This window comes from Melanerpes formicivorus, unplaced genomic scaffold (genome assembly GCF_026170545.1).
Source record: "Melanerpes formicivorus ecotype bairdi unplaced genomic scaffold, bMelFor1.0.p_v2 SCAF_109, whole genome shotgun sequence".
Taxonomy (NCBI): domain Eukaryota; kingdom Metazoa; phylum Chordata; class Aves; order Piciformes; family Picidae; genus Melanerpes; species Melanerpes formicivorus.
In genome coordinates this window covers 267597-339472 of record NW_027142461.1, presented here as the reverse complement: position 1 = coordinate 339472, position 71876 = coordinate 267597, and the positions used below count along the sequence as shown (strand labels likewise).

Here is a 71876-nt window from a genome sequence, read left to right as displayed (position 1 = left end):
GCAGATATATCTCAGGTAATTAAGTTCATTCTCCTATGCTATTTTGTTGTTTGGGGGTTTTTTTACCTTCTCCCTGAAAGTTGTATTTTGCAGGCATTGATTACTCACATCATTGGAACTTTGTGCAATTAATATTTTATATATATATATATATATATATATATATATATATATATATATATATATATATATATAATGTATTAATTTTTTTGCATGGAATGGTTGTAACTGCTTTCACATGTACTGATTCTGCTCGTGAGGGGTTTGGAGCACAAGCCCTATGAGGAGAGACTGAGGGAGCTGGGGTTGCTTAGCCTGGAGAAGAGGCTCAGGGCAGATCTTATTGCTCTCTTCAACTACCTGAAGGGAGGTTGTAGCCAGGTGGGGGCTGGTCTCTTGTCCCAGGCAACCCACACCAGAACAAGAGGACACAGTCTCAAGCTGCACCAGGGGAGGTTTAGGCTGGATGTTAGGAAGAACTTCTCCATAGAAAGAGTGACTGGCCATTGGAATGTGCTGCCCAGGGAGGTGGTGGAGTCACCAACACTGGAGGTGTTTAGGAAGAGACTGGATGGGGTGCTTGGTGCCATGGTTTAGTTGATTAGATAGTGTTGGGTGGTAGGTTGGACTCGATGATCTCAAAGTTCTTTTCCAACCTGGTCAAGTCAGTTCTGTTCTGTTCTATTTTCTATTCTATTCTATTCTATTCTATTCTATTCTATTCTATTCTATTCTATTCTATTCTATTCTATTCTATTCTATTCTATTTTCTATTCTATTCTAGATGCTGAGTATGCCATTGGAATATAATGTCCTATATTCGGTAACAAAAAGATGTATCTTCTTACTCAGCATTCCAAATATGTGTGTGTGTATATATATATATTTATAGATAGATACTGTATGGCAGTAGGATTTTGAGGTCCCAGTACAGAAATAGTATTCTTGTAGGTATTATTGAATATGCATGCTTAATAACAGCCAAAGTGTTTACCACATAATCAAAACAGTCCTGTTCATTAAACACTTGGCTAATTTGCATTTGAACTAGAATGGTAACCCATCTAAAAACCAAAAAAAAAAACCCTCCCAATATTAAAGAGGTGGGGGGAAAGGGTACAACAGGCCACTTCTGGTATTCTAAGCCCCGGTCTTCATTAGATGTTGCTCTGCTGCTTGATGGTAGCTAATTAACTTGTATATTGAAAACCCTTTAGAATGATTTGATACAGGGAGGTGAGGGAATACATCGCGCTGGGATTAGCACATTTATATTGCTGTAGCTGCGTCCCTGCTGTTTGGGTGCTGGGGGAGGTAACCATTTATGAATTTAGCTGTATTAGGATCATTGCCAAGTGGTATCATTCCTACTGATAGCAATTTCAACAAATTCTGCTTTCCTTCAGTGAGAGATGTATGGCTATATAATGTCCTGGTGCACACATGAGTGCCAGAGATTGCCCTGCAAAATTAGTCTTGAGGCTTTATTTGGTTCTGTTCATGGTTTTGAGAGAAGGAAAGGGGAAAGGAAAGGAAAGGAAAGGAAAGGAAAGGAAAGGAAAGGAAAGGAAAGGAAAGGAAAGGAAAGGAAAGGAAAGGAAAGGAAAGGAAAGGAAAGGAAAGGAAAGGAAAGGAAAGGAAAGGAAAGGAAAGGAAAGGAAAGGAAAGGAAAGGAAAGGAAAGGAAAGGAAAGGAAAGGAAAGGAAAGGAAAGGAAAGGAAAGGAAAGGAAAGGAAAGGAAAGGAAAGGAAAGGAAAGGAAAGGAAAGGAAAAACAGAGGAAAAAAATAGAGGCTTCAAAATGCTGACATTAAAAAGGTGGATGCAACTTCTTTGGCCATCAAAATGGAATTTTAAATGGATGAGTGTTGTGCCCTCTGCTCCCCTCAGGATTTTGAATTTCATCACCTCCAGCTTTACAGTTAAGCTCTGAAGTAGCTACGTGAGTGTGTTGTACAATTTTGTGTGCTTTATACTGTAAAGCACTGCACATGTGCTAATTAATTAACTCTTCAAGGAAAGCTTAGCTTCCTGCAAAATTGGCTCTCAAGGCTGATGCCCAAAAACTTTTCCTTTTTTTTTTCCCCCCTCCCAATTTTAAGAGTAAAATGAAAATTTATTTTACTACAGAGCACAGGTGTGAACTTCCAAATGCTGAATTTGAGCCAAAGGCATTTGTGAGAGAAAAGTCAGAAGTTACTTATTTCAGCACCAGTAGTACATCTGTGGAGTATTATGAACTTAAACTAGGAATGAATGATATTTTTCTAGCTTGTCATTAAATAATCTTTTTAGCTACTTGAATTACAGTGTAATGCATTTAGGATTACTCTTAAAAGTAAAAAGGAACATTCCATTTCAGCTCGTAAGGATAAGGGTTGGTGTTTTTTACACTAATACTAATAGAAGTACATCTGTGGAGTAGCATTGAAATTAGTAGTAATTTTGAGAGAGATGTTATGATGCATCCTTTCTTTACAGCTTGGGAGAGAAAGAGAGACACAAGAACTGTTTTGTGCAAGATAGAAAAGAGTTTTTGGAGAGAACTGGCTTTTTGGCCTTGCCAGTCAGGGTTGGAAGAAAGCCAATGGTCTGATCTAGCAGATGAAGGCAGTATCTCCACACCAGTTCTGATCCACAGATCAACCTGAACTTCAGGTGTTTACTGCAAGCATTTTGCCTTTGGTTTGCAAGAAGATGAGATCAGATCCTATCACTTTTGTAAGGCTGTTGAATTAATTTCTTTCCTGTGAAGGTGCTAGGGCTCTGGAACAAGCTGCCCAGAGGAGTTGTGGAATAATTTTCTTCTGGAAAGGTTCTAAACCCACCTAGAGCAACCTGCTCTAGGTCGGTTTAGAGCAACCTGCTCTAGGTCACCTTAATTTATCAGGGGTCCAGAGATTCATTCCAACCCCTACCATTTTGTGATTCGATACATCCCAAAGGTGAGAGAGGCAGCAAGTACAGTTGAATAGGAGTAGGAATGTGGTCCAAATTTAATATACAATACTCATACATAAGAACCCTGTAATTTTCTGTTACAGACCAGGTTTTGATCTTTCTTTATGGTTGCAGCACACTGGGGTAGAGGTGCTTTTATTTCACTTTGATATAGCCTGGCAAGCCATTTTGGAAACAATATGTGCAGTCAGCCTTTTATTTATTATTTCCTTCTGTGCTCAACAGCTTGCCCATTCAAAATGGAAGAGCACGAACACTGTTGCCTTCTCGGTCACCTTGCTGCGAAGTTGTAATGTAGCAAATGGCTAATGCATGCACACATGCGGGGACGGCTTTAACCCACATTTCACACCCCCATAATCGATTCATTGGCTTTGAAGAGCAAAACAAAAACAACAGCCCTTGTCCAGCTGCAGCAAGCGAGAGCTCAGACATATGCTGGTGTAAAAGAGAGGGTAGAGCAGGAGACCCTGCCTAAAACGTCAGAACAAAGGGAGCACAATCGTCCTGGCAAGGCATGGGATGAATTAAACACCCCATTGTATGAAATGTGAATGGGTCGGCATTGTGAGGTGCGGCGTGGGGGGCTCCTTCGCCCTGCCGATTAGCCACACGATTACCCAGATTACATGGGGAAATGGCGAGGGTAAATAAGGGCAGCCTTCTGCCACCCCCTCCACCCCTGGGCTGGGAGTGGGTTGTCCTGACCCATTCCCCGCTACCCAGAGCTGAAAGAGAAGGGGTGGAGGGGAACAGGAGCAAAGCTGTAAGCCCTGTGGTTAACAAAAACGAGGATTTCAAGAGCAACAGCGTGAAAACGTCTTTCTGGTTAAGCGATGTGTGGGTATTGTTTCCTCTTACCACACAGTGTGGAAGTAAACTGCTAGGACAAAAATAATGGTCTTCTATCCTCTCTTCTTTCTCTGTGTCCTCCCAGGTTAAGGGAGACCCACTAGATAATGATAGGAAGTGATATGACAGGAGGAAACATCTTCAAGTGGCACTAGTGGAGGTTTGAGTTGGATATTAGGAAACATTTCTTCACCAAAATGGTTGTCAACACCCGGAACACGCTGTCCAGGGAAGTGATGGAGTCCCCGTCCCTGGAGGGATATAAAAGATGTGTAGATGAGGTGCTGAGTGACGTGATTTAGCCCTGATCTGGCAGTGCTGGATTGGACTTGATGACCTCTTCTAATCAAAATGATTCTATGATCACATAGAGTAAGCACAGTTTGTGTCCTGCAGTCTTCTTCCTCCACTCCATAATCTTGCAGAAAGATGAGCTCTCTTCTCCTTTCCCACAAGTCAGATTTTACAGCCATGGGGTAACACCGTGAAAACTGTTTATCCAGCCTAGTGTAGCTCAGCAAAATAAGGAGAGATTATTTCCCTGTGCTAGTTTTAAGGTGCCTGTAGTCAGCTGTGATCCAAACTAAACTCACATCTGTCTTAGGGAAGGTCAGGCTGGAGAGATCATACTGCCACCTGTCCCAGAGTTTTTAGTCTTTAAAAGTCTGTTTGTTGTGCTTAGGAAATCAGCACTAAACTGAACTGCAGTGCTCACTCTGTGGGATGGTGCCAAAAAGAAGCAGTATCAGAAGTGATCAGCAGTGGATATGTAGATGTTCACAGTATGAAATGTATAATGCAAAATACATATGGACATATTGTGCTTACAGACCTAAACTTTCTCAAAAGTGGAGATATTTGTCCCCAAAAAGCTATATCATATTCTAGTTTTTCAGTTGAAAAGATTTCTAATGCTTGTACATGGTGTAGCACAACCCTGATCTCCAGCTCTTTTATCCTGCAGAGAATTAAATTGTATGTATTGTGAGATGTCCCACAGCAATGGGATCAGTACCTAAACTGGGATGCAGCCTCCTTGCAGGGAGGAGCTCTTACGCTGGGAGCTCTTTGACGCAAGAGATGTGCCCAGGCTGCAAGGCGCTCACAACAGTGAGCTCCCGAAGGAGACTACCGTTCCCTGGGTGTTTTTAGGAATATTTTGGTGCCTTGTGCTGCAGTTACTCAGAAAGTATTTAAGTGGGTTAAACTGAGACCTGGTTCTTCATGGAACAGAAAAGACAATAACTGGCAACATGGTTTTGAAACGAGGGGAAAGAGGCGGCCTGACTTTTGTGATTTTCTTTTTATTTTCAGATGACCTACTAACAAAATTCAGCACAACTTTATGAATAGTCTGGCTTGCTCCAAATTTGCAGCCTTTCCTAAATAAGGCATTTAGCTGAAGCTTTTTGCCCAAGACTAACTTGAATGGCTATGTTGACATTATCAATTATGACAAAACAGATTAAGAAACAGGCCAGTGAATGAGAATGGGAAACTCATTACTATTCCATGGATTTTTATTTAGGAAAAATTATAAATATTGAAACATTGCTCTAGTTATGAAAATAGTCACAGATCTTAGGAGACCACAGAGAAAAAGGTGCAGCTTTCGCTCTTGGTTTGATTAACAGTTACTAGTAAAAATGCATGCATGCCATATCCAGTCTCATTGCTACAGAGAGCAGACAATGTGGAAAAACACCTGAATCCAAAGTGAAAAGAACTTCTTAATAAAATTAACTGAACACCTGTTGCTTTTGGCAGTTCATATTTTAAGCCTTTATACTTCTTAATAGTGCAGAAATCCCCCCCAGAATAATCTCACAAAATTTATTTCCTAATCGCCAGATGGAGTTTGTGTGAGGTGTCTGGTGGAGGTGAGCTCCTTGACCTTTATTTGCAGTGAGTACTGATATGAGTGTCCTAACAAATTTGGCTAATTACATTATTTTATATGCTCTAAACTTCTCAGATTTTTCACTTCACCCTAATGTACTGGATATTGCCACACTGAAATGCAATTACCACAGAACTAGACACAGCATGATTGCTCATGCTGAAGGAGTCTCTGGGTTTGTATCTGTGTTTTGCATATAAGTTGCAACCTCTTGGATAAGCTTGTGCTTTTCTAATACTACATTTTGTTATGGTTTTGATCTGCAAAGTCATCTTGACTGTACTGAACTTTATTGATTGTTTCTGGAGAAGTCAAGTGAGAAGTCCTGGGCAACGAGGCTGGTGAGAGGCCTCAAGCACAAGCCCTACAAGGAGAGGCTGAGGGAGCTGGGATTGTTTAGCCTGGAGAAGAGGAGGCTCAGGCAAGACCTTATTGCTCTCTACAACTACCTGAAGGATGGTTGTAGCCAGGAGGGGGTTGGTCTCTTCTCCCAGGCAACCAGCACCAGAACAAGAGGACACAGTCTCAAGCTGCACCAGGGGTAGTTTAGGCTCGAGGTCAGGAGAAAGTTCTTCACAGAAAGAGTTGTTAGCCATTGGAATGTCCTGCCCAGGGAGGTGGTGGAGTCACCGTCCCTGGAGGTGTTCAAGAGCGGATTGGACATGGCACTTGGTGGCATGGTTTAGTAGTCATGAGGCGTTGGGTGACAGGTTGGACTTGATGATCTTTGAGGTCTTTTCCAACCTTATTGATTCTATGATTCTCAGTTTTAATAAGATTTCTTTTTTTCTTTCTCTGTCTCAATTTCCAATCTAAGGATGTCTAGAGCTTTGGTAAGGGGCACTCTTTGTTATTTTTATCAAATTAAATCAAACTAGAATGACAGAATTTTTTTTGGTTGGAAAAAATCTTTGAGATCATCAAGTTCAACCATTAACCCAGCACTGCCAGGTCACCACTAAACCACGTCCCTCAGCACCACATCTTGAATTGTTGAATCGCTTCAGGGATAGGGACTACACCACTGCCATGGGCAGCCTGTTCTAGCCTTGATAATCCTTTTGGGGAAGACATTTTTCCTAATATCCATTTTTCTAATACCTAAAACTCCCCTGATGGAAACTGAGGTTTTTTTCTGCTTATTCTATGGCTTGTAACTTGGGAGAAGAGACCAGCCCCCACCCCTCTGTAGTCTCCTTTCAGGTAGTTACAAAGAGCAATAATAGTTCAGTTAATGTTCAGTGGCTAGTTTAGTGGAATAAAATGGTGTGTACAAGCTATATATTGTCTTAACCCAGTGCAGTCTGTTCGCTTTTATATAGTGACATTTTGCATGCACTTTGGGTTTAACACAGAATTCCACTGGTTATCTGAACAGCTGCAATGTCACTGGAAATAAAAGCTCAGTTCAGTTCTTTCTGTTGTCTTAAAATCCAATTCTCTACAGTATTGTTTTGAGTGTTTGCCATGCTCAGGAACTGCCCATTGAGCAAGCTGTATGTATGTAGTATGTCAAATAAAAGGAGTGAAGCTTCCTAGGCAGATTCCTTTCCACTGACCTGTTCGTTGTTTAGCAGATGCAGAGGAGGAGTCTATTGATTGAGCAGTGAGAAGGGAAGGGTGAATTGATCTGATAGTGAAGTGATGCCATTTTTTGCTGAGAGGGGGATTTTTCTGATGGAGAAGGAACAAATTGACTTATTGGTTAATTGAAGGAGGGAAGAGAATTGACCGGGAGAGGCAGTGAGAATTTGATGAATGTTAACTGCAGGAAAGAACAGGTTTCAAACATATGCACAAATAGTTATTTCTCTCCTTATTTATCCGCCTCTTGCTTTTTGTTAGGATCTGTTGCAACAGGAGAAGAGGTAATTGTTTTAAACTAAAGGAGAGGATATTCAGACTGGATATGAGGAAGACACAGGTTTCCCAGAGAGGTGGTAGATGCCCCATCTTTGGAAACATCCCTGTCTGCTTGGTCAGGGCTCTGAGCAACCTGATGCAGTTGAAGATGCCCCTGCTCCCTGCAGAGAGGTTTGACTAAATGTCTTTTAAAGGTCCTTTGGAACCCAAACCATTCTATGATTCTGCTTAGTGTGTAGTGAAGATGTGTGGCTTCACTCTGACTCATTTTGGCACAATGCTCATTCCTTGGACTTCTACAAGGTGGGTAGGCCTGGCTTTATGTAAAACTCTTTCCCTCTTGAAATATGACTGGCAATATTCCCACATTAAAGTCTGCAAAATTTTGTCCCTGTTGTTGTTGCTGGGTGGGTTGGTTTGTTTGTTTGTTTCTAAAATCGTGCCTTGTGCTTTAATTTGCTGAGTCTGCCATTAAATGTTCTTTGTCACTAGCAGCAGTTGCCTAATCCAAGCCTGGATTTTCACGCTTATTAGGCACCTATCTCCAATGAAAGCAACATGAACTTATTTCCTTTAAATAAGAAAGGGTGTCAGGGGCAGGAGTTAAGAGAATGGGGCCAGAATCTTTTCAGCAGTGTCTAGCAGCAACATGCATCAACTGAAACACAGGAGGTTCCATCTAAACATGAGGACAAATTTCTGTGATGGTGACGGAGCACTGGAACAGGCTGTCCAGAGAGTGTGGAGTGTCCTTCTCTGGAAATTACATGATCCTGGGCAACCTGACTGACCCTACTTTAGCAGGAAGACTGGAATAGATAATCCTTAGAGGGCACTTCCAATCCCTACCATTCTATGGTTCTGTGGTTAAAGAGTCTTCCTGATTCCACTAGGCAGCTCCCCATATTTGTAGGACAAGAACTGTTTCTATAAGTACAGTGATTCCTTCTTCATTGTTTTGAGAAGGAACCATGATTTGCTCTGTTTGGCTGGCGCAGCAGGAGTCTCATCCTTGGTGGAGGCCTCTAAGTGCTACGGTAGTATAAAATATAATAGCAAAAGTGACACCCAACAACAGTAATACTAGTAGTAATAAATAGTTACATATTGGTGCCACATAAATATTAATTACTCCAATTCTTAATTTAATTTCTAATTAATTTAAAATTAGTTCCCTAATTTCTGTTTGGATGAGGTTGCCATAATCTTCATCTGCTATGTTTAGGAGACCAGGAGTGTTTTCAGTTGCATTTCAGAGTAATGGCATAAAAGGCCTCCAAACACTGTCTTCTGAGGACTATAACTTTTCAAGTGACCTCAAGGAAGTTTCTGTTCTCTCCTTGGGAAAACTGTGTTTTTAATGGGGTTAGAGAAGGAGCCTATTCAGGGAATTTTCTGTGTTGTGGGACAGCAAGCTGCAGAGTCCCCAGGGATGAGTGTGGTTATTGGAGCTCAGTGTTGTAATGTTACAAAGATTTCCCTCTTGCAATGACATTACCCTGAGGACTGTGGGGAAATGAAATGTTACAGACTGCTTTGACTTGTGAAGAAGCTGCATCTGTCCCTCCCTTCCCTTGTACCCATCCAGTCTGCTCAGACATGCCACGGCTTTATTTTTGTAACCGTTAGGTAAGACTCAGCTGCATTTACAGCAGGGCTGTGGTAGGAGTGAGTTCTGTGAAGAAATAATGTTAGAATTTTTAAACTCCCAAAGGGAGGACAAAGGACCTTTAATTATCAGATAATAGGCTTAGCCCATAAACTGCCCATTAAAAAAAGCAAAACAAGAAGAAAAAATCACCATGCACTGGGAAGGAAAAAGGACCCAATTAATTTACGTGTAAGAAAGAATTCTTGGGTGTGGGTGGTAAGTTGCATCATTTTGAAATGCATTTATTATTTTAAGAACACACAAGCAGCTTTGGAGTCATTCAGCCCAGGCAGTCTGTCTTACACCTGGATGTTGTTGAAGCAACACTAGAGGTAGGCGAATGGGGGAAAGGTATTTAGGGAGGGTTTTGTGGCTAGAAAAGATCTTTGCATTTGAATTCTTAATGGGCAACTTAGGAAAACACCTGAGCTGAACAAATATTTCAGTGTGAATAGTGTATATGACAATAACACTAATAACAGCAGGCTGCTGCAGTTCTATGATAGGGGTAGCACAGTTTGTGTGACACAGGAGAAGTGTCACCATCATACAATAGCCCTTGCTCTGACTTGCACTGCCTAGGATTTCATAGAATGATTTAGGTTGGAAGGGACCTTGAAAGGCCATCCAGTCCAAGCCTGCTGCAGTGAGCAAGGACATCTTCAACAAGATCAGGTTGCTCAGAGCAACCACCTTGGACTGAGACAATCTATCATCTTGCTAAAAAAAACAAATAAAGCTGGATGTTGGTCATCAGTTTTGTCTCTAATAATTTATAAGTTTTCCCTTGTAGAAAGTGGAATCTTAGAAAGTTTCTTCCGAAATGAAAAGCTTGCTTACAGATTGACTGATAAATGTGCACTGTGCGTTTGTCAGGGACGCTCTAAGTGGTACTGAAGCTGACAGAATACAACCAGGAGCTGACAGCTTCACTCCCATTCCAGCTGATGAAAGGCTGCAGGGGCCTGGGGGCCCCTTCTCAAGGAGAAGACCACTGCAAATTCACCAGAGCACTTCCAGTCTGTGTGTTTTACAATGGCTGGCACAGAGTGCTCTCAGTATGGCACTGAGTAATCAGCTTCTGTCTCCAATTTTAGAGTGTTTGATAGTACAGACAAGAAGTTAAAAATGCAAATGATAAATGCCTTGAATTATGTGTGTGTATTACATACAACAAACAGAAGTGTAAAATGTAAGCAGTGCATGTGTCAAACCTCAGTGTACATTTTAGAGACATTTGTGGTTGTCAAGCATGATTTTAAAGCTTGAGGTTGGGTCCCTTCCCTGCCTTCTCACCATTTCCATACCAAACATGCACATTGAGCCCTTGTTGGTGGCTCCATTTGGGAGGTCTTCCCCAGACCCTGTTAGACAAGGTATTCAAGCACATATAGGGATTCAGAGTGAGCATTACATAAACCTCAGTGTCCACAAGTGCTTGGCCCTGTCTGAAAAAGAGATGGGGACCACCATCTCCTGCTTCTCTGAATACTCTCATTCATTACTTCCAACTTCTCACCAATATGTGGTGCTCATGTATGCAGCTCAGGCTGGGTGCCTCCTGCTACTGCCACTTTAGTCACACCTCTGGTGTCCTGAGTGTTCAACCCAGTGATATGGACACAGGAAAAAGCCTATTTCTACCCATAATATCCTGTTCCCTATATATCCATCTGCAGTCATTCTCTTCCTCTTTCTTCCCTCTCTGCTCCTGTGGGAGATGCTCCCTGTTGGGTAATGGTGGCGGAGTATCTCAAGGCCCTCTTAGGCCTGGCTAAGCCTAATGCCAGGAGGAGAGGAGGGGAGCAGCCTCAGACCTGGACAGCCTGAGACTAGCCTAGCAGCTGGGGAAAGAAGGAGGGGAAAGGAATAAAGAGTCCTGAGGGGTTGGGTAAACCCTCAGGTGGGGAGAAAGGAAGTACTGGAGGCCTTTGGGTGTGCTGTAAGGGACTCTGTATGCTTTAGGATTCTTTGCCAATATGCTTTGTAGTTTCTGTAAAACACTAATTGCTTTTCCATTTAAACTTTCCATCACTTCTGCAATCCATTTGTGAGTGTCATTCTTTTGCCCCTTTCAGGGGCAATAGAGGATCTGTTCAGCCTCAAACCAGCACAGTACCTTGTGCTTTAGCCTGTGCTGAGTGAACATCTAAATGGGGAAATCTTTTTCCCCCTCTTTGGTCCCACGTCAGTTTTACATGGTGGCTATTTTATGTATGAGAGCATCCCAAACAAATACCCTCTCCCAATCATGGATAATAAAATATCAGGATTCTTTTGATGTCTGCAAAATCATTAGAGAATTTCTCTTGCATTATTTCTGGAAAGCAAAGCAACCAACTTCTCCTTTCTGCCCTAAATTTCACTCCTGCTTTGTTAGCACCAGAGGCCAGATTCTCAAAACTGCTGATGCAAAAAAAAACACCAACCCACCACAAACAACAAAACATCTATGCAATCTTTAGAACACTTTGTCAAGTCTTGAAAATAAATCACAGCTTGTGGCTCAGGAATTAGGAGTGCAGGCACAAAATACAGTAGGTCAAGTAATAGACATTTGTAATTTTGGGGGTTTTTTTTACACTAATCCATTAATATATTTTTAGAATAGCTAAATATTTAAAGCTTCAGACTGAGAGCTATTCTTAGGGTGATTTCTTCACTTGAGTTGAGCTCAGGTAATGCTTTTGATCCTTCTTTTCATTCAGCTCACTGGAAGTTAAGTTTTTTTCAAGAGAGGATATTTGTTGAGAGGAAGAGTGAGATGTGCCTCCAAATAACAGGAATTAGGAAAATATGTCGGTCTTGGTCTCTTTATGATGAGAAATTGTCTGTGATTAATTGAGGCAAACTGTTAAATAGTGTACCCGTGTATCAACAGAACCTTTTCATAGCCTGAGTCCTCTTGTACTGATCTTTAAAGGGCAGTTAGTAAGACCTGGAGGGGGTTAAACTGCAGACCTCAATGAATTTGCCCTGTAAGGCATATTTCTGTAGGTGTGTATGCATGTGGACTTCTCAGGATCTCAGGTAGTGATAGGACTAGGGGGAATGGAATGAAGCTGGAGGTGGGGAGATTCAGGCTGGATGTGAGGAGGAAGTTTTTCACCATGAGAGTGGTGAAGCCCTGTAATGGGTTGTCTAGGGAGGTGGTTGGGGTGCCATCCCTGGAGGTGTTTAAGACCAGGCTGGACAAGGCTCTGGCCAGCCTGATCTAGTGTGAGGTGTCCCTGCCCATGACAGGGGATTGGAACTAGATGATCCTTGTGGTCCCTTCCAACCCTGACTGATTCTACGATATTTAAGTATATATTCATGGACATATAACCTCATGTAAATCTAAAATATATCCCATGAATATAAACATGTGTACACACATATACATTCCCTTTGCTCTTCCTTTTCTCCCAGTATTCTTTAAGACTGCCTTTATTTGTTTTCAACTACTTTTTGGCTCAATTAAAGCTCTACTGGACCCATTACATTCTGCCTCTGATGGTATTTTGGACTTAGTTTAAATGAAAGATAATGCAACAAATAATAGCAACAGCAGGAGAATACAATTTCTGTTACTGGAAGAGTTTGTCTTTATTTTTTAAATGCAAACTAAGAGAGGTAAGTTAGAACCCACACATCAAAAATGTGCCCAGTCCAGAAGGGAGGCATTGATGTTTTGACTAGGATTTGGACTGCCAAAAAAAAAAAAAACAATAACCAACCGAGAGGATAGAATACTGCATCTGAGAGACTGGGAAAGAGAGAGCTTAGAAAAGCAAATATCCTCTGCAGAAGTAGTTCAGTTGTATCATTTACTTTAACTATGGATCCTCTCTGGTGTGTGAGTGCTCCCTCCCATACCACCCCCTCCTTTTTTTTTTTTCTTTCTTTTTTTTTCCCATTTAAAAATAGGAATTTCTGTGCTGCTTGCGTCCCAGTACTCCAGTTCAAACTGGGTGCCTGACGGGTAGCTCAGCACCTGTGTACTTGACTACTTACTGCTGATGAGCCTTGCTTGCTGGTAATCTAGATTTATGGTAAGTCTACCCTTTCCCTTCATCTCCAAGGTCCAGGGACATTCGGGTAGCCAATCTGCCCTTAAATATGTCTCTGAGGAAATGGTGCTAATTAGTATTGGAATTTACAGCCTTCCATTTTATTGACTTGTCCTACTTTCTTCGATAATTAACTAATGAGTAAAGTAATGAGCTATGTTAGTCAGTCATGATGTTCAATTAAACAGCAAATCAATTATTGAAAATAGTTTTGGACAGCTCTAGTGTTGTTCACAGGGAGTGTGTGCGCATGCATGTTCCACACGCGTGCCCCAGATGCGGCAGTGGCCCACTCAGGGGGTGGGGGGGTCACTGACTGTGGTGGGGGTTGTGTGACCACAACCAATCCCCACCAATGCAGTCCTTTATTGCCCATTTTGTCAACCCTCTCTTCAGCTCCCTGATGCTGAGAGTTGCTGAGCTGAGCTTATTTGCAGGGGGTCCCCAAAGCCTGTCAGAGACAAAATTGCTTTGAAATAGTGGTTTTTGTGACAGGGAGGTTGGCAGAGAGATGTTTCAAAATGGGTGTGCTTGTTCACTGCTCACTGCAAGAAGGACACTGAGATGATGGAGGATGTCCAAAGATGGGCAACAAAGCTGGTGAGGGGTCTAGAGCACAAAACTTACGAGGAGTGGGTGAGGGAATTGGGAGTGTTTAGCCTGGAGAAAAGAAAGCTCACGGAAGACATTCTCATTTGCTACAAATTCCTGAAAGGAGGGTGTAGTGAGTTGGGGATCAGTCTGTTCTCCCAAGTAACAAGTAATAGGACAAGATGAAATGGCCTCAAGTTGTGCCAGGGGAGGTTTAGATAGAATATTAGGGGAAAAAAAAATTACTGATAGGGCTGACAAGCCCTGGAATAGGCTTCTCAGGAAAGTAGTGGAGTCCTCATCCCTGGAGGGGTTTAAAAGACATGTAGATGTGGTGCTGAGGACTGTAGTTTAGTGGTGACTTGGCAGTGTTGAGTTAAAAGTTGAACTTGATAACCTTAAAGGTCCCTTTCAACCAAAATGACTCTATGATTCTAAAATAGTACTTTTCTTCATGGGGAGGTCAGCAGAATGATGTTTTGAAGCTGGCACGGTGATCTACTTCTGTGACTCCTCTCCCTCTTTTCTTGGTGTGTCTATCCTTTCCTGCTGGGGAGCAGGGCCACCTGTCCTCAAGCCTGGCATCACAGAAGCAGGAACTAGTACACAAATATTAGTCCTCAAAGCTCTATCTGTCTTCTGACTACATCAGTACTCAGAAACAAAACAGAGAATGGTAGGGAGTTAAGGACTTTTCTCCAGAGAGCTTCTCATACCAACCTAAGCAGCTGTTGTCTGTGGGAACTGGCTTCCAGGACAGTCATGTCAGGAGTTCCCCGCACTTGCCCATACAGCGAGGTGGCACCAAACCTGGAGGACCACCACAAACGGAATCATGGAATGGTTTGTGTTGGAAGGGACCTTTAAAAGCCATAGAGTTCAACCCCCCTGCTGTGAGCAGGTTGCTCAGAACCCTGTCCAACTTGACCTGGAATGTTTGCAGGGATGGGGAATCTACCACCCCTCTGTGCAGCCTGTGCCAGTGTTTCACCACTCTCACTGTTAAAATTTTCTTCCTTATATCTAGTCTGCATCTATTGTCTTTTACTTTAAAACCATCACCCCTTGTTCTGTGGCCACTGTCACATCAGGGTTCAAAGTGGCAAAACAGAGACTTTGGGCCTGGTTTCAGTGCTTACAATGGCTTCCTTTGGCATTAGCCAAGTAAAAATCTTTTCTGTCAGGATAAGAAATTATTTATTATCTCCCTAAAGTTGTGAGTGCGATTTTGCCTGACAAATGTGAAAGGTAGTTTCAGCAAAGAAAACTAGAGCTGACATCATCATTCAGTAACTTGCTAGCTCTTCAGGATTAATTATTCTTTCCTTGGAGCTTTTCACTCTTCATCTTTCCTTCAGGCCTTTAGATTCATCCTCTCTGTTGCACTAGCTGATAGCACTCTCAAGCTCACCCTCCTGGTAACACCCAGCTTGTTGCCTTTGCTGTTACTTTTAGTTCTGGTGTTAGTGTCCTGCAGCATGATTCCAACACACAGCAAGAAAAACCCCTGTCCTGATAATTCAGCAGTTTGGGGACAATTCTTGCTGTTCTTTACTCATACAAATAAGTTTTGACTTTCTCTGTCAAAAGACCCCTGTCCTGTGGGCAGCAGCAGTTTTTAGAGATGACAGTAATACTTCATGGAGCAGTCTTACAGCTTTAAAAGGCAACCAAATTGTAAACACTATTAGATTAAAAAATTTGGGTTGGGCTTAAAACTGTAGCCTAACCTTATCAGATCCACTGAAGCAGAACTAACACTCCTACAGCCTTGCTATTCTCAAAGTGGCAAAAATAGTGCTATGCCATGCTCATAGGCTCTGTAGTCATACAAGTATGCTCTATAATTAGTCATTATTAATGATAGTCATCATATGATGATTTTTTCCAAAGGTAAGGAGCATACAGAAAACTTAGCCCCACTCCCTGCTTTCCAAATTCAAAAGGAAAAGCAGGCCAGTGAGCAAGCTGCCTGAATGCAGAGAGAAGACTGCATACATTGGCTGCAGCCATCCAATTGAGTTGTGATTCATTAGAGAAACAACAAGCCAAAACAAATCAAAGACAGTTCAAAAAAAGGCAACATAAAGTTTTCATTTCCAAACAGTTTTAATTCACTGTTTGTGCTCTTTACTGAGAATATGCAAGGAACACAAACATTCCCATATGAATTAAATTACAATTTACATATGAATTACATTAGAAATATGAGCTACACTAAAGAGATAATTAGTGCTGTCCTGGGTTATGTGAGCACAAACAAAATTAAATAAGAACGATTTCAAAGCCAAGTTTTGCTTTGCCTTTTCAGCTAAGCTGGTTTAATCAGTGATAATGACTGAAATAAATCCACTACATATAAAACAGCCCACAACATATCATACTGTATGAAATGCCATTACTAAGTCCCATGTCTTGGTAAATCACACAGTCAAGCCAGGAGTACAATGTCTCCAATAAGATGCTACAGAAAATTTGGCCACTGCTGGGTGCCCATCACTGAAGGTGGTGTTCATAGACTCTTAGAATTCTTTTACTTGGAAGAGACATTTAAGATCATCAAGTCCAGCCACTAACCCAACACTGCCAGGTCAGCACTAAACCATGTCCCTCAGGACCACATCTACAAGTCCCTGAAATTCACAAAGAAGCAAGGTCTGGGCCAGGCCAGTGCCACTGAGCTGCTCCAGGAAGAGTAACAAGGTGGAGGGGGTGCTGTGAGAGTGTGTGGGAAGGATCTTTTTTAAAACGTTACAGATGAATGAGAAAGGAAAAAATGCCTGTGCTAGCAGAGAGCAGTGAGATGGGGGGGGGGGGGGGGAGCTGGGGGGGGGGGTTGGGAGGCAGAGGAAAAAGTGAGAAGGATAAAAACACTAAGCAAAAGCAGAGAACCCGTGCGTCAGTGCCTCAGCCCCTAAATAGAGCCATGGTTTATGACTACCTTGCCTAATGAGCTAAACTCTGGTGACCATAAAACTGAAATATAATTATGACATTAAAGATGCCTATATTTGAACTTAATTATTAATTAATTTAATGAGAGAATAGGAGGCTGTAAAATTGCTAATTAAACGGCTCTGTAAAACTGCAGACGGCGGAGGATTTACCAAATGATGAATCCCACAACAGTATTTGGGCTATATCAATATTCTATTAATATACAGTATGCCAGAGGTACTGGCTAGTACGCTACTCACAGTTAAGCTGATGTGACAGGCATACAGAGCGAAAGAAAATGAAGGACATAAAATTCCAGATGATAGCAACCTTGAAGACGATCTCTACCCCCAACCTCTGTGGCGGTTTCTGAAATCAGTTAAATAAACTCAGAAATTCAGGGGAAAGAAAGTAAAAAAAACCAACAAACCCACAACCAAAAAAACCCCAAACAACTAAAAATCAATCTTCCCATTGCAAATGTGAATAAATTGGCTTGGAGCAAAGGACCCACCTTATGGTCTTAAGGCACCGTGGTGTAGTGTTGCTCTCCGCTTGCGTGTGGGAATGGTCAGAGCTAATCTGGACTTAAGTGCAACAGAACAGGAGGGATGCAGTGCGTGTGTGTGTGTGGTGCGTGTGTGTGCTCGCATATGAAAGAGAAGCTGAGCAAGAGCAAAAAATAACTGTCCCTGTGTGATTAGTGAAATTAAACTCAAGTGAACCTTCAGGGGTTGAATTCAAACCTGCAGGGGACAGTTTGAGAGGTTCCCGCACCACACTATTGGCATGCGAGGAATTTCACCGTAGTGCTTGAGCGATGATGCTGTTTGGGTGACATTCATTTGAAAATGTAGGGGAGTGGTGCAGGGGAAAAAAATGTTTTCTTTTAGCACTGAACCTAATTCAAGGAGCATCAAAAAGAAACTGCATGGGGGTGTCTCACCTTGCAAGTCTCCAAACGTCAGTCATGACTTATTACTGGGATTAAAGCAAAAGGGGAATATTAAGTATTCCTTTGTAGTTTTGTAGGAAACAATGAGATTCCAGTGGGCAGTGTAACAGAAGAACACCAGGTTATATGTCAGTGGGAGATTTTAAAATTGTCATGAATCCTTAGAACTGTTGCTCTTTGTGCCTGCCATGTGGCAGAGCATTTCCTCTGCACCTTTTGGGTTTTAAATGCCCAATTGAGAGGCACAAGAAGTAATTCAACAAGAAAGATCAAATGTCCAACATCACAAAAATAAGGTGGGAGAAGGTTAGCCTCCCACTCTGAGGAAAGCAATTCAGTCATTACAGTAAAATCTGCCATTTCTGGAACATGGATGGAAAATTTTGAAGCTAAAAGCAGGAGTGCTATTCCCAAACCTTTTGTGAGTTCTGAAGAAGCAACGTAAACTTTCAGTGCCTAAGTTTTAGTTTTCTAAGCTAGAAATAGCAGCAGTGTCTTGCCACTTATAGTTCCCGTTTCAGAACACTAAATGGAAGCTCACAAGCAATTTCTGAGAAAGGGATCTTGAATTTGCTTTTTATCGAACAGCTGGGGACAAGACTTTACAAAGTGTCACTTCTTGCTTTGTTTTGGCTTTTAATGTCCATCTTGGGGCATATAGAGAAGGTAAATTTAAGGAGCCATGTGCTTCACATGATCTTGTTTATCTATCCCGAATACTAATGCAGTTCACTGGTGGGTTTTGTGTGGGCATCTGCAGTTAAAACACCGGCTGCTTATAAAAAAATCTTGTTTCTAATTTAGAAAACCACTCTGGCTTGTTTCTATCTTACAATATGTGCAGTTGATAAATAGGAAAGCTTTTATGTATTTATTGTCACTGTACCATGCTCTGCAGTTTGATAGATCAAACTTCTCAAAAAGTGACTTATTTTAACCAGAAATAAACCCAGATTTTTTCTATTGTATGAGCAGGTCATAAGCTTGCCCCTTGGCTGGGGGCATCTCTGAGATCTGAACTGTTTCACTCACTCAGGTTTCAACCCCAGCATGACAGACAATGAGTTAAAAATTGGAACCAGGGAGTTTCTAGTAAAAAGGAATGGGTTCAGTTTTGGGCCCTTTACTACAAGGTCATTGACGTGCTGGAGTGTGTCCAAGGAAGGTAGCAACACTGGTGAAGGGTAAAGGAGTGGATGAGGGAACTGGGTGAAAAGGAGACTTGGGGAAGACCTTCCCTCTCTCTACAATTACTTGAAAATAGATGGAGCAAAGTAGAGGTCAGTCTCTTCTCCCAGGTAGCAAGTGATAGGAAAAGAGGAAATAGCCTCAAGTTGTGCCTGAGGAGGTTTAACTTCTACTTTAGAAAAAATGTCTCTCCCTAAAGGGTTGTTGAACCCTGGACCAGGCTGCCCAGGGAAGTGGCAGAGTCACCATCCCTAGAGGGATTTAAATGTCATGTAGGCGTGATGCTGAGGGTCATGGTTTATTGGTGAATTTGGCAGTGCTGAGTTAACAGTTGAACTTGATAGTCATGAGGTGGAATAGACCTTAAAGACCACTAAACTATGGCTTCAAGTGCCATGTCCAATCCCCTCTTGAACACCTCCAGGGATGGTGACTCAACCACCTTCCTGGGCAGCACATTCCAATGCCTAACAACTCTCTTTGTGAAGAACTTTCTCCTCATCTCGAGCCTAAACTTCCCCTGGTGCAGCTTGAGACTCTGTCCTCTTGTTCTGGTGCTGGTTGCCTGGGAGAAGAGACTAACCCCCACCTGGCTACAACCTCCCTTTGGGTAGTTGTAGAGAGCAATAAGGTCTTGCCTGAGCCTCCTCTTCTCCAGGCTAAACAATCCCAGCTCCCTCAGCCTCTCCTCACAGGGCTTGTGTATAGGTGGGAAAACCCAAACCTTTCACTGATTTGATTCCCAAGTATTTAAATTGGTTGTTTTAACAACAATTTAAATCATCAAGGAGGATAACTTGGTTTATCTGTTACTTTGCATTTTCCCTATTTCTCTTTTATTTAAACCCTTTAGAATTTTTCCCCTTTTTCACTTGGTTGGTAAAGCAGTAAAATGTTTGGCTAGATACATCCTACAAAACAGGCTGCTTGCTTCATTTATTTGTTGCTGATTAGAAGGGTACTTTATATATTTGTGCATTCAGTTAGCCAGGGTTTTAGTTTAATCACTTAACTTCTTCATTTTTTACCTCTACATAATGTTAGGATATGGTGAGTGCTGTACCTCTTTTTCATCATATGAACACTATTTTTTCCTTGTGTTAAAAACCACTTCTATAGAACTCACACCATCTTTAACACTTCAGGAAAAGCACTTACAAATAGAACCACAGAATAGTTCTGCTTGAGTAAATAAATCTGTTTTAAACTTGATGGATGTGCAGAAGAGAAAAGTATATTTACTTAAATAGATATTTTTGTTTAAACCAACCATATTAAATACAAGAAATAGTGTAATGGCATAGTTAAACTGTTTCTCTTCATAATGTCCATTGAGGCCTTCAGAATGCTGGAGATCAATCTTTTATATCTACTATAAGCATAACAATTGAAAGCAAAGCCAAGCTCTTTGGTTTTCTCTGTCTTCCGGTTTGTTTCTAACATTGGTTACTATACCCAGTGAAAAGAACTAACCGAGTATTTTGAAACAAGGAAGAGAATCTTTGTAAGTCCTAAAACCAAAATTTCTGCAGTCAAAAATCCAAAAAAAAAAGAAAAAAAAGAAGGCTTTTCTTTATATTTCTTTAGTAGTGATTTGTCGTAGTTTGGGCTGGATGCCTTCTGCTACAGGGGTGTTTCCTGTGTCCAGAAGTCCAGCCCAGTGGGTGGACACAGGAAATTAGGTTATTTCCTACCATGATCCCTTGCACCACTATAAGTCTTACGGCGGGGTCTGGCACTTCCTCTTTCCTTCCTCCTCGTCACCCGGTAACTGGGGGAGAGATCTCCCAGCCATGGGCCTGGTTAGGCCCAAGGCCACGGGGGGATGGGCAGTCTCAGATCTGGCCAGCTGAGACTAGCCTAGCAGTGGCGGGGGGGGGGGGGGAAGGAGGAGCCCTGGGGGTTTGGATGCACCCCCAGGTGGGGATGGGATTTCTCTGGGTCTGTTTTTGGGTCTCTCTCTCTCTTGTCACTGTGTTTCTAGTTTTCTGCACGCACTCACTGTTCTATTTAAACTTTTCATCACTTTTGCAATCCGTTTGTCTGAGTTGTTATTTCTGCGCGTGGTGGGGAGGGGGTCTGCCCCAACCCATTACATGATTCCACAAGACTGGAGTTTTGACTTGTTTTTAAAAGCTTAGGGTAAAGCTAGCACTGCTTAAAACCAAGTGGCATTGCAGAGCTAAAAAGACAGAGAAAAGATAAAGCACACTAATAAAAACACAGGTTCTTGGAATCTACAGATCTGAAAGTTATAGTCTGGAAATAGAGAATTACTACACTTAGCAAAAGACAACAAAATTTGCATTAGTTCCTGTTATTGCAATTTTTCTTTAAAGCAAAAGAAAGGTAGGAACTACAGGGATTCAACTCTTCCCTCTCAGGAAAACATATGTTTGGTTTGGAATTGGTTTGGTTTGGTTTGGTTTGCATTAGTTCCTGTTATTGCAATTTTTCTTTAAAGCAAAAGAAAGGTAGGAGCTACATGGATTCAACTCTTCCCTCTCAGGAAAACATATGTTTGGTTTGGAATCTGAGAGCTAAAAGGTTTTCTCCCAGGTATGTGTATTAGAGGTATGGCAAAAGTTGGGTTTGGGATTAAGTTAACCACTCTGGTTTTCCACAAGGTGAAAATAATGCTGGCTTTGACAGACAGAATAACCGAATCATTTTGTTGGGAAAGTCTTTTATGATCACCAAGTCCAAGAATTAACCCAGCACTAGCAATTGCACTGTTAAACCATGTCCCTCAGCATCACATCATAGGATCACAGGATGTTAGTGGTTGGAAGGGACCTCTGGAGATCATCGAGTCCAACCCCCCTGCCAGAGCAGGGCCATAGAACCTAGTGCAGGTCACACAGGAACACATCCAGATGGATCTTGAAAGTCTCTAGAGAAGGAGACTCCACAACCTCTCCGGGGAACCTGTTCCAGTGCTCTGTGACCCTCACAGTGATGTTCCTCCTCACATTGAGGTGGAACCTTCTGTGTTGTAGTTTATATCCATTGCCCCTTGTCCTATCATAGGGTGCAAGTGAGCAGAGCCTGTCCCCTCCCTCTTGACACCCAGTCCTCAGATATTTGTAAATATTTGTTAAATCCCCTCTCAGTCTTCTCTGGACTAAAAGGCCCCCAGGTCTCTCAGTCTTTCCTTATAAGGCAGTGCTCTGTCCCTTAATCATGCTTTTAGCCCTCTGTTGGACTCTCTCAAGTATATCCTTGTCCCTTTTGAACTGGGGAGCCCAAAACTAGAGACAATATTCCAGGGGAGGTCTCACCAGGGCAGAGTAGAGGGGGAGGAGAACCTCCCTAATGCACACCAGGATACCACTGGCCCTCTTGGCCACCAGGGCACATTGCTGGCCCATGGATACCTTGTTATTCACTAGGACTTCCAGGTCCTTCTCCATGGGGCTGCTCTCTAGCAGATCACTTCCTAACCTGTACTGGTCCCTGGGCAGCCTGTTCCAGGACTTCACAACCCCTTCAGGGATAAAAATATTTCCTAATATCCAACCTAAATGTTCTCTGGCACAACTTGTGGCCATTCCCTCTTGTCCTATTGCTTGCTACTTGGGAGAACAGACCAACCCCTATCTCACTGCAACCTCCTCTCGCGTAATTTTCCAGCACTTCAGGTGTTGTCCGCAGAGGAAGGTAAAACAGATCTGATGTTGCTCTTGCATTCAAAAATGGCTGTCCCACAGGCCCTGGGTGTCCAGTGAGCTGTTTCACACCATGCTTCTGCTGTATTATTGTGCTTTGACTAGGGTTTTTCCCACCGAGAGGCAGCATCAGGGATATAATCACTCCACAGGCAACCCAGGACAACTCTTTAGCCTACTTATTTTTTCCTTCCCTGAGGTTGTTAATCGTGTTATGATCAAGCCCAAAACTTGTTCCAACCCCAGTTGGTCAGAAGAGTGTTTAAAACCTGTTCTAAATACAGTTCCCTGTCCTAGATTTCATCGGGAATATTTATATAGTTAAGAGTCTGTGCCTGTTTAAGTGCTAGACTGCATTTATTGGCAAATTTTACCTTCTAACTCCACCTTAAGCTTTTGGGTGTTTCCTTTTTTTCTTTTGTTTTGTGAAACTCAATACTACTTGTTGTATGAAAAGCTTCCCTTATATGCTAAAGGCTTACCAGAGAAAGCCACAGCCGTGCATGACAAATACGTTAGAACACACTAATAAAATGAACAGGAGGATAAAAATATTACAGAAAGATGTAAGTCCTAGCTACAAAAAAAAATGCAAGTAATCTAAATATAGCAAAGGTACCTTCACATGTATGTGCAGTCTGAGGCAATGTTTTCTTCTGAAAGAGAAATCTGATTGCAGACTCTGTGGCATAATTTAAGTAAATATTGCCTGGAAAAATAAGAACCGCCTGTTTGCAGCAGATCCACTTGAGAAACTAAAGGCTAAAAAGAAGAAAGTCAACAAAGCATCTCAGAAGTGCAGGTGTGACAGCATAACAAAAAGTCTGTGAAGAATTAAAGGAAGGGCTCATTTTGTCACCTTTTTTTTCCTACATCATATGTAGAGGTGATGTGAAGGAGAAGGTGACAAAGGCACCCATCTTCTGTTAAATGCTTCTGATGCCCGGGATATGATTGACTCATCAGTGGCTTCAGCTTTTCTGGATGTAAGACAAGTCATAAGCTCTGGGATATGTGTCACTGCATTCTGGGATGAGGTGGGGAACCCCCAAAATGCCTTAGTTCCTACCCTTAGCAACATGAGAGATGCCTGACATAGTAAATCAATTTGGAAGGATTAAATAACAATTTAGTCTTTGCACTGTGAAAAGTAAGCTCCCATCTGGTATGAGTTTGCTTCTTGTTTACAAATGCTTTAGTTTTAATGAAGAATAAGGGGGGGGGGGGGGGGGGTGTGTGTGGTGTGCAGAGTTATTGCTCAGTCCCTCAAGCAAATGGGAAACCCAGATGATGATGGTTCTCCATCATGAGCAGGTCATCAGGGTGTCATCTATAGATGGACACAAATATGTCCTTAATTTAAGCTTCACATATCTATATGTACTTGGCCATGCCCAAGCTTTTCTGGTGACATGAGCTCCCTGCAGACATATCTCATTTCTTTCTGATGACTGGATGGGGTGCTTGGTGCCATAGTTTAGTTGATTAGATAGTGTTGGATGATAGGTTGGACTTGATGATCTCAAAGGTCTTTTCCAACCTGGTCTGGTCCATTCCATTCCATTCCATTCCAAATGAGATGCTGAGTATGTCAACCAACCTGGTTTCCAACTTGGTCTACTCTACTCTACTCTGCTCTGCTCTACTCTACTCTACTCTACTCTTATTCTATTAACATGATCTATCACCACATCAACAAGTGATAATAAGACAACAGCCACCCAACTGGATGAGGTCACTCTTGCTCTTCCTTGATCTAGTTAAACCATTTCTGGTGACTCAGGTGTATAAAATGATTCCCAGGAAATACCTGTGAAAATCTGCTCGACACATGGCTTGCATGTACATTTGGGGACCCCACCTGCAGTGGACAACTGGGCAGCACAAGTTCAAGTCACACAAGGGATGTAAGTAATACATCAGAAAACACATTCTGAAGACCACAGCAACACTAACAGCAAATTTCAAGGCTTACTTTTTTGCATGCTGTTTTCCCAAGGGGTCAAATTTGAAAACACAACCTGCAAGCAAAGAAATGAAGATAATAATAAAACAATCTAACATCCTTCTTGTTGTAATCAGAGAGGGAAATCTACATGTGTACACAAGATGAGAAAACATAAATGGTTATAGCAATGCTAACACAGGCTGCTTTACCTGTGATGTCAGTACATTTGCACACAAATTTATGCCCATACAAGCTTGAGTAAAATGTTCTGTTAAGACAGAGGAGATAGTGAATGAGAAGTATCAGTTTCATATTTGGTCTTTATCATTTAAGCCACCTTTGGGAGTAGTTTAAGAGCAGAGGGTCTGATTCTTATTTGCACTAATAACATAGCAATGCAAAATAAACTTAAACAAAGGTGTAGATTACATTTAATCTGCCCAGCCTGGTACAAAAGGGACAAGAGCATAAATGAGAAACTGTCCCAGAAGCTCTTCCTTTGCAAATTGATTAATACATCAACATTAGCTGCAATCTAGTTATCCTCTAAACAAAACCGACCTTGTGTTGTAATAGCATGGAAGTTTCTTTTAAACTGCTTGTCTTGAAGACAAGAAAAAACAGCACACCAATATTCTTCTTCTCTGTTTTGTCCCCCATGTACATCAGCTGGTCTAACGACAGGTATTGCCTTCCTTCTCTTCCAGCTCTTTACAGCAGCACAGCAACAAGAACATTCCTACCATAAAATTGTCTTACATTTCCAAAAAGCTGCAGGAGAGAAAATGTTAAAATTCATTTTTTCCTTCCTCTCTCTCCCCGTCCTCCTCAAGCTCTTTTCTTCTGCCACTTTTCCCTGCCCTGCTTGTAGTGAGGTTTATTTCTGCTCCCGCAATGCATTTTTGAGGCGGGTGGATCACAGTTTAGTGTTAAATCATGAACAAAATCAATCTCTCTCCCTCTCCCTTTCTCCCTCTTTCTCATTGTCTGTCCTTTTTGCTTAAACACAGCTTCTAGGTTAACAATTCATTCTTCTAAAAGGCTGCTGTGCCTACCAGATTATACTGTAAAAATCTGTCATTCTGTTTATGTTTTAAATACAAGATTACAGCAGTGGTCATGCTGAGGGAAATGGTTCTCACACATAACAAGAAAGGATCAATCTGTGTCTGCTGGATCCAGGCTGTTTAAGCAGAGGCTGCTGTTTTGGTGCACTGCCAGACCTTGAAGACAGATGTGTGGATTCTGAAGCTTGGTACCCATTCTTGCACCAAGCACAGCAAGGACCTAAAGTAGGCCTCATCGTACACTAATGTACCTTTGGAAGTTACAGCAGCAGCCTGGCTGTCTGCAAATCACAATGAAAGCACTCGAGAAATAAATTATTCAGCCCTAATGGGAAGTGAAAAGGGGAAAAAATTATTGCAAAGTAGCCTGTATGGTACCTTTAAAAGTATTTGGGGCTAGGAATCTGCAGCTGGTACTATGGATTTGCTATCCAGTTCATCTGTAGTCAAATTAATCAGTGGCACTAATGTGTTGGGGTTTTTTGCATTAGCATAAAGGCAAACGAGAGCCAATGTTGCTATATTCTTTTTGCTACTACAGCGTGACTTCCCAGACCAAATAGGTTGATCCATAAAAACTAGTTGGGTGTGTAATGCCAGCCAGATATTAGATTTGAGACTTGTATACACTTGAAAATTTACAAAAATAGCTCTTTTGAAATAATTGCTCTGGAACAGCTATTTGGGCAGAAAGCTGTAGGGATATTTCTCAACCACTTTAGATTAGTTATCTCAGTACATTTCTAAGTATAGACAAGCCCTCGTGATGTGTCCTGCCAAAATGAAGATTGTTCTGTTCAATTAGCTCTCATTAAGGAAGGCAGAGAGGGGTAAAAGCAGGTTCTCATTAAGTATAAATTTTCATATTTATTAAGCAGAAGTGAGAATACACAAACTGAATTTCACCAGGATGGTTGACTTCTTGAGCGAAGTAGGCCTTCTAAAGAAACCATGAGCCTACTCAGTGGAGACTTTAAACATCTCTGGCAAGGGGTGGTTTGGTGTTTTAGTGACCCAGGCTGATGGGGTCACTCCCCTTCTAGGTGAATATCTGAATTATGGTTATGAATTGTGAATATCATTTTTTCAAGGAAAGGTTGTTGTGAACATACTTTCTTTGGGTTTGTTTGTTGTTTTTTGAGTTGCTCTTTGTTGGTAAGTTGGTAGGTTGGGTTGAGGTTGGGGTTTTGGTGGTTTTGTGTTGGCTTTTTTTTTCTCCTCTCAGAACCTCTCCTCATCTCTCCAAGCCTCTCCTCATGTCTCCAAACCTCTCCTCATCTCTCCAAACCTCTCCTCTCTGAACCTCTCCTCTCCTCAAAATGTCTAGCTTGATTTTTAAGCAGGACAAAAGATTGTTTCAAATAAAAGGCAATGTTTTAGGGACACAGAGTGAAAACAGCATACATCAGATATCAGCTCCCCCTAGAAGTCAGAGTTACCCATAAAAAGCTGACACCTTGTCTAACTGCAGTGCATCACGCAGTAGATGATTAAGCACCAGGGGAGAAGAGTTTTGAGGGGGAAATCCAGACTTTCACCCATTATATCTGTGAATAAAAAAATGCTGCTGTCTGGTACTTGGTGCAGTCTTTGGCAGTGCCACATAAAGTCACTCTTGGTGGTTATGATGCCTCTCCGATACCCCCCCGTTCCAGAGCAGCTTGTCTTAGAGTAAAAAACTTTGCAATTCTTTCTAAAACCCCAAGACTAAAGAAATTGCTACATGCATATGGATTAAAAACCTGACTGTTTATTACACATATTTAGTTCCTAATTGGACATAGATCCAGTCCAGACTAAATGCTTTTAATGCGCCTAACCAGTGCTGGCTATACAGGGTGAAATAAATGTTTAATATATCCTATATCATCTTCCTAAATTGGTTTCTATTTATCATCCAAGTCTCTAATCAATGCAACTACATAGAAAAATCCACAGATTTTTATAGTCCAGTAATAAGTGCATGCAAATTATGTTGTCATATAAGCATACTGGCTCAAAAAGATGTATAATACCTATCAGACTAGTTAGCCATTATCTTAATTATGAAAGGATTATCCCTGTAATGGCAAGACCATAATATGAGTTCTGAAATATGAACAATCTCTAGCTATGTTTACCATTAATTCAGGCTGCACTTATATTCCCATTTCCTCTTTTCTACTGTTTATATTTGTTAATGTTTATTTGTCCCTTTGTAAGCAGCAATATGGTACAGCATCCCATCAAATGCACTGTAAAAGCTCCAAAGAGCCATCCTAAGTATATTAATCCTCCATAAAAATAAATAAGCTATATGAGAGAGAGCATTTCTATAAGGCTTGAGTGTTAGTGCTGGCAGCTGGAGCATGAGGTGGTGAGAATGCGTGTGCCAACTTTGAGATTCATGCATGAAAAAGCTCTTTGTAGTGCGGTTGGGGTTTGCTTGTTTGTTTGTTTTCTGAGGGTTGTTTTTTTGTTAAGATGGATTTTTTCTTTGGTGGATTTTTTTTATTTTTTACTCTTCCAGTAAAGATTTTTCTGTAATGAAGATACTGCCTTTACCCCTCTTTCCATGGAAGTCTAAAACGTCTTCTGAAGGGCGGGCAAAAGACAGGGGAGTCCAAAAGAGGATCAGGTCACACAAGAAACAGGTTTCACAGCTGGGACTTGGCAAATACAATCTAGAAAAAAAAGCAACAAATGTAAGAAGTAAAACCCTCGTCTCTTCCTAACATTGCATTTGCTAGAATGTATTTTCTGAGAGCCGCCCAAGTATAACTATTTATTTTAACTAAAGTAATCAAGATTAATGTCAGCAGTTATGACACACGCTGTTTGCTAAAGAACACATAGAACAATTGCTCAAGGCAAGCTTCATTAAGAAATCAGATAAAATTAGTAAAACTGATTATATTTCAAAACTCAGCAGCGGCAGCAGCTCAAATTGCCATTCAGGAGTCTCCAATTAACACAATTGGTCTTGTTCACAATCAGCTTTGTAATCTCATTAGCCTATTATATTTTAATCATTGGGATAACTGCACAAAAAAAAACTTATTTTTGCACTGGCTGCTGATGGCAGAAGTGAATGTACAACATATTTTGTCTTTCTCTTTTTCTTTCTTTTCCTTCCTTTTTGTTTTTTCACCCCTTTCCAGAGAACAATGCAGACTCCTTAGAGCATTATCCTGGTTACAGACTATTACCATGCACTCTGTCAGGGCTAGGGAACACTGACAGCAGGCATCTAATTTGGCATTAATTGGCAGGGGACTAATTGCATAACCAACATTGCTAGTGAAACTTCGTGGGTGTGAGGTGGGGACGGCACAAAGTGCCAGAGATGAGAGAGAGGGGAGGAAGAGGGAACAAACGCCTGCAGACAGCTCTGCGGACACATGCTTATAACTCCTTTGCCTCCTTGGTGTGCTGCCTTGTTTCATAAATGTGTTGCAGAGATATTGGCCCTTGTAAAAACACAAAGTCTTTCTGTCCTTTAGGTACTGGCAGTCTGCAAATACCTACAATACCAGTGTTTCATTGATATTGAGTATTGCCTGCTGCAATGAGATTATGTTCTATTGATGGGAACTGGGGTGTAACATAGCCGTCTACAGAAAGCAATAGGTTGCCCTATTTTCCAGCTGAAAATGCTATGTATTTTATGAACTGCCTCTATCTTGCACACCAGGGATGTCTCTGTGGCTAAAGCCATAATAGGATTTTCCTAAATGATATAGAAATACAAATATTCTGACTGAGCACTTTTCTGGGCTTCTCTTACATGCCAGCAAGCTTTGATACAGTATTTTGCTTCCATCTTTTAAAGGACATTTTCAATTTCTCATTTCCCTTATGAGTGCTTCCTGTAAAGGTGTCAATAACGACTAATTGTGTTCTGCTTGGCCAGTCTGCAAATCAAAACAGCAGAGGCAGCAAGCCAATATGCATTCAAATCCCGTTACTTGGCTGCCGCATTCTCAACTGGAAAGATATGGGCAGGCAAATATTCATACAGTTGTGTGCTGGAAAATTCAGAGTTGCTCCTGTGATCTCCAAAGACATCTACATGGCTGCTGTTAATTCCCAGACTTTTATTTTAAGAGGGTTACTGCTGGGGGATGTTTCAATATTGTTTCTTTTATCTTCAGTCGAGGAAATGGCGTGTCTTAGATCAGAGCAAATGTAAAAGGAAATAGCTCAGCAACAAGAGCAGAGGGTACACAATAATTAAATTAGGAGCTTGCTTCCACAAGCAAGCCAGCAACGGAACATGGTGATTTTACTGTGTCGGTGGCCTAAGTAAGTGATGGGTGGGATTTAGCTGCATCAAATATCATACGGTGAAAGAAGTCATTGATTTGATTAATGTTGCTCCTGTTTGGTAACTTATATGTCAGCAGAGTGTGATTTTCTTCAACTGATTGGTCATGCCAAAGCATTAGACACCTAAATTCTGGTTGCAATATTCAGCCTGGAGTTTGATTAAGAGTGGTTTGTTGTCAGCATTTGCTACTGTGGTGCAAACTGCTTTGATTTCACAGTCACAGGAGCCATTTTCCTTTCCTGGTTCAAGGAATCTTTCTAGGGAGGCTGTCCACCCACAGAAATTCTAGAAACACTTTCCACTGATGTTTTAACAATTTCACTTTGAATCCACAGCTTGGGTAGAAGTTTCCACCAGATAAATTCACATAGAGAGAGAACCCTTGTGGGAAGGACCTCCAAAGGTGCCAAGAGCACCAGCTCAAATTGTCTGGAAATGATGAGTGTCTGTATGCAGGACCACACATTTCCAAGCCCATTTGGTTCTCTTCTGACATGGAGGGGGAGCAGGGGGGACATTCCTGATGTCTCTCTCCCACTATGAACCATTTGGAACCACATTTATCTTGGCCATGGGAACTGTACTGATGACCCTTCCTGACGATGCTGGACAACAAAGAGTGCCCATGGGCACTGATCTCTAGACTGATGTGCCTAAATATATAAATGCACCAGCTGCCAGCCCCCCTCCCTGTACCTTGTGTGTTCTGGGTTGGGGCAATCCCAAGCACCAATATAGGCTGGGCAGCAACTGGCTTGAGAGCAGCCCTGAAGAAAAGGACTTGGGGTGCTGATGGATGAGAAGCTCAACATGAGCCACCAGTGTGCACTTGCAGCCCAGAAAGTCAATCACATCCTAGGTTGCATCAAGAGAAGCACAGCCAGCAGGTCGAGGGAGGTGATTCTCCCCCTCTACTCTGCTCTGGTGAGACACCACCTGGAGTGCTGCATCCAGCTCTGGAGCCACTATTACAGGAAGGATATGGATGTGCTGGAACCTGTCCTGAGAAGGGCCACAAGGATGATCAGAGGGCTGGAGCACCTCTCCTATGAAGATAGACTGAAAGAGTTGAGGCTATTCAGTCTGGAGAAGAGAAGGCTCCGAGGAGACCTAATTGTGGCCTTTCAGTATCTGAAGGGGACCTACAAGAAAGCTGGTGAGTGTCAGGTAATGACAGGGTGTCAGGTAATGACAGGACTAGGGGGAATGGAACAAATATAGAAATGGGTAGATTCAGATTGGGTGTTGGGAAGAAGTTCTTCACCATGAGGGTGGTGAGACACGGGAACAGGTCGCCCAGGGAGGTGGTAGAAGCCTCATCCCTGGAAGGGCAGGCTGGATGTGGCTCTGAGCAAGCTGCTCTAGTGTGAGGTGTCCCTGGCCCTGGCAGAGGGGTTGGAACTAGATGATCCTTGAGATCCCTTTCCACCCTAACAATTCTATGATTCTGTGATTCTGCATTATCACATCATTGCACAAGTGGATTGATGAAGGTTTCCTGTAAAGGTTTGCTAGGAGGCCAGCTCACTCCCAGCATCGACTGCTGCTATGCTGCATAGATATTGCAGAGTGTCAGCCAAAAGAAACTGATGCTGTTTAATGCTGTAAGTCATGGGTTCTGACAACTGCTGGCTTATTGGTACATGTTGTCCACCAAGCTTGTTTTGCATGAGTTGCAAAGGTGATCTGTTGGTGAGAGTAAGTGGAATCACGATGGCAGGCAGAAATGCACAAGCAGCAGCAGAATGGGTTGAGGGAGCAGAGTTGTGTGGTTTAAATGGAGCTGAATTCTGCTTCAGAATCTGTGACTGAACATTTCTGACCTGTAAAGGAGAGCCTCTGCTACTGTCATTCACACTGATCATACCCTTATCTTCTCCTCTGCTCCTGAGGCCTAACCCTGTTGACTTCAGCACACCTTGGATAAGCTGCTTGAGAGCAGCTGCAGTCAGAGTCTGTGTGAGTATGCTTCCTCCCTGCATCTGCAGGCTGTATTGGAAGTCAATGAGGTTAAACCACAGCCTCCTTACAGCCACCCAGGAGACAAGCAAGCTACTCCCCGGCAGTAGACTAAAGTATTTGAGGACATGGTAGTGCCTCCATAAAAACACACACACTGGGCGAGCTGGAAAATAACTGCATCACAGTGATGTGAAACACCAGCATGATGTGATATCATCAGCCACCGTGGGTTTAAGAGTTAAAGTGCATTCACTACCTAGGTATTTCATTAAGAAAATATTTGTGACCGTTGTGAAAGTCTAGTGTAGCTTTATAAATATTCCTAAAACCAATAACTTGTGACATGCTGGAAAGAAGTGGCTTTTCTCTTCATGATCAAAACTAACTTATTTATCAATTTATTTCTTTGCCCTGTACCAAGATGGTTCACATTTTCTTTCAATCACATTCTTTGCAGCACCAGCCAGCTATCTTAAGACTGGGAACAGAGTTAGTACCTGGGGAGTAAGCTGGCTTTTGAAAGCTGCCCACATTTTGAGAAAATCATCAGGTTTCTCCCTTACAGAGAAGCTTCTTCCTCCTAGACCTAGGCTGGTGGGATACTGTGCCATGCATGTTATTTACCCTGCTTGCCTGGCTCCCCCTGACTGCTGTTGAGCAGTCCATGCTGTTCTTTGTTTCTGCCATTTTCTAGCCTATCCCTACCAGTCTGGGCACACAATGACTCCAGAAGACTATAAGCAAAGCAAATTATAATGATGTTCTTTGGATTTTGCACCGGCGAGCCTCAGTTCAGCTTCTCAAGTTCATTGTTAGTCTTTCGGTATGACATCGGCTCCCTCAGCAGCTCAGACAGCAGCAGCAGATGGGCCTAAGAGTTATGTTTCTGAGCGTGCCTGCCCCTCCTTGCTTTTCTTGTCTGTCTGTGCGCTCACATTTTGTGCTGTAAAATCACACAGCGTGTGTCCCAACGCCACCCCCAGCAGCAACAACCAAAAAAACCCAGGGACTAGCAGAAAGTGCATCTGTGGGACTGAAAGATACCTCTGGATCCCAAGATCCTGCTTTCCGCAGTCCCAGGTCGCATTCCCTAGTTAAGCACCATCAATATCAATACTTAATGGTATTCTCTAAGCTCAGGCAGTGAAGAAAATAGGGTTGTTATCTATCAAAGCACATTTGAGTTTTTGACAAGTAAAAAGCAGCATGGGGAATGCAGTAAGTCTGAAATGAAAGCCTAAAAGAAAACTCATATAACATCTGGTGTCATTTATCCCCTGTTGGCCTTTCATAGTGTGATATGATGAGCTTGTTCTGATTTAAGATCAGATGATTTGGTTTGAAAGAGGGGAGTGGGGGATGCAGCCAGTCTGGCAGCAAATTGGGATACAAAATCTGCTCAAATAATTGGAAACACGACAGATTTTCCTTAACTGATGCCAGTGGCATCTTAGTTTATCCATCTCTCTCAGCTGAATTTGTTAAGTGCATTATCTTATTGGTTTTAAAGTTTTCATCTCACTTATTTGCAGGGGAAAATGTGAGCAAATCAGTCATGATGGATTGCCTAATTTTCTGGGCTGAATAAAACGGTTTTATAAGACTGTTGATTCCTGGGTTAATAGTTAATAGAAACATTTATCAATTTCTTTGTAGAGAAGGGGGGAAAGAAAAAAAAAAAAACTTTAACCAATGATTGCATTTTAAAACTTTCATTAATGTTTCCACACAACACTTAGTGTTGGACATGAATATGGTAATCACAGATTTAGGGTTGGCTTGAAGCAGATTTCTTTTTCTTTTTTTTTTTATTATTCCTTCCTCCTCTTCCTTCCACTGACATTTAAAAAAAACAAATAAAAGGAGTTAAAGCAAAAATATCATTAGATTGGTAATTATATTGAGTGTTCTTTGATCAAGCAAAGGAGCAAGAGAAGAGAAGGATCATTTCCTAGGTAGAAAATGTGATGCCTGATTCTATTACCAGCTTTCTGTACAGAAACGTTGAGCTGGAACCCTGATGACTTAACAGTCTCAGTCGTCTTCTCCTGCTTCTAGTCAAGTGCCAGCTGGATGTTAAATTTGACTTATCTGTGACTTAGGCACATCATTAACGTTGCCTACTATTGCAGGAAACCCTTGAAGTCCTTTGATCCTGAAAAAATGCACGGCTTTTTGCATGGCTCCCAAAGGAACCTCTAAACACGGTGGTTTGTCGATAGAGATCCAAGTGATTTAGTCTGCAAAGTGACTCTGCTTTAAATAAAATGATAAATGTTTCCCTTCTTAAAGAGGACTGTACAAGGTGTCAGGTCTGAGTCTGATCACAATACGTTTTAAAATGCAATGTTTCCCAGCAGATGAAGATCCAGTGTAAACAGAGAGGCAATGTAGCCAGTTGACCACATCAGATGTGACACTACGCATTGTCCCAGCTGACACACACAGAGAATGAAAAAGGTCCTCTTGCCCCCAGCCAGGGTGAAGCCGTGCCCGTTACCTACACATTAGCAAGCCCTTTGCATAAAGGGCCTTAATATAACCAAGAATCTTTGCACATTGATCAAACAGAAGTATCATTTAAAAAGACATCGAGTTCGGAGCAAGACTACATCACATGTGGACTGGTGAATAATGAACTCATGCTCTAAATGAGATGCAGTAGGTCCATTACAGTTTCTTAACACCTCTGTTTCCATTTCCATCTCCTTTTTAACATCTCAGATAGCTGTGTGGAGCCTTGCTTCCAAAAGTGCAAAAGACACTTCCTTCAGAATAAGAATGGAGTTAAAAAACTTTTATGCAAGTAGACTTTACTGTGAAATGTTATCTTTTGTTAGTTCAAAGGTTTCTGAAGATATAAATTCTTCACAACTGCCCTGAGGTACTGAGAATGTAAATTGAATACTTTACAATTTGTAGACTGCTCCTGCAGTAATGTGTATCTCCTCTGTGAGTGAGTGTTTAGGGATTTTTCAATTACTGTAGTCTGAAAACTCTCTGAGATTCTTTAGGGCAGAAAAAGGCTTCCTCCTCAAAGTTGAGTCACTGATGTTCAAATTAGCTGCCAAAAGCATTCTAATGATCTCTGTTCCAGATTTTGCTAAACAGGGAGAAAAAAATGGCCCATTTCACCAGGGGAAAGAGGAGAAGAAAACCTCAAGCCTTTCCTCCCCCACCACAAGCATTTAAGGGTTAGGTGTTTTGCCATGGGTCAAGAGTGAGATGAATTGTTGACAATAAGTGCACTTTGTTTGATAGGTCAAGGTCATTATTAAGGGATTCAAATGAACTTCTTTACATTTCCAGGGCTGTAGCATATGTGTGGCCTCCAGGCTCACAGTGTTTTTTAATAGCTTTTGCGAAGCCGTAAGTTAAATGATAAATTGGTTGGATATGTCTTTAAACTCAGTGCATTTCAACATCATATACAGTGCTCTCACATTTTTATATACTGTGATCAAATGCATTTTACAGAGCATGGTGCAAATGGTCAGAAAGACCTGCATTGTGCCAGCTGATTATGATTTAGCAGTGTTTACTGTAGACTACTCTTGCTGCAGTTTATTGCTGCTAAGGTCAATAACTAATACAATTTAACAGCTATTGCATTTCTAATAAGTGAAAGATCCTAGTGTATTTCTAAACACAACATGAACTCAAACTAGTGCAGTTAAAAACACCCTGATACTGGAGGAGAATGGAACTCCATAATATTAATTAACTCCTTAGGTGCTCAGGAAGACCTTCTGTGACTGACAACAGAGGTGACCATCTTGATCCATCTGATCGTTCTGGTTTGAGAGCAGGTGGGCAGACAACTGCACCAGGCTGACTCATCTGTGGCATCTTTCCTAAATCCCTGCATTGGTCATCTGTCTTCAGATGCAGCACTGATGTAATTAGTCCCCAGATGAGTTGATGAGATTCTCTTGTTAGAATTTGGGCTGCTTAGCTTATGCAACTTCTCCACTATGCAACTTCTCCACCATGCAACTTCTCCACCATGCAACTTCTCCACCATGCAACTTCTCCACCATGCAACTTCTCCACCATGCAACTTCTCCACCATGCAACTTCTCCACCATGCAACTTCTCCACCATGCAACTTCTCCACCATGCAACTTCTCCATGATCAGTTGTCTGAAGCCATTTCTGACTCAAAAATGTGAGGATTTTTTTGCTTGGTGTGAGAGGTAACTGGTGGAATTCATGCCACTTCAACATGCTCTGAGAGCTAGAAAATAAGAAATGAGAGAGAAACTCAATGGAAAATTATTTGGTTTTGCTAACCTGGCTATGTTCAATTTTGTCTGCTACCCTGGCTTTGTTCAAGACATCTGGGAAGTATTTTGAGTCTCCTTTCCTGTTTTTTTCCCTACCCCAGAGCCAGTTGCTCTCTGGCTGGCACTCTCCATTCCCAAACCTTACTTTCATTCAGATCCCACCTAATACAATTCTTGTAGTCCTTGAAAGAGGAGCTCTACCAAAGATTCATTATTTCCATTGCTCTCTTATCCACCAGTGTTATCTTGCTCCACTGCTTGCTTTCCTGTTTACCTTTGTGTGATTTTCTAGTCATCCCAGAGATGTTGTAGCCATTCCAATTATGCAAAACACATATGCATCAAAACAAAACAAACAACTGCCTCTTTCAAGTTAGTTTGTGAAAGAGTAAATGAGACCCATGTCTTTACAGTGGGTAAATTCAGTTCACACTTACTCCACCTCTACCAACAGCCCCTTTCTGCATCCTCAGTGGGATGGTGTTTTTTTGACCATGCTGAATGTGACACCTACCCTTCTCTGCAGATCTGCCCAGGGTCAAAAGCCCTGCAGTGCGCTCTTCGTAGACCATCTGCACTGGCTTTCAAGTGTGCGATCCAGCAGAGAGGAGATTTGTCTGCATAAGAATTCTTTATGTGGTACAATGAATGCATAATTAAAGTGGATTTTAGTGCAAGGAATTATCAGAAATATAAATTTGACCATCACATCAGGGTTGAGGCATAGTAGAATTCTGTCTGGGATTTTGAATGCAAAAAGAGTCACAAATGGTGGGCATTCATTAGCTGATCACTTCTTAACTTCCTGCAACAATTCTCCATTGATAATGTGGCTTTAAAATAGGGAAATAAGGGCACTGATAATTAGGTTCTATGCCATAGTTAAATCCCATGAGACCCAGAAAACAGCAAAGAGAAGTTTGGTGAATGCACAATGGGCACAAGGGTGTTTTCTATGCAGGTTTCTTTGCAACCCAACTTTTTAACCCTGGGGTTTTGACTTTTCTCTAGCACTATTTAGTTGCACAAATTACCCAGGATAAACTGAGCAATTGGGCCAGATGATGCAGTTTGATGTGTTTATTTCAGGGTGAGTAGTTTCTGGGGTCTGGAGATTTTTTTGCTGGCTGGATGATGGAGGCACTGACTTTCCCTCTTTCCTGAACATGTCGGTGTTTGTCCTCGCTGGTCCATCGCTGGCAAGGATGACATAAGCTGCCGTCGGGCCTGTTCCCTGGCAACCGTCCCATTTCTTGGCTCTTTCAGCTCCAGCAGAAAGCCAGTCCGAGTCACCCTGTGCATTTCCAGTGTATCAAACAGACATAGGCTCAAGTTAATCTTGTTAGCACAATGAGGCAGTTTTCAAACATTGCAGCAAATCAAATCATCCCTAAGGACCAGAAAGGAGGGAGGAAAGGGTGGCTGAGGCAGAGGCGATGGCTAACCATCAAAGGTGGGATTAGCATGGAGGGAGCCTGGCTGCTACCTGGCCACTGTCAGTGAGTTCCTACAGCAAGGCACTGCTGAGTCCTGCTCCTCCCTGTGCTGCTTCCCTCCCTACTGGTCCCCACATCTGCGCCATGCTCAGAGCGAAGGCAGCAATGGGCAGCGACAGCAAGGGAGCTCATCTATCTGCGAGGAAAGAAGCAGCTTTGATGGTTCCCCAGCGGATGTAATCATGCTCATTACTGCCCATTTACATTTCATCACTCGATTATCGCAAATGCCTCATTACTGTTGATAAGGGTTTGCTGCTGAACCGCTCGCTAACTATTCATTCCCGAGCTCCGCCGTCATCAGGCGGACCGGTGCGAGACAGGAGGGGACTGGGGAGGGCTGGGGGAGAGGCATGGGGTTGGAGGAGAGACAGGAGGTGAGAAAGGTCTTCTATCAGATTTGATTAAAGGCTGTGATTTAAATCGATATTTAATAAAGTGGCTGCTGCCACAGAACGCGTGCAATTCCCCATGCAGGCAGAATCATGAATCCGAGGGCCTTGCCGCCTGCTACATAACTCAATTGGGTTTTGTGCACTGGTCTGGCACCTGTGTCCCTGAGCTCCGCGCCTCCGAGGTAATGGGTTTATGAGCCGATGAACAGAGCTGATAGGTTCTAAATGGATTAACTAGGTGTCTGCAGCCTAGTGATGAATACACCAGGAAAAAAAAAATAGAGAAAGGAAAAATAGGAAAAATATTGTCTACATAAGCAGAGGGTGATAGAGTGTGTTGACAGACAATGGCTGTCATGAGCCCCACAGAGTGAAACACTGCTCAGCTTCTGTCAGTCAAATGCTCTCCAAATCACAGGTGGAGATACCAAGCTTCACAAGCCTGCAGGTTCCAGGTAACATCACCCTGCTGCTGCTGCTGCTCCCACAACTATTACAAAAGGCTAAAGTGAGGCATAACTCACCACACAGCTATGGCTGGCTTGTGAGTTCCTCAGAGGTGCTGCATGCCACCTTTTCAGATGGGCCTGCTTCCCACCATGGCTTAAGGGCATGCTCAAGCCAAGCTGTATGTGTATTTAGATCTCTGGAAACAGGTTATTGTTGCCATTAGTGGTTTCTCAAGAAGAGCTGGATTTCTACAGTGCTGAGCCCTGCACACAGATATCTGCTCTAAGGCAGTCCTTACACTTAAGTGATTTTTAAGTGACTAAACCACAAGACTGATAAAAGAATCATAGAGTCACAGAGTGCTATGGGTTGGAAGACAACTCTGGTCCAACCAGCCTGCTAAAGCAGGTTTGACTGGAACAGCTTGCACAGGAACGTGCCCAGGCAAGCCTGGAATCTCTCCAGAGAAAGAGATTCACAGCCTCTCTGGGCAGCCTAGTCCAGTGATCTGGCACCCTTACAAGCAAGAGGTTTTTACTTAGGTTTAAATGAAACTTTCTGTGTTCTAGTTTGTGCCTTGTAGTCCTTGTCCTCTCACCACTGGAAAGAGCCTGGCCCCATCCTTTTGGCTGTCCTTTAGTTATTTATAATCAACAATAAGATCCCTGCTCAGTCTTCCCCAAGGTTAACAGCCACAAAGAAGCACTATCATCTTCTCAGTTGGAAGATGGGGACCAACAGATTAAATAATTTGCCCAAGATTCCATACGAGGGATGGAAATTGAATCCAGATGTCTTAAACTCAAGTCTAATGCCCTAACTATGAAGTCATCTGTCCTCTTGTGGAAGAGTCTGTGGAGCCTCATAGTCTGTGATTGATCTACAGAATATGTGGTAAGTGGAAAATGAAATCAGAGAGACTTTAATGCTGACCTCCATTTACTACTATTAAGCTACCAATAGTACAGTGGTAGGTCAGAGAATTTAGTGAAGCGTTATGTCTTTCCTACCATGTTTCATACCACCTAACAAGATACATGTTTAGTAAGTGCCATAATCTGCCACAGTACTGCAAGAAAAAAAACCAAACCACAAAACAAGTGTTGTTAGTATATGCAGACCCTACAAAGATAAATGAGATAATGCCTGTATCTAATATTCCAGTTACACAGGAGTTAACCAGACTGGGTTGAAGTAGGCAGCTGCTCTTTAGAATATGTTGCCTTTTCACCAAAAAAAAAATGGAAACTGAGCATTTTCATTTGAAGAATACTTCCATAGTGCTCATGGGAGTTATATTTTGGATCTTTATCCCACCATTGTTCTTGCTGAGTGAGTCTCCCTAAACAGATTACATTACATACAGTTTTCACCTCTTGCTGAGTTGCTGCAATGAATTATGGAATCCACTGGTTTCCTGTGGGAAATGAGGTCTGAAATATCAGTACCCCAGATATTTCAAAATTGAAATCTCTAGTAGGTTGGGGGGGGGGGGGGGGGAATGTAAAAAATGGAACTTTTTGCAACAAATATCAGATTTGCTTTTTTTTTGTTGAAAAATTGAGTCATTTTTAGCTTCAAATATGTGCAACACAGAACAGGGTAGGGATACCAGGTAGTTGTTCACTATGCTGTTGCACACAGACCACAATTTAAACCCATTGTCTGATCATGCTAAGCCATGATTTCAAAAGTCTGCCTGGTCAGGATGCCTCCAGGAGAGCAGATTCTCTGAGGGTGCTGATTATCACCTCTTTATTTGGGGTACTGCTGCGCACCCACATTTACTTGTTGTTTCTGAAATTCTTGTCCCAATTTTGACTATTCCTGCAAATAAAAGGAAATAAAACTGTGGTATGAATTAGTTTTTTCCCCTTTTTTTCCTACAAAACAACTTCTACAACAAAATTGTATGCAGTTACAGTGGCTGGAATCACTCAGTATTATTCAGACCATCTGGGTAAATGATATAGTGCCATCCTGGCTGCAGCAAACAGCTGTATTAGGAAAAGCAGCATGTTTTCCTGTAAGGAAAAGGGAAAGAAAGTTACAGACATGAAGGTAAGAATTACCCACCAGTGGATGATGACCAATGGCATCCTGACCTGTATCAGGAGTAGTGTGGCCAGCAGGAGCAGGGAAATCATTCTGCTCCTGTATTCAGCGTGGGTTAGGCCACATCTTGAGTACTGTATCCAGTTCTGGGCCCCTCAATTTAAGAAAGATGTTGAGATGCTCAGATGTGTCCAGAGAAGGGCAACAAGGCTGGTGAGGAGTTTGGAGCACAAGCCCTGTGAGGAGCAGCTGAGGGAGCAGAAGTTGTTTCGCCTGGAGGAGGCTCAGGGGAGACCTTATTGCTCTCTACAACTACCTGAAGGGAGAAAGCAGGCAGGTGGGGGTTGGTCTCTTCTCCCATGCAACCTGTGATAGAATGACAGGACACAGTTTCAAGGTGTGCCAGGGGTGGTTTAGGCTGGATATTAGGAAGAAATTATTCACAGAGTGATTTGCCATTGGAATGTGCTGCCCGGGGAGGTGGTGGAGTCACCATCCCTGAAAGTGTTTAAAATAAGACTGGATGAGGTACTTAGTGCCATGGTTTAGTTGATTAGGTGGTGTTGGGTGATAGGTTGGACTTGATGATCTCGAAGGTCTTTTCCAACCTGGTTAATTCTGTGATCAGAAAATGGTTGGTTCTCTACAGCATAATGTGAACAGTCTCCTTCTCTCTGACTGTAACACTTGTCTGACACACTGAATTTGTGAGGGATTAACTTGTCAAACTTTATATAATCCAACCAGATCTCAGACACATGGAGAAACAAAGAGCCTGATGAGACCTCAGCTGCAGTACTGTGTCCAGTGCCAGAACCCTTAGTGAAGGAAATGCATGGAACTGATGCAGGGGGTCCAGAGGAGGCCAAAAAACTATTAGAGTGCTGAAATACCTCTCTGATGAAGAAAGGCTGACACTGTTGAGGTTGTTCAACCTGAAGAAGAGAAGCCTCTGGGAAGACCTTCTTGGTGCCTTTCAAGTACCTAAAGGGGCCTAGAAGGAAGATGAAGACAGTCTTTTTGGTAAGGCATGGTGTGACAGGATAAGTGGTGATGATTTTGAACTAAAAGAGGGGAGATTTAAACTAGATACAAGGAAGATTTTTTTTATTTTTTATGCTGGGGCTGGTGAAATACTGGCATAGGTTGCCCAGAGAGATGGTAGAAGCTCCATCCCTAGAAACATTCTCACTCAGGTTGGACAAGAACCTGAACAACATGATCTTGTTAAAGATGTCCCTTCTTACTGCAGAAGGATTGGACTAGATGACTTTTAAAGGTCCATCCCAACCCAACCCATTCTATGAATTTATGATTCTGTGTCCCTTCCAGTACCACCCTCTGGAAGGCTGAGGGTACATGTATATATGCATGTATGTATGTATACATGTGCACTGAGAAGCAGCTGACATGCTGTAGAGAAATGTTTGCAGCAGAAATATGCAAAACTTCCTACAAAATGGCTGAGGATGCTGAGCACTTGCAACTTTTACTGCAGGAAGAGCAGTGTGGCTGTTCAGCTTTTCTGGACCCTTGCCATGGGGTCAACTCATAGGAAGGATTTAGTCATCCCTCAGCTGAGAAATACTTTGCAGATGCAGCTCAATGAAGGCATCTGGACCAAGGAAGATAATTAAACCAGGGCAGAAACAAGCTCCTTTCATTACCTAAAGGAGATTTGACCAATTGAGTCTCTTTGTTTGCATCAGCTAAACATTTGTGCATGGAAATCCAAGGGTTAGAATAAATACTTAGTGCCCACTTGGTAGTACTCATGAAATGCATTTACTTGTTTAGATTTTTTCAAATCTGCATACCCAAACTTTAAGCATATGTGCAATCAGCTTCGAATTTTCCAAACAAAAATAGATCAAGAAGAGGGTGAAAAATAGCATCTGCTCTTCAGTTGATCAAACCACCCACGGAGATTGTCCACAAACACTTCAACAACCAGGTCCTCATGCTGTTCCTTATTCCTTACAAGTCATATCGTGTAGGGGCTATTAAATGAGAGCAGATAACTGGAGATTGCTAAAACGTGGGCTTCAGCCCATATAGCAGTCCCAGGTTTTGCTGCAGAGTGCCATACAGCTCAGTCAGCCAATTAAGACAATTTAGATGGCAGCTGAAGTCCATAAGAATGAATTAAGTGACTGCAGGTGAGGTGAGATGGGGCTTATTTACATCAGCTGAGAACCTGACTCAGAAGTAGTCGCCATCTTCTTTTCCCCCCTAATCCCACTTTGTCTGCACAGAGACAAGGCTGGGGCAGCTCTAGGGAGAGCAAAAGACAGCTAACTTGAGAAAAACAAAAGTAGTGAGGAATAGCTTTCTGACAAAAAGAGGAAAGAAGGGGAAGAGCTGATTCAAGTGGGAGACCAGAAACCTCGGGAGAAACCCTGGTGAAGCAAGGGGAGCTGGAAATAAAGGTAAGAGGAGGGTGAGGAGGGTTAGGAGGGTGAAAGTGTTTGACTTTTTCAGCCTTTGTTTCTCACCATCCAACTCCATTTTAGTTGGCAATAAATAAGGTTGATTTTCCTTATGTCAAGTCTGTTTTACCCATGCTGGTAACGGGTGACTGATTTTACCTCAACCTCATGAGCTTTTCCATCTTCTTTTCTCCTTTCTGTCCTGTTGAGGGGGAGTTGGAGAGCAGGTGGGTAAGTGTCTGGCCAAGACATGTCAATAGAAGGAAAGGTGAAGAAAAAGGGTAGTATGAGGGCTTGCTGTTTTATCCATCACAACTTTATGCTAACAACAGTGCCTATATTTGCTGTTGATTCTTGGTGGTTTGCTCCTAATTTTTATTCATGATAGAGCTCTCTTACGCTCTCATAAAATGAGCTCTTAGTGTGCACTTGCAGCCCGCAAAGCCAATCAGATCCTGGGCTGCATCAGGAGAAGTGTGGCTAGCAGGTCGAGGGAGGTGATCCTCCCCCTCTACTCAGCCCTGGTGAGACCCCACCTGGAGTACTGTGTCCAGTTCTGGAGCCCCTATTACAAGAGGGATCTGGAGGTGCTGGAACGTGTCCAGAGAAGGGCCACGAGGATGATCAGAGGGCTGGAGCACCTCTCCTATGAGGACAGACTGAAGGAGTTGGGGCTGTACAGTCTGCAGAAGAGAAGGCTCCGAGGAGACCTAATTGTGGCCTTCCAGTATCTGAAGGGGGCCTACAGGAAGGCTGGGGAAGGACTTCTCAGGATCTCAGGTAGTGATAGGACTAGGGGGAATGGAATGAAGCTGGAGGTGGGGAGATTCAGGCTGGATGTGAGGAGGAGGTTCTTCACCATGAGAGTGGTGAAACCCTGGAATGGGTTGTCCAGGGAGGTGGTCGAGGCCCCATCCCTGGGGGTGTTTAAGAGCAGGCTGGATGAGGCTCTGGCCAGCCTGATGTAGTGTGGGGTGTCCCTGCCCATGGCAGGGGTGTTGGAACTAGATGATCCTTGTGGTCCCTTCCAACCCTGAATGAAACTATGAAACCATGAAACTATGAAACTATGAAAATCAGAGAATGGTGGGAGTTGGAAGGGACCTTTGGAGATCCATCCCCCTTCTAAAGCCAGGGTCACCCAGAGCATGTTGTACAGGACTGCATCCAGGCAGGTTTTGAATCTCCCCAGAAGAGCTATTCAAAATACCTAGCAGTCTTTCTGGCAGACCTGTTATCAACATGTTGTCATGTTACAATCAGGTAGTGGGAGAGGATTAGTCCTGACACTCAGTGTGAGTAGAATGGAAAATGGCTGAGGTAAGGCTGATGTGTATTTCCCCAGTATAATTGTCACTGGATCTGCTAGTCAGAAGCAGCCTGTGCCAGTAAGGAAACAGTGACAGAAAGAGACAAGAACTGCTGGCTGGAGAAGTAAGGAGTTGCTTTCATTTCTTGTAGCCAGGATATGTGGTGCCAATTGTGTTGGAAGAGCTCTGAATCTGATTTTGTGATCTCTGCCAAGTGCATGGGAGTGCCACTGGGGGGGTTCTCTTCTCCCAGGCAACCAGCACCAGAACAAGGGGATGCAGTCTCAAGCTGTGCCAGGGGAGGTTTAGGCTGGATGTTAGGAAGAAGTTCTTCATAGAAAGCGTGATTGCCCATTGGAATGTGCTGCCCAGGGTGGTGGAGGAGTCACCATCGCTGAAGGTGTTTAGGAAGAGATTGGATTTGCCGTTTGGTGCCATGGTTTAGTTGATTAGATGGTGTTGGATGATAGGTTGGGTGCGATGATCTCAAAGGTCTCTTCCAATCTGGTCTGGTCTATTCTATTCACAATCCCATTTCCACCAGCTCACAACCTGCCATTCTGTGCTTGTTCTGTGTGGGCTGTGCAGGGTGTTTGTGCCTAAACAAGGTGTTTCAGAGTCCAACTCTCAAGTCACGTTTTCCTTGAGTTACAATATGCTGTAAACACACAGAGGTGGTTGCTCGAAGATTTTATTCTATTTTTTTTAACAACCCCCCCCCATTAATATCATGCCACCTCCTTGCTGTAACCCAGGCTTAAAGCAGTAGCCAAGATGTATAGAGAAATTACTCCAGATTTATTTACAGAGACTCATTTGTGTCGAACTAGCAGTTTTCTATTGTGTCAGCAATTCTCTACTGCGTTTATTTGTTACTGTGACATTAGGCAAGAGTACAATCCTATTAAACCTGTACATTACATTTCACAGAATTGTAAAGCCTTTTCTGTTTCACAGAATGAGAAGAAATATGAATTCTTGCTGCTGAAAATTCCTGATACAGCAGTCATGAATGAAAAAACCAAAGTACAGATAGTGTCAGGGTAGGAGTTTGACTTTTGTTTAGTTGCTTCTTTTTAACATTGCTATTCTTTTCTAAGCCTGTGTAGCTTATAATAGCTTTATTAAGAGGAGTGTGTCCAGCAGATCGAGAGAGGTTCTCCTCCCCCTCTACTCTGCCTTGGTGAGACCTCATCTTGAGTACTGCATTCAGTTTTGGGCTCCTCAGTTCAAGGAGGACAGGGATCTGCTGGAGAGGGTCTGGCAGAGGGCTATGAGGATGATTAGGGGACTGGAGCACTACCTGATGAGGAGAGGCTGAGGGACCTGGGGCTTTTTAATCTGGAAAAGAGAAGACTTAGAGGGGATTTAATAAATATTTGTAAATCTCTGAGGGATGTGGCTCAGAAGGGGACAGGCTCTTCTCACTTGCTCCCTGTGATAGGACAAGGAGCAATGGATGTAAGCTGCAGCACAGGAGGTTCCACCTCAACACAAGGGGGAACTTTTTTACTATGAGGGTCACAGACCATGGGAACAGACTCCCCAGAGGGGTTGTGGAGTCTCCTTCTCTGGAGATGTTCAAGGCCCTTCTGGATGCAATCCTCCATGACCTGAGCTAGGTTGTATGGTCCTGCTCTGGCAGGGGGGTTGAACTCAATGATCTCTTTGGGTCCCTTTCAACCTCTGACATCCTGTGATCCTATTGCTAAAATAAAATCTACTGGTTTGTTCCATTCATCTGGATGATAAGGTACTGAGACTACTGTTGTTGAAGAATGGGAGAGGAAAGTTATCACTCTGGTCTTTCCAGTTGGCATCGCACTTAGCAAAGAATTTCTTTGGTTTGAGTTGACTTGCTGTTTTGCAGTTAGACCATTGATACAAGGTTTAGAAAATCATTTGTTTAAGATCACAATTCTTTCTAAACACAAGACATGCAAGATCTTCTGAGTGACTTAGGTGTTTGCAGAGGAGATGATGGCCTCAGGATTTCTCATATTCTCAGGCCCAGATTGCTGTCACTGACCCTGTAAAAAATCCTGACCAGGGATATTCCTCAGGCAGTCAAAAGGCACCCTGAATGTTTAGAAAGGTACCTGGAAATAGTTTGATTTTCCTTATGGGCAGTTCACATTTTGAAGAGAAAATTCCATGCAGGTGAATGTCCACATAGCACAGACAAATTTGTTTCTCTTAATTTTTGTGGATTTTTTAGGCATAGGCAATACATGAGTTGAAAACCAGTGTTTGCTGGAACAGGTATTTAATCTTGTCACATTTTACCTCAGTAAGAGTATAAATGGAGGAAAAATAGGATTAGTATGTGTGAATTCCTTCCAAGAAGGGAGAGGATGTGGAACTAGCTGCCACTAGCTTGTGTCCTTGACTACTGGAACTAGCTACCACTAGCTTGTGTCCTCGACCATCGTGGTGATGGTTCATAAGGTTAGGGCCTACATATACAGCTTTTGCTCTGCTAGCTCAATTAATTATCTTAATTAATATGACAGATGTACTGGAAATTATAAAGAAATGAGAACATAGCTTTCACTGCAGATGGAAGGCTGTGCTCCTGCTTCAGATTCAGGGTGGGAACCCAGCTAATTCAGGTTCATTTCTTCTGTGTGCCACAGCTTTGGTGTCACCTTGTACAAATCCTTGTCTCTGTACTTCTGTTTTATTTCCCATAAGAAGTAGCCTATACCTTCTTCCCTTGGAAATAGTAAGAGTGTAGTTAGTAAGGCTCTTAATAGCTGGGCTGAAAAGTCTATTTGCAAAATATTCTAAGGCCTGCTTATAAAGCTTGTTCAAATAGAATCAATGAATTGTTTTGATCAAAAGATGCTTTTCAGATCACCAAGTCCAGCCACTAACCCAGCACTGCCAGGTCATCACTAAACCCTGTCCCTCAGATTCACATCTACACATTTGTTAAATCCCTCCAGGGATGGCAATTCCATCACTTCCCTGAGCAGCCCATTCCAGTGCTTGACAAATGTTTTGCTGAAGAAATTTTTCTTAATGTCCAACCTAAATCTCCTCTGGTGGAATTTGAGAGTCTCTTGTCCTAGCATTTGTTCCTTGGGAGAAGCGAATGAGGCCCACCTTGCTCCTACCTCCTTTATGTGGTATCACAGTATCACTAAGGTTGGAAGAGACCTCAAAGATCATCGAGTCCAACCTGTCACCACAGACCTCATTACTAGACCATGGCACCAAGTGCCACGTCCAATCCCCTCTTGAACACCTCCAGGGATGGTGACTCCACCACCTCCCTGGGCAGCCCATTCCAGTGACGAATGACTCTCTCAGTGATGAACTTTCTCCTCAGACCAGTTTACTCTTTTAACAGCCATGTTTCAGAAGTTGTTAATTATTTCACTCTACCACAATTTCTACTGTATCTGCAACACACAGCAGTGTTAAGTGAGGATGTGAAGAATTTTGGCTTTTGAAAAGTGACTCTTCTAAATTTTACCTGAACTTCTCAATGTGAGATTGTCTACAGTAATATGAATTTTCTAAAGCAGCTGCCACAGAACCACACCAGCTGAAGACCAAGGAATCACAGAATTGATTTGGTTGGAAAAGATCTTTAAGATCATCCAGTCCAGCCATTAACCCAGCACTGCCAGGTCACCACTAGCCCTTGTCTCTCCATACCACATCTACATGGCTTTTAACCTCCTCCAGGAATGGTGAATCCACCACTACTCCAGGAAGCCTGTTCCAGGACTTGAGAACCGTTTTGGAGAAGAAATCATTCCTAATGTCCACAATACAGCTTTTGTCTTGCACAAAGCCAGAAGCTCTTTGTCCCTGAGACAGACTCCTCCAAAGGGCAACCAGAGAATTTCAGATCTGGCCTGTTGTCTCTATGTCAATAATTATTTTACCTGAGATCTTATTAATATTCAATATTAACTGCCATGCAGTTCAGCAATACCTGAACACCCACATCTGTCTCAAGAGGTTTATTGTGACAAAAGTCTGTTTTGTACACAACCACTTGATTGTTGTTTTCTTTTATGAGTGAATCATTATGCAAATTGGAAACCACTGAACATGTTTTCCCTGTTATTAATTTTAACCTTCCCCCCCCCCAATTTTAATTCCCATATAGAATAAGCAGTTCTATCATCACATAGGCTATTTGCAAACATACATCCTGGGAATTATTATGTGCTGTCATGATAATAGTTTCCATATATTTGAATGATTGAGATAGTAGATGACCTCTGAAATCTTACCTGGTGACAAAGTTGGTGGTATGGAGAGTTCTGTAAGAGATAAGCTTACTTGGTGCTTCTTGAGGTAGTTGATTTGTTTGGGGGTTTTTTGCCAACTATCTGCATAAAAAAACATACTTTAAAATCTCTTTTTCTGCTTCTAAGGGAAGATTTGTAATGGAATGTAAAAAGATAGAATAGAATAGATTCAGGATAATACCAGATTCCAGCTTTGAATTTCTTTGGGTAAAAGTTCCCTATGGAAGCATGTGTAGAGAATACCAGAAAGGAGGGCTGGGAAGAGAAGCGAGGTCTGCTCACAGCAGAGGTGGCAAACAGCTCAGGCAGTTCTGTGGCAGCCTCATGAGGCCTGGACAGCTGAGACTTATCTAGGGAACAGGCAAAGATTTATCTTGTTCATCTGCAATCCAGTATTATCAAGGTCAGAAGGTAAATTTTTGACTGCTTTTTTCCAGGGTGAGTGTAGAACAACAAGACAAGGGTTTCAGAGCTTGGGTTGAGGTAGGAAAGTGCTTCCTATCCCAGCATGTCTTTAAGTGAGTCACAGTTGCATGTGCACAGCATGAGATGCTTGCAAGGTGATAGATTCACCAAGATGTTAAGTGTTTGATACCCTCAACTTTGGTCATTCCAAGCTGGATGAGAAACTTGGAGACAGAAAACTACTCAGAGTTTTTACTCGTGTTTGAAAGGATAAAATTCATAATCTGTATTGTCTGGGGTTTTAGATCATAATATACATGGCATGGTACCCCCAATTCCTTAGATAATAACCCATTTTTTCATCTCTGGAAAGAGGTTATATTTAACAACAGGCACCATCATAGGTTTCATGTTGGTCTTAAAAAAAACATTTCTTAATATCTCCTGTGATCCACTTTCTTTGATTTTAATTATATACACACACATACATGCTTATATACGTATTTAACATTGCAGTATTCTACCACAGATGTCCTAGTTATCAATGCAAGTTACTTTAAATATATCAGTGTGGTTTGTGTGTGAACACACATAGACTATTGATCTAGTTTAAAAATATGAGGCTGTATCACAGTGGTGCATTTTCCCTTCGGAGTAGCAGCTTGCATGAATATCTCCATCGGTGTTGGACACCATCTGTAGGTGGCAGCTCACAAGAATGAGACATCCTAATATGACCTCTAGTGAAATGCTATTTATTTATTTTCATGATTTAGTTTTCATTAGGTTGTGTATAGGACAAGTTCACTGAATTCTTCTGAGCTGTTTTGAAGGGGTGGGTGGGTTTTGGTAAATATCGTAAATGAAATGCTAAATAGGATTCAGTGTGAATGGAAAATTACCTGAAAACTTTGTGTTACTTCTCAAGGCAAACCTTGTGTTTTCTAGAATGTTAAATTCAATGGCTAAGTGCTAATGAATATAATGCAATGTGCAAAGGGCTCTACTCTAAACTTTTAATATATATATTTATAAATATATATAATAACCAATGCAATATTAGGTGTTTTGTAGAATCATTTAGCTGAGAGATAAATACTCCAGGACTCAGGGAAGACAGAAAGCAGAGAGAGTGATTGCCCATTGGAATGGGCTGCCCGAGGAGGTGGTGGAGTCACCATCATTGGAGGTGTTCAGGAGGAGACTTGACAGGGTGCTTGGCTGCATGGTTTGGTTGGTTGGGTGTTGTTGGATGATAGGTTGGACACGATGATCTTGAAGGTCTCTTCCAAGCTGGTTTATTCTGTTCTAATGTAATGAAGCCATTTAATATATGTGAATGCTAACAAGTGTTTTGTTTCCATTGCTTAAATAAGAGCATCTGAATCTCAGAAACTTTCTTTGATCGTGAATGTGTATTGGCCATCTGTAAAAGATCAGCTTTTGCTAATGTATTTTTGTGCAACAGCACTTGAGATCCGGCAATAGCACAGAAACCACAGTTTAGAAACTACTCTGTGGTGACAGCTGGCAAACACCTTCTTTCTTAGTGTCAGTCCCAGTGATACACTTGGAACATATGTTGGAAGACGAAACAAATACTGTGTGGACAGCTCAGAAAACTCCCAGTGTGTAATTTATTTTTCAAGAAGAATTCAATTTGTTTGCTACATCAAAAAAATATCCAAAAAGAATAGGATGAAACACAAAACAAGTGGCCAACAATTGCAGTTTGGAAACAGTGCAGTTCCCCTGTGTATTGCTCTGAAAATCGTTCTTTTGAGAATGAGTGTTATATCAGCAGTCTCTAAGACATCCCTGTGAAGTTTCTGAGATGAGTGATTTTAAGTGACAACAGTACAAAAGAGAACAAAGTCTGATAGTGTAATGGTGAGGCGGGTGGCATCAAAAAGGTTCAGAAGACTGCAAAGGTTAAAATGACCACCCTTCAGGTAGTTGTACACAGCAATAAAGTCTCCCCTGAGCCTCCTCTAGGCTAAACAATCCCAGCTCCCTCAGCCTCTCCTCGTAGGGCTTGTGCTTGAGGCCTCTCACCAGGGAGTTGGTCTCTTCTCCCAGGCAACCAGCACCAGAACAAGAGGACACAGTCTCAAACTGCACCAGGGGAAGTGTAGGCTCGAGGTGAGGAGAAAGTTCTTCACGGAGAGTGTCATTAGCCATTGGAATGTGCTGCCCAGGGAGGTGGTGGAGTCACCATCCCTGGAGGTATTCAAGAGGGGACTGGATGTGACACTTGGTGCCATGGTTTAGTCATGAGGTCTGTGGTGACAGGTTGGACTTGATGATCTTAGAGGTCTCTTCCAGCCTTGGTGATTCTGTGATTCTGTTATCTGTTGTACAATCACAGATCAACTCACCCTAAACAAACTCTCTTAATATCAGCATATTTTTTTCCCTGCTTTGCAGCTTATAAACATTCTCATCCATCTATAAAGCCAGGCTGAAATTCTGTAAACAGCAAAACGTATTAGAATCTTCCCAAATTATTCCTGTTATGTAACCATCATGTCACAAGGAAGGTATACAGCTGATAAATGGAATCATTTCTGTGCCACAGACAACACATCTCTCACTTGCACGTCCTTTGGACCTCCACTAAGGACATCAGAGGATTTCCTATGCTTTGTTCATAGATATTTATTTTTAAGGCATTTTGTCCTGCCTTACAAAATCTGTGCTAACTGCTGTGTGATTCTAAGATACATTCAGATGTATTCTTCCTCCTTTATTTGAATCCAAAATAAATACATGCTTAGATGTGTGTACAAAAAAAACCCTGTAACCATTATGAATTCTAAGATACACTTCATAGATGTGTTTCAAAGTTTTAAATTCCCAAATAAAACAATATTCCCAACAGCATTTCCCTCATTTAAAATTATTCATATGCATTCCCCAGAGTAGCAGGAAAGCAGCTAGCAGAGGCTTTTTATATACAGCTTCTAATTGACAAAATCAGGCTCCTGGCATACAGATGACAAGGTGTCCCATTTCTGCTGAATGCACTGTTTGAAAACTTGTGAGGTGTTTGATTTACTGAGGGCAATGCCTTGGGAAGGGCAGTTTTGGGGATGGAAGAGACTGATGTTTCAGAAAAAGCGATTACTCAGCGTCCAGAGATGATCTGGGAACCAAGGGAAGGAGTATGTGTGTGGTCTGAAGTCAAGTGTCCTCATTGTTCAATCTAGGCTGTCTCTCAATAGTCATTCTGCAAGCTCTGCCTTTGTAATAGCGACAAGAAAAGAGGAAGGTCTTAAATGAGCATCTCACTGATGTTCGTATTAGAATCTCACAGTTGCTCAGCTACTACTTCTGGAAACACTGCTTGCTTTTTCATACCTATTCTGTGCTCTGAGAGACAGGAAATCAGGAGCTGCCCCTCACAATGGGAGGGATGAGTCCTTTGCTGTAGAAGTGCTGGCAGATGCAGATCATCAAACCGGAGGGAGGTTTATGCTGTGAAGCCTGGCCTGCATAGAGCTGTAGCAATCAATTGCTGGGTTTGCCTCTGAGGCAACAGCTGTTAGACCTGGGGCTAAATTAGGCCATGCTTAGGGGTTTTTTTTAAGTTTTAAAGGGGATATTTCTAAACTTTGAATCTTCTAGCACTGTTTTGGAGACATAGTGAGCTATGAGTAGAACTGTTTGTCAGTTTTTAAAACTTGGAATGACAACAGGTATGTGACTGAAGTTGTTGGGGGATTTGTTTGGTTTTTGCTGTTGTGAAAGATACTTAGAGGCCAGAAGTTAATGATATTTGCAAACTGCTTCCTGCCCTGAACAGCACTCTGAAGGGGTCAGGTTCAGTGCTGAGCATTACTTCAGGTAATTCTCATAAACTCTGGGCTGGTTTGGTTGGAAAATATTGTTTCCTCTTTGTGAGCCTTTATTCTAAATGCTTATTTGAATATCTGTAGTGGAACTTGTCACTCTGAGGTCCTTGAATGCCTAGAAGCCTTCCAGAACCAGGGGAGATCTATTTTATGATTCTAAGATGACACAGCTTCGTGGTTAGTAATCCTAACAGATTTACCATCTATGTACACATCTAATTGTTCATTTATCCCTTTTGTTCTTTTTGGCTCCAAATTTCCTGTAGGAATAAGCTCCATATTTTCATTTCATGTTAAATGAGAAAGTTTTTTTTTCCCTCTGTTAACTTTAAGCAGGCTGTAATAATGTCATGTTCTTGCAGAAGGAGAAATAATGATAATTCTTACTTATTCATTCTCTCAATTCATGATATACTTTTCTAATATCCTCACTTATTTCTTTTTGAATGGGTAGGCTCCTAATTTGTTCTAACACAGAAGGTCTGCTACATTGCTGGTTAAGAGCAGCAGCCTTACTTTTCTTGGAGAGGGAACACCACAGTGCAGCTCATTAACAAGATCTTTGTGTTGTCCTCGTCTGTGCTAAGCTTGGGTTGGGGTGTAGAAATAACTCATCTGACTTCAAATGCTTTGATGTAACATAAGAGTAAAGATAGTCCTGTGTATTTTCTCCTCACCTTTTAAGTTTTATTGCATTAGTGGACCACGATATTTGAGGTTGTCCAAAAGTACAGGCCTGACTCATGCACACCTGCCTGAACAATCAGAGAGCAGCCACCTTGTGCAGCCACAGCAGCTTTCCACCCAAAGTGAAGGAGATCCTGATGAAGACCAAATTGCAATGTAGTCAGTGGTGAGTGTACTCAAGCAAGTGTGGGTCCACATCAGATATTTTATGCCAGCTTCTGCTTAGTTTTAAGATTACCTTTGAGTAAAGGTGTGTGAAAGGAAAGGGAGAATAGTGTGAAGTGCAATGAAGGGATGAGAGACCCTTCTCTGGAGAAGACAGAGGGGATCTTATCAATGCTTATGAATATCTAAAAGGCAGGGGTTAAGAGGATGGGGCCGGACTCTTTTCCTTGGTGCCTAATGACAGGAGAAGGGGCAATAGATACAAACTGGAACACAGATGGTTTCATTTTAACGCAAGGAGAAACCGCTTTCCTTTGAGAGGACTGGAAGAGGCTGCCCAGAGGGTTTGTGGAGTCTCCTTCTCTGGAGAAATTCCAAACCTGCCCAGGCATGATCCTGAGCAATGTGCTGTAGGTGATGCTGCTTTATTAAAGAATATTTAATTCTTTTAAAGAAACGATAAAACTGATGTTTCAATATCCCTAAAACTGCACAGCCAAAAGGGGTTGGAGTAGGTGATCACCAGAGGTCCCCTCCAATCCCTGTCATTTTGTGATCAAGGAACAGCAAATCTCAGAGACATCTCCCTGTGCTATGTTTCACTGAATCTGTTTGGGCTAGAAGTCTGTGTTCAGCTGCTGGAGTACCCAGCCTCCAGTCACACAGCCCTGTTGCACTGTATCACAAACCCACTTTGCATTAAGCAAACTGCAAGAGCTGACTGGCAATGAGGAGTGCCAAAAAAAAAAAGGGAAGAGAGAGAAGATCTGAAAAAGAAAGCTTTTGCTGCCAGCACAGCTTGCTTCAGAGTGCAATCTTTGACTGTTTTGAAGCAAAGAATGGTGTCTTTTTCTTCATAGATGTAAGCCTGAGAGAGAAGGTAAAAATGCTTGGAAGCCAAGAAAGCTGGAGAAGTCCTTCTTAAAGAGAAGTTCTTAAGAACTCTATTTAGAGATACTATTATCTAGTTATATGTTTACTATCATCATGGTATTTATACTGTGATATTATTGATACTACAGTTCCTAGGTTCAGCTAGTTAAGAATTCTCTGCATTTTCTTCTGTGCACCTTTGGTGAAGTTGAAACCTCAGTTCTAACATTTCTCTTGGACAGTTATATATTCTCTAACAAATAACTCACGAATCATCAGGTCTTTATCATTTGCAGGGTGGGGAGCAGAATGAAAAGAGGAGGGAAAGCAGGGGGGTGGAAATAATTGAAAGCTAGCTGATTGTTTTAATTTTAATTAGGGGGGAAATGAAGCACTTCATTAAAATTAGATTTTCTGACCTAAGGTTTCATCTGAATATGGGGCAGGCTTTTTGTCTTGATCTACAGCAAACAAATAGAACTAGCTAGTTGACATCTCCTTAGGCAGGCACAAAAGACTTGCCTGAAAACTCTGACTACCTAAAGAGTAAAGAATTGAGCCCATGCACTGAGGCAACTGCCTAAGTTATTTCTAGAGTTGGAGCTGCTTGCATTTTTGCATTGTATTTTATTTCTCCATCCCTCATAGCAGACAAAAGAAAGGGAAGTAGATCTGCGAGAATGCCACTAAGAAAAAATACTGTAGGCCTGCCCTCTTCTGGGCAAGAGGCCTCCAGAGCCTGCTGTGAAAGGTTTTTGGTTTCCCTCATTCTTCCACATGCAGTTGTGTAAGATCTGAGGACCTGGGAGTGTTGAGCAATTACCTTAGAATCATAGATTGGTTTGGGTTGGAAGGGACATTTAAACGTCTTCTAGTTCAAACCCCTTGCAGAAAGCAGGGACATTTTAAACTAAAGAAGGCTGCTCAGAGTCCCATCCAACCTGTCCTGGAATGTTTGCAAGGATCAGACATCTGCTGCCTCTCTACCAGGGTTTCATCACCTTCACTGTAAAAAAAAAAAAAAAAAAAAAAAAGAGTTCATTATACCTAGTCTAAATCTCCCCTCTTTTAGTTTAAAGCCATCACCCCTTGTCCTGTCACAACAGGCCCTGCTTAAAAGTCTGTCCCCATCTTTCTTCTGTGTTGCCTTTAAGTATCAGAAGACTGCACTAAGGTCTCCTTGGAGCCTTCCCTTCTCCAGGCTGAACAACAAACTGTCTCAGTTTTCCTTTGGTGTTTTGTGTGGAATTTTTTTGTTTTCTGGTCTTTTTTTGTAGCCTCTTGACTTACTCCAACAGTACCATGCCTTTCCTGAGCTGAGGACTCCAGAGTTGGATACAGCACTGCATTTGGGGTTTCACCAGAGCAGAGGGACAGTATCGCCTCCCATGACACACTGGACACACTGTTTTGGATGCAGCCCAAGATATGGTTGGCTTTTGGGCAGAAAGCATCCATTGCCAGCTTGTGTCCAGCTTTTCATCCACCAGTACATCCAAGTCCTCCTCCACAGGGCTGCTCTCAATCCCATCAGCTCCCATCTTGTATTGATGATTATAGGTATCACCAGCTAGACTCCAATAGCACTGCTAACTCTTCCTGTCTGTCCTCCCTTTCGTCTCAAACTGTGGAGGCTTTCTTTCCTAAATCTGTTACATAAATACAGAAGTCAGGAACTGGAGAGCTGAGGTCATTGCCTCCCTGGAGGTGTTTAAGACCAGGCTGGACAAGGCTCTGGCCAGCCTGATCTAGTGTAGGGTGTCCCTGCCCATGGCAGGGGGGTTGGAACTAGATGATCCTTGTGGTCCCTTCCAACCCTGACTGATACTATGATACTATGAAACCTGCTGGGGAAAGATAAGCCTTAGCCTCCTCTACTGTGAGCTCTGGTGATAGTTGAAGTGCTCCTCAGGAAATGTTTTAGGACACAGCTAACATAGATACCAGTCTCCGCATGTGTTGCATGCCCTGAGCAGTAATACTGATCTTGAATGTCATAGTACAGGTGTCTTCTTACAGGCACCATAGCAATATGTGTTAAGCCTGGATCAGAATGAGATATTTTTTAAAACAAAAGAAAAGCAAACAAACAAAAAAAACCAAAGAAGGAAATATCAACTTAAATACTTAGCATAAGGAAACAATATCTCTAATAATGATGTGCAGTTTCACCAGGCTATCAACAACTGCATCCTGAAACCCACAGTCACTGTTTGGTCAGAGTCAACAACGCTTAACTCTTCCTTGTCTCTTCCATGGCTAAGTGACCATGAAAGCATTTTGCTGTCTTGTTGTTTGGGGATTTGTTATTCAGTTGTGTTACACACTTGGATTCTCATCTGCAGCAGTTTTAAACCATCAGTGATTTAGAAAGCATAAGGTGGTGTTTTTTTGTGAATATTCCTGTGTGAGACCACAAAGTGCTACGACCACCTGGGCCCAGGCACATTTACTAGGCTCTGCAGTGGATTTTGGGTGCAGCCCACGTTGTGAAATGGCATGGTCAGCCTGCCCAGTTTGCTTGGAGGCACATTTTTTGAGGCCTGATTGTTGGATTATCCCAGTGTCTGTGAGGGATATTTGCCATTCCAAATCGTGGTCCCACATCTTGTTATAATCTACCTTACTTCTGCATGTGTTATGAAGACTTGGCAGTTTTCTTCTCACTGGGACAATGTTTGTGTACCAAACCTCTGACTACAGATGTGAATGTCTGGAACTAAGAACATTCCCACCCCTCATTTTGCTTTTGTGAAGCTCAGTTTTCATGGTTGCTTTCCAAAAAGACAATTTGCATATTTCATCCATTGTTAGTAAACAGATTATAAAGGACTTATTTGTGTGCTAAATCACAGCAAACCATGCTTTGCAAATCTGATTCTCATCTCCCCTTCATGCTAACCTGGCTCAAGTCCATTTATTTCAGCAGAATTACTGGTGATTTATGCTGTGGAAGTGAGAGGAGAATCCAATGAGCAAATTTCCCTTTTGCACATGAGCATGCCAAAAGAAGTCCTCATTTACCAGTGTGACTCTCTTCCAATGTAATGCTGGCTTAACTTCTTTTGAATTACTTCACTGGAATGCTACTGCAATGAATCAAGCCCAGGATCCATATAATTATCCTTGTGTGCTTCCCTCTCCTCTTCTCTGTATGTATTTCCCTGAAATACTTCACTGTCTGCTTTGCAGGTGTTTTGCCTATGACTGTAAGAAAATGCCTTCGTTTTCTTCTCTTTTTTAAAATCAAAAGATCAATTCAATAGAAAATGTCTGCAACAAATGAGAATTCCAACACAAGCCTTTGTTTCTGGTTGGGTCATTATACTATCACAATAACCTGTAATTTCTCCCCAGTCTTTTTACAGTAGTAAAATGTGCATTATAATTAATGAATGCTTTTGCTGTAACATAGCTTTGCTAATGACATGAAAGTGTTCCTCTGCCTGTCCTTTTATCTTGGAGATAGCACAACACAGCTAAATGTGATAAACTCACACATACCTGAATCCAGCCCTAACTACTACATTAGAAGTTGTGGCTCAGTTGGTAGTGCATCAGACCCTTAATGGGAGGGTTGTGAGTTCAAGACTGCAGTGGGCAGTAGTGTCCTCCCTGAGGAGGTCATGAGGTTTGTGGCGACAGGTTGGACTTGATGATCTTTGAGGTCCCTTCCAACCTTAGGAATATTGAGCTACACAGAACCTCATTATTCAGAAGTGTCTCCTGGTTGTTGCATCTTTAGATGCTGCAAATCCACAAAATGAATATACTTAAGCACTTTAAAATACAATAAAAATCAACCCAGATCCAGGTGAAACAGGCAGACAACACGACTAATACCCTACTGAAATCTATACAAGAATGTGGCAGGAGTAACTAAGAGTCATGTTATGAATCTTTGGCAGAATAGAGAATTTTCTGTTTGTATGAACAATACAGTTTTGTACTGTGCTGTTTGCAGTTACTCTAGGCAACTTTCAAAAATAATACTGATGTGGAAAATCTTTGCCCTGCTCCAGGTTGCTTAAGTTTCCTAGTGGGTTTTGCACAATTAGAAAATCAGCAGGACCTACACTCCTGAATTACTGAAGTCCTTTGAAATATTTGTCCTCCATCTCCTTTTTTTCCCATATACCTTATATATGACATGCACAATTGAAATCAAATTGGGGATCATGTTTCTGCAGCTATTGAGGTTCCCTCAGTTTCTCTCCTGCTATGAGAACCTGTGTGATGAGGACAGGAAAATGCCAGCTAACAAGCAGTAGTCACCAGCATATGGGGCAAAATATTGGCTCCACACACTGTTACCTGAATGTGAGGCACAGTTATCTGGATTCATGATTTCAGCTTTCATAGAGCAGTAGCTCTCTAGGTCCTTCCTTAGTGTAAAAAAAACAAATAAAAAGACTAGACAAAGCATAAGAAGTTAAAGTGAGACCTCATTAACGTCCCCATTACAGCATGCATACTCATGATTAGAAGAAAATCTGGAAGCAGGGAAAGAGAGAGTGCACATTCAAACACACAAAAAAAGACCTGAATCTTGTATGATTAAATCAAGGCATCAGCTCCACAGAATGTCAACATTAACATTATTACAATGCAAAATAATTATGAGCTATTTGAAAACACAGACTCACAGAATGGTAGAGGTTGGAAGGGGCCTCTGGAGATCATCTAGACCAACCCCCCTGCTAAAGCAGGGTTATACAGAACAGGTTGGCCAGGAATGAGTCCACCTGGGTTTTGAATCTCTTCAGAGAAGCAGATTCCATAACTTCTCTGGGCAACCTGATTCAGTGTTCCAGCATTCTCCCAGGAAACAAGTGTTTCCTCACTTTCAGATGGAACCTCCTGTATTGCAGCTGGTTCCCCTTGCCTCTTGCCCTGTTGCTGGGCACCACAGAAAAGAGTTTGGCCCCATTCTTTTGACACCTTCTGCTTAGATATTGATAAGGTCCTCTCTCAATCCTTTCCAGGCTAAACAGCCCCAGGTCTCCCAGCCTTTTCTCATGAGAGAGATGCTCCAGTCTGCTCATCACCTCTGTAGCCTCTGCTGGACTCTTTCCAGTAGTGTCTCTTGAACTCGACACAATACTGCAGATGTGGCCTCACTAGGGCCACTTAAAAGCATCTTAATAGTCTGCCTAAATGCTGCCTAGCGAGTAACTAATGACAACTATTGGCACTTCTTAGTCAAGCTCCACACAACAGCACTATGGAAAGATAATTATTATGCAGCCCCTGAAAGAACCACTACAGTAACTTCCCCAACTGTGTTTCACAGGAGATGGCAATGCAAGCATCTTTAATTTAAGTTATGAATCTATAAGGTCATATGCTAAGTAGGGAGAATGAAGATATATTTGCAATGTTAAACACTTTTAAACATTTCCTAATTTAACATGTCAACAGTATTTTGAATACTGCATCACATTTTCAAAGGAGCAGTAATGTGGTTTGTTGAGTTACACCCAACTTTGTACGTTAATATTTTCTCTCTCACGCGCTTGTAAACACATCTGAATTGGAACATGCAAACCCTGTTTGTACAGAGCTGCAGAAGGATGGCTATCTGGCTCCCAGCGTGGCTTGGATAAACAGTGTGTTTGTAAAAGGAGTGGAGGAGCACAATTAACATGAAGACTCAATTGTTCCTAAAGGAAATAAACATTTTCTGCTAGACTTACGGCATCAGTCACAACATGCTGTTGCAATGATGTGTGTGTCCAGTGCCAGGATTAAAAAAGTATTAAAGGAGGAAAAAAAAAAAGACAGAGAGAAATAATATCTCAGAAACATTTGGAAAAGTCTGGGCTGCCTTTTGGTTCATTCCTGGAAGGTGCAGGACAATGCTGTTCAATTTTTGTCCGCTTCAGGACAGCATCTGTCACATTATAGGACTGGGCCATCAGTGCATACAGAAGATAAGCAAGAAACAGTCCAAGAGAAATGAAATTGGTCTAATGCCAGTTTTGCAGTGATTGAAAGGAATGAGCTGCAGTGCAAATACATAATCAGATTCTAGGAGCTGCCATGGGACAATGTGCAACGTGGAAAACTGGAGGGTCAGCTCCTTCACTCCCTGTTTACTAGCAGAGCTAATGATATAGACACTGATCAGGCTGTTTGTTTGACATGGTCACTCTCTGCTTGGTGCATTTACTAGCAGGAATATAAAATTATATTGTTCCCTGAAGTGTTCACTGTACTACCCTCTGTGCTCCCTCTGTTCCAAGACCAGTCATAATCAATCAGGCCAACAGATGCATCATCTTCTCTCACAACTTCTCTTGACAAAGGAGAACAATGTACCAACAAATATGAAACAAATGACACTGTAATTAGGCAGTGGCACAGTGGAGTCTTCATGCCACAAACTCCAAAGTGAAGTGGTGAGGAGTCTCAAGCTCTTTATCTAGTCAGTGAGGAGGTTAAGTTCCTCTATAGGGCAATTTCAAGAAGAAAATAAAGTCTTACACTCAAAAGTCAGTCTTACACTTGCAAGTTTTGCTTACTCTTGATAAATTGATTTAGGTATTATGAATCCTCCCAATAAAGTAATAATAGGACAATTGCTGCAATCACTGCAGCAGGCATCACAGCCCCACATTCAATTGTTTTCTTTCTAAATTGTGGGAGAAATACATTCTAATGTATAGATTTGTCCTAGCTAGAGGAGAAAATTCTGGGCAAAACCTCCTTGTCAGTGCTCTGGTGGATTGAAAACCACTGGGCAAGCACAAGAGATGCTCAACATGTTTGTGAACAGTATTTCTAGGTGGTGTTACACCTAGAGCTCTGTGATAGCTCTAAAATCTCAGACTTTGTACTACAAAGCTCAAATATGTTTGTAACTTGGATCACTAGTTTATGTTAAATTGAGACAGGAGGCAGTTTCATGCTGCACCAGAAGGAGAAATGTTGTGCTGTGCTAGTTGCATCCTGTCTTTACCAGACTGGCAGTACCATTCTGACACAATGCAAGGGAAATGAAGGGATAAAAGCCTTGAACCTGAGAAGTGAAAAAGGGCAAGACTCTAAGAGTACAGGTGTTGGCCTTATAACACATCTGAAGGAATTTTCTCCAGCACTTCTGCTTGAGGAGTCAGCTAAAAAGAGTAGAGAAACTGCAGGAAGAGTTTTGCAGAAAGGAGACTTTAATCTGAAGATGGAGCTTGAAGGAACAGCTTCAGTGCTCCTGTTGATAACTAATATTGGTAACAACATAGTGAGGATCTATCTGACTGCCTGTTTCTGCCAGCCTTGCTTCCCATCCAGGCTATAATACTGGCCAGTGATTTAATGGCACAATCTGGCCCAAGATGGGCATTGATTCAAAACAGCCGACTCAGAAATGAAATACATGGAAAGGGAAAAAGCAAAACAAAACTCCGTGTGAAAGGAAAAAGATCCAAACAACTGATGGTCTTTCTGATCCCTGAATGGATGCCAGTTGTCCTGAGGCAGTGACGGAGCCAAGAGATCGTTCCAAACTTTGAAAGGCATCCGTATCACCACTTGGTCAGGCAAGGGAAAATAACATGTTTCTCTTTTTTTACTCTCTTCCTTGTGTTTTATTTAAAAAAAAAAAAAAAAAAAAGCAAGCCCACCTCTCTGTCAAAAGCCTTCACAAAAAGACCTCTTAAAATAAAATGGACCTCAGGATAGATTTCCATTTGGTCTGCCAAAACCATGTCGACCCATCAAGTCTGTTCCCTGTGCTCAGCCCAAGTTTACCATCCCACAACAGCCCTCGTGACTCAGGAGAGCCAGCAACAATAAGTCATGAAATTGCACTTAGGTGAACTGTGACTATGAGTGTGTGGGGCCTCGTCCAGAGAGAATTAAATGGGAAATTCATCAATGGCCACCTTGTGTTTGCATGCTTTGTGGGGGAAAGTGGCACAATCCTCCACATTTGCAAGAGCAAGCTTTCCAGATCAACTGGCTCCTTCATGAGGAGAGCAGGATGTGAGCCAGGCATGTCATTCTCACTTTCTGCCTCTTTTATCTCTTGCCACAACTAGGGGCTGCAGAGAGGAGATTGTTCTGGCTGGAAGCTGAGGGACACAGGTGGTACCAGCAGCTGCAAGCTCTTTAGCTTTTGTTGGCTCCTCTCATTCGAACATGCATTGTATGTTTAATATGTCGCATCTCATCGTGTGGGAACAAGAGTTGGAGGCTGGTGGTGCTGCATGATGCTCTCTTATGTGACTGGGGAAGGAAGAGAAGGTGGCTGCTGATCCTAGTTAGAGATAATTAGAAACTGGGGTTCCTGAAGAGAATGTAGTAACTCCACCAGAGAAGCAGCTGTCTTTGATCACGGTGATTATTAGTCCTCTAAGGTAGCTCTGCCAGTCAGCAGTTTGCAAACAGCAAGTCCTGCACTGATACTTTCAAGGTAGAAATATGCAGGGAGAAAGTTCTAGGCTCTGAAATGGGCTGATTTCCTTATTTATTTTGAAATGACTGACCAGAAAGAACAAAGGATTTGGGGAGGTCCAGGTCAGGTATTTTCCTTTTATTTGCTCTTTACATGTAAGCATCACCATATTTGTGTTCTTGCCAAACTTACTTACTGTGTGACAATGTTGTTCGCCTACGACACATACGGGAGAGGCTCTTTAAGGGATATTATGATTTGAGTCAGGTTAAGTTATCATGTGCTCTCTTAATTAAGTACAATTTTATGAATATCTACTGACCCCTTTGGGAAAATGTTTTCCATGATGTTTATTTCTGGAACTCTTAACTGGAAAATATTGTTTAAATGTTTCCTTTATAGCCTTAATTTTAAAAACTAGTGGTTCGCAAGATGTTATTGTTGTTCAAGAAAGGTTTTAAACAGGAATCTGGGTAGCTACAGGTCCAGTCCTTTTACTTTAGAGTGTGCAAGTGTCTGGAATGTGTTTTGGGAGAAAAGAATAATAAAGGGAAGGAAACAAATGGAAAAGGGAAGAAAACTAAACCACCAGTTTATCAGTGTATGTTGCTGTCACACTGGTACACTTGGTAGTAAGATTTCCTTAGATAAATGAAGTGCAGGAAATTTTGGTAGATTAAAACACTGACATAAAATTAATGAGGTATAAAGGGAGGATTTGGTCAAGAGGTTTGAGGTGGGCAGAACTCACTAAAGGGAATATGATAGTGCTGCAAGGACACATATTGCAGTTACAGGTCCCTGCAGGCTCAGTCTTAGGACAGTTTTGACTTGATACTTCCATGACTGACCACATCACATCTTGCCTAACACTGGGAAACTTTGTCAAGGTGAAGGAGAAATAGCAACTATACCAGAGAAGCAGTAAGTGACTCTTAAGCAACAGAGAGGGAGAATGCTAGAGAAGAGATTTGCTGTAGTGTAAAGCACTTGGTCATTTATCTGAGAAGCTACAACAATTTTAGATGCCTTTTATTAGAGATCAGCACAGAAGGGAAAGTATTGGATGGAAATAATTACTCAATCACATTGATGCCTGAAACCCATCAGGCTGATCCTGTGGAAAAGGCAAATGCAGCCCTAAAAGGTATTGACAGCTGAATAAAAAGGAGGATTCTCAGTAAAAAAATAACCCATTTCTATGTCAATCTTTTGACAATAATTCTGATGTATAGAAACATAGTAAGTTTCTCTGACAGGATTAAATAACATCCTGATTTCTGAAATTATAGAAAATGGCTACTCAAGCACCTGTCAATACAATTGCTTCTGATTTATTTGGCTCATTCTCCAGATAGCCAGATTTTTACCTATACACTCGTTGTTCTATTAAACTTGAGTATAGTGTTTGCATGTCTAACTGACAGCAGCAGGAAGTAATTGGACAGTTGTAGGGAGCAAAGATATTCACAGAGACCAGGAAGAAACTGGCATTTCATATAAAGCAAAAATAAACCAGCCAAATGCCATCAAACTCTTGATGGGGACTAAGGTTTTGTGTACTACTGCAGCACCTCCCAGGCACATAAACAAGACAATGTGCATCCAATGAACTCTTCTGGTCTCCCCACACAACCCAATCATAGAATAGTCTAAGTGGGAAAAGACCTCTAAGATCACCAAGTCAAACCACTACCTACCACATCTGGTGCTAAACATGTCCCTCAGCACCACATCTATGTGTCCTTCACACACCTCTAGGGATGGTGATTCAACTACCTCCCTGGAGAGTCCATTCATGGTCTTCATATCGCTTTCAGTGAAGAGGTTTCTTCTAATATCCACCTTAAACCTCCCCTTGAGGTGTAGGTGTAACTTCAGGTCATTTCCTCTCATCTTTTTTTTTTTCTGTTGTTGTTTTTAGAATAGAACAGAATAGAATTAACCAGGCTGGAAAATCTTATCTCTTGTTATGAGGGAAAAGAGACTTACACTTACCTCTTTGCAGGTAGTTGCAGAGAGCAATAAGGTTTCACCTCAGCCTTCTTTTCTCCAGACTACACAACCTTAGTTCCCTCAGCTGCTCCTCATGAGACCTGTTCTCCAGAAACAGACTGCTTCAGGACTTGGCAGCTTACTTTAGTTTTGAATGCAATGTTCAACTGTGTAATTCACTGTGGCATAGTTAAGACTCTTGAGACATAACTTAAGGCTTTCTCTAGGAAGATGCTTAAGAAACAGTGTTTGAAGACTTAGTTTACCTTAAATAGTCAGCATTATGGTCTACTCTCGTTATCTTGCATTTGCATTACCCACCTGCATTGCAGTGGGCTGCCCAGAGAGGTTGCGGGGACTCCTTCTCCAGAGAGATTCAAAACCTGCCTGGATGCGATTCTGGGCAACCTGCTCTGGGTGACGCTGGTTTTGCAGAGGGATGGGACTAGATGATTTCCAGAAATGTCTTACAACCCCTACCAGTCTGTGAAGGGGTGTCCCTGCCCATGGCAGGGGGTTGGAACTAGTGATCCTTGTGGTCCCTTCCAACCCTGACTGATACTACTATGATACTATGTGATTCTAGTACTTCTATTTCATTGTCTTATTCTTAGCAAGCAAAGTATTTTTTCTAGTTTGCTGAATTCTGAAGTATGCTAAAATATGTGTTGTCAGGTTAGTGGACTTTAGGTCGAATGCAAAAAAAACCCAAACCTCCTGCATAAGTTGTACCCAGTTTCTTTTGCTTACTGCCAGGGTTTGTTCATGGTTTCTTCTGTTTGTTTAGTACTGTTACCATACTGACCTAGAAGATAAAAATGCTCATTTACTAACCAGCTTTTCCGTGACCTCTGTTAGCCCCTCCTGAACACGAGACTAGAATACGAAACAAAAAGGAAGCACCAAGTACTTTAACTTTTTACCCAATGTCAGATGGTCAGCCTCCAAACCCAAGCTTTCCATGTGCATATTAATATTTCCTGAGACATTAAGTCAAGTAATTCTGAACACAGCTTGATTACCAGAGGTAATCAAAGTCAGGCTTGCTGTTTCAGACCAGCATTTTCCAGCCAGAGTAAGCTCTGTTATTACTGTCTTGCTTTTCCTGGTTTTCATCTCATTTACAGGCTGGAAAACCAGAAATATCGTAAGTAACTGAGAGAAAACTAGGCTAAGTAGAAACTTGTCATGGACTTGGCCTCATTTCACTCATGCCCTTTCCCAATATTGCAAATAGACTCCTGAGAGCAAGCATCAAGGCCATGCAAATCTAATTGGAAAAGTAATAAACAGAAACCTACTTGGATGGTTTTCTTGTTGCTTATAACCCAGGAAGCCACCTAGAAATTGAGTCTGTTTTACTGAGGCTGTTGACATGTGGAGAAATAGGAAATGAGGGGAAAAATAAAAATAAAATCATGTGTTTTATGGCACCTCTGATATTCATGTTTCCTGTCATAATCACTAGAGAAATGTGTGCTGATAACCGTCTGCAACTTCTCTGCTTCTCCCTGTGTCCTATCCCTGTGCTATTTTATTCCTATGGAAGATTAAAAAAAATTAGCAGACTGTAGTTCAAGTAATTATAATCATGAGGCCACAGGTTGATAGGGCCTATGGAGAAATGTCTACCTTTAAAAATGTAAGTATAATTACTACATTATGCCTTGGAAGAAATGTGAGAGAGGGGGAGCTGCGGACTTCTGTCATGGCTATTGAATTGAAATGAGGAAGAAAAGATACATCACCAGTTAGGACAGAAAACAGGCAAAAAAATAGGAGGCTTACAATAATTGGGGGCCAGATCTTTGATCAGTTTGGGTTTGCTACCTCCCTCCCTTAATACTACTGCTATTTTGTACTTTGTGGAGTTCTGTAAAATGTGCAGGGCTAACTGATTTTGCGTCTCCATGTCGTTCCCAGCTAGGAAGCATTATCTGTGTTGCACTGCATTGGGGCAAACGCTTGTTTCCCCCCTTCCCCCCCAAGAATTGCCTAGGTTGGAAAAGGCCTTTAAGATCATTGACTCAAATCATTAGCCTAACACTGACAAGTCCTTGACTAAACTATATCCCTAAGGAACTACATTTACAAGACTCGTCAATATCTCCAGGACTGAGGACTCCACTACCTCACTGGCCAAGCTGCTCCAATGTCTGATAACCCCTTCAGTGAAGAAATTCTTCCTAATATCCAAATTAAACTTCTCTTGGTGCAACTTGAAGCCATTTCTTCTTGTCCTATCATTTGTTATGGGGTTGAACAGTCAGACCCCCAACTCCCTACAGCCTCCATCCCACAGTTAGCTGGAGCCACTCAAGATCTGAGCAAGGGGGTTGTATTTCATAGAATAATAAAATGGTTTGAGTTGAAGGGGCCTTTAAATATCATTTAGTCCAGCCCCCCTGCAGTCAGCAAGGACATTTTCAACACCAGATTGCTCAGAGGCCTCTCTAACCTGACCTGGAACACTTCCAGGAATGGGTCATCTACCACCTCTCTGGGCAACCTGTGCTAGTGTTTCACCACCTTCATTGATAAAAATTTCTTCCTTCTATCTAATCTAAGTCTCTCCTCTTTTAGTTTAAAACCATCACCCATTGTCCTCTGGCCACTGATAGATCAGGTCATGGTTTGCTGGGGCAAAGCAGTGACTCTGGGCCTGACCTCACTTCTGGTTTCATTTGCCTTGGGCCAAGCAAAGATCTTTTATTGTGAGGGGGAGTAGTAGATGTTTTATTATTTTCTGAATGTTGTAAGTGCAATTTTGCTTAGCAAACGTGAGGAGAACTTTCAGCAAATAAAACTGTAGCTGACATCATCATTCAGTAACTAGATCAGGTTGCTCAGAGCCCCGTCCAACCTGACCTTGAATGTTTCCATTCCATGTTTTTGATCCCCAAGAGTCCAGTCTGCAAAGATAAGACAGTTCATTTTCTTTCCTCTGTAGATAGAGTTGTCCATCCTAATTTTCCTTATGTGTGTGAAGTCCTGTTTTTTTCTATTTTAGGAAGGGATTGAGGAAAATATACATGAAGTTGATCTATTTAGAAACCAATATTTTTCTGCTTCTGGAGGGTGACTTCTCTGAATTTGACTTGACCCCAAGTGGTGACTGTGTAGACTGAGTATGAAAACGTGTATAGAGGCCTGCTTGAAATAGACAGTGTTGCAGTTATGAACTTGCTAACAGGCAACTGAAAATCTGCTGCCATGTTTTCAGGCATGAAATTAATTCTTTGGAAACTTGAATCCCCACAAAGGTATTTTTATTTGAAAATTATTCCTCTGATGCCTTGCTTCTTGGCTGCCCACTCAGAGGCAAGGAGGGTATCAAGGAAGACGAAATAGAGTCAGGAGAAAGGAATCATCAAGGTGAACAAAGGGGGAAGCTAGAATAAATGCCCTCAGACACAACCACAAGCCAAACTTCTAAATCATGGCAGGAAGAGGGTTAGCCCATGGGTTCTATGTACAAAAGTGCCATAATTTTGGAAATACAGTGATGCTAGCTGCTGTAAGTAGGGAATAGAATTTGCATGATGTCATACTGGAAATATTCACTGCCGCTCTCAACTTGATTACTTCTCTTCCTCTTTTTCTCACTTGTTGGGTAAGTTTAGAAAAGGCTTGTAACATGCCAAGGCTTCTGTTTACTTGTTAGCCAAGTAGGTATAGCAATATTACCTACCTCAGAGGTTAAATGATTGAAGCTTAATTAATGCTTTCTTCTACGATCTCTGTTGAAAGATGCTGCATGACTGCAACACTCCTACTGCTTTATTACAGGTTTTAAATTTTATTGTACCTTACAATCATTTAGATTTTGTTGTCATCGTGCTCTCTTAGTATTTATTTCACAAAAGCAACTTGAGAAACTCATGTAGTAACAGAGAGGCAATATGGGTATAGTAGGAACACTCCCCTCCGGTGAATTCCAGCCAGATACGGAACCTTTTAAGGTGAAGCTTATGTGGGATGTGAATAGCACGTAGCTCCTGGAGATGAGGAGGGATTTGTCCTGCTGTGCTGCCTGTTCATGCAAACACAAGAATGCAAAGTGTACTGTAAACTAAAATCTCAGCTTTGTCTTAGATGTTAATACTCACAAGAAAATCTGTCTTTGGATACTCCCAAAAAAAAATCCCAAGCCATTGATTCTCTGAGTCAGTACCTTAAAGCCTGCATTCTTTCCATTTCCATTACTTAGAATAATGAGCAGAGCACTGAAGAAATCTGTCAAATATTTGGAGGAGAAATCAAAGAACATAAGTGTCTGGACTCAGAGGCATGACATTTTAGGCCAGTCTGATTCTAAGGGACGAAATACTGAGTGCTTCTTTTAACATCTGAGAAAGGGAGAGGGCTTTACACCACAAAGCAATTTTCTTTCCTGATGGGACTGGAAGCCTGCTAGTGCTGGGTCAGCTACATTTGGGCTTGACCAAGCATTTCACTGCCACAACCCCATTCCTAGCAGCATCACACCCCTTTGCCTCCTCCCTTAGAGGAAAAGGCTCATTGCTCCAGCAGCCATATGACCATGGGCTGAGAGAAGTCAGTGATGATGAGAAGCAGAGCTATGTACTGCAATTCTGTTTGTGGAGAAAGGTGTCCACAAGCCTCACCCTTGACCCCACATCCCTCCTTGAGGAAAGTTACAGTTTTGCCTGTCTGGCAATTATAGGCCAGCAGACTGAGTGAAAGTTTGTGATCAAGAGGATCCATCACATAATGAGAGAGTGGAATGGGCAAGTGAAATCCTTTTTGCTCTACTGGGATTAATAAAATTAAATAATTGCTTAAAACCAAGTGGAAAGGAACATTATTATTCTATTACCAGCATTAATATTTATGTATTATAAAAGGTAACTCCATCTTGGAGATTAGATAGCTTGCACTGAATGGGAAGAATTTTCTCTTTAATTTCAGAGTAGATTTGGAAGAAATTAGGCTTCCATCTTTTGCACAGTGTTCTGCAACCAGCAGGAGCAGGTGAGATCAAACCAAGTATCTCCAGGAAAAAAATTCTGGACCCTTGATTTCTGAAATATTTTTGAAAACACTTTCTGGCTACCAATGCTTCATGACTCAAAAAATTCACTGTGATTTCCCCCCCCCCACCCCCATCCAGTTCATGATTGAGTTTGCATTGTCCTGGCATTGAGCAAGCACCTTCCTTTGAATGGTGAATTCAGAAAATTTCAGAGGAAAGTAACCAGGGGGGAATAAACAGAGAACCCCACCATGTCATTTTGTTTTCCCCAGGCATTTCTCAGGGTAGAAATGATCTTAAAGATTTCCAGGAACTAGAAATAGCATTGCTGCTATTTCTTTCTATATAGCATAGTAAGAAATAAAACCTTTATATTTCCACAGTTAACCTAAGTATTCTACCTTCTGTTGATTACTTCAGTATTTGGACACTGATCAGAGAGAGGGAGATCTATGCAACATTCTGTCCCTGCAACAAACTTCCTGTGTGACCTGGGACAAAACAATGAATACTTTTGTGTTTTAATTCCCTGGCTGTACAATGAAGATGGTATTGCCTTCACTTGGCTACAGGAGTAGATTGCCAAGTGCCTTGTGAAGGTGAAATGTTGGAAGGAAAATATCTTCTCCTTCTTTCTCCTCTTCATCTTTCAGCTCTTTAGCTCTGTTGCAAGGTCTGTGGGGAGTAGGGGTGAGGAGGGGAAAAGCAGGTGCATTTAACCCAGATTAGACCAGTATATTGATAAATAGTGAATTGAGGAGATAGCACTGGGTGCCTGGGGTGAAGCAAGGAAGCTTCAGCCCAGCATCTTTATTGAGGAAAAGCTATATGGAACAATCCCCCATCTTCTAGTTACACATGGGCCCCACCAGCACAGTTGTTGTTATTTACATCACAGTAGCTAGACAGCCAAATGGGTATTGGACTCAATTTGTGATAGACTCTAGAAATGTAAGCATTTGTTAAATGACTGTTCTTCTGACCAGCTACTGTAGAATTAGATGTTGATCCAAGAAAATATCTCTGTTTGTCCAACTGGGACAGCAGCTAATGAAGTGATTTGTTGACAGCTGAAACTGCAGCAACAGTAAGAACTGAAATCAGTTCTGTGCAGTCTCTGCTTAATGTTTTTCTCATAGGACTCTCTTTCCTTCCCACCAGCTTCAAGATTGGGCACGTACTTAAAATTGATTCAACCTGTACCTTTAATGGAATTGATGGGTGTTTCAGCCAGGAAAATAGTAATCTCTAGGGATTCTGTTTTGGACAGGGCCTCATAGTATCCTACAAATGCAAACAGTAATGGTACTAGCCCAAGTATAGCAGGTTATAAGTGAGAGGAAATAAATTGTCCTTGACCCATAAACCAGAAGCATTTCCCATTCTGCAGATCCCAGAAGAAGGCAATAGCCAGAGGTAGATTTATCAGGGTGGAAGTTTATGAGTTAAACAGTCAACAGCATTCCCCTTCCAAGGATCCTGCATTCCAAACCACTAGCCTCTGCCACCACCAGCTCTTCATCCACACCAAGGCTGTTTCAGTCCCTCATACTGCACTGCTTGAGGAAACTCCATGGTTTCTATGGTGGCAGAGGGGCCACAGTTTCCTATGCAGTTGCCTCGGTACACACTCTTCCATGTTGGTCTAGGCAGCGGTTGTATGGTGTTGCAGGGGCACCAAGACCTGCCCTTCTTCCCTCTGAGTGCCATCATTACCTTTTCTAAGGGGGTTTGGCAAAACCCTCTGGAGCCATGCATCTGAGGAGTGGGTGATGGACATCCTACATCAGATGTGCACATGAAGTGAATGGCTTTACTTGTCACTACCTGGAACTGAAGACATAGCTTCAGTTGATTTTCAACATAATTATAGAGCAAGCACATGGCAACTTCTCCTCTGGTGGAGCACCAGAA

The 71876-nt window shown here is 42.1% G+C and overlaps 1 protein-coding gene across 12 annotated transcripts; it reads right to left on the bottom strand.

Annotated features, from left to right (window-relative positions):
• Positions 1–32972: 32972 nt before the first annotated feature.
• Positions 32973–65339, bottom strand: LOC137455766 (uncharacterized). Of its 12 annotated transcripts, XM_068166852.1 has the most exons (7): positions 65288–65339; positions 64970–65067; positions 64672–64879; positions 48578–48676; positions 41479–41579; positions 36704–37483; positions 32973–36140 (listed from the first exon to the last, which is right to left on the bottom strand). In XM_068166852.1, the coding sequence occupies exons 3-6, from the start codon at positions 64865–64867 to the stop codon at positions 37220–37222; spliced, it is 660 nt and encodes a 219-aa protein (XP_068022953.1). In that variant the 5' UTR covers positions 64868–64879; positions 64970–65067; positions 65288–65339; the 3' UTR covers positions 32973–36140; positions 36704–37219. The 12 variants fall into 12 exon arrangements, 4 of the variants coding, with proteins under 4 accessions (XP_068022953.1, XP_068022956.1, XP_068022952.1 ...); XR_010990898.1 differs by lacking the exons at positions 41479–41579; positions 64672–64879; positions 65288–65339 and adding exons at positions 38605–40554; positions 40636–40951 and having other exon boundaries at positions 64970–65076; XM_068166855.1 differs by lacking the exons at positions 41479–41579; positions 65288–65339 and adding an exon at positions 43174–43216 and having other exon boundaries at positions 64970–65076.
• Between the last annotated feature and the right edge of the window lie 6537 nt (positions 65340–71876).

What these genes read in the sequence shown, in the direction of transcription:
- LOC137455766 (XM_068166852.1), bottom strand. Translation starts at nt 64,867, where the DNA reads ATGAGAGGAAATGACCTGAAGTTACACCTACACCTCAAGGGGAGGTTT. An exon ending in ACCACCAACTTTGTCACCAG is followed by an intron (nt 41,580 to 48,577) that starts GTAAGATTTCAG and finishes TCTTCCTTCTAG; the next exon opens with GCCCCTTTAGGTACTTGAAA. An exon ending in AGCCTTTCTTCATCAGAGAG is followed by an intron (nt 37,484 to 41,478) that starts GTATTTCAGCAC and finishes GGAAATGCACAG; the next exon opens with GGTGACTCGGACTGGCTTTC.